We start from the raw sequence: 72,089 nt of genomic DNA, 5'->3' as shown, positions 1-72,089 counted from the left end.
TTTAAGTAACCACTTTAAAGACATGACTGCTGTTTTGGCAAAAGCTAGTAAGCCACACAAAATTAATTTCATGTTTCATTGACATTACTTTCAGGAATTTCATGTTGACATAACCTATGGAGTAAGGGTGAGATACAGCAGACAATATATTTAATGCTGCTACACCAACAAAAAATATTTTAAATCTGAACAGAGACCCAACTTTGTAAAATATTCATGTTCTATGGAAAAAATGAAACTATTTTTTACATCAATTGTCTAAATGCTAATCATTTCTAGTGCAAAAGTTTAAATTGGGAACTCTTTCCATCACTCTCATGTTGAACATAATATATATCTCAATCTACTTCTAAATTTGTCTTCCATATAGGCTTTTACCCAATTGATATATTAGAAATATCAATTAAAGTGATTTAGTGGTATGCTAAGTTAACAAGAAGTCCCAATGAACACATACTTCTAAATATATTCAGTGAAATAGTCGCTTTTCTACAGGAAAAAATGTTTTTGCCTACTCCACAGTGGAGGGGAAGGGAGGCTGCTGACTTTGGCTACTGATGTGTATTTTCCCTAACAGCTGTATGTCCCCATTCTTTACATTAGCATCTGTCACCATGGACACACGATCCAAGTGCTGAGAAGACCATGGCATGACCAAAGTTCTCTTTGGCTCTGAGGCAATAGGCATTGTTTTTATAATGCAGTTTCTGTTTCTACCTCTTGGCTTCCAAAGCTTCTCAAAGTCACATATTAGCAACTGGCAGGAATCAGGCCAACATTACTGCTGTTGTAACCGTTTCTCAGCTAGTTTCCATCATCTAAAGGTATGCATCAGCACATCCGTTAAGAGTTATTTTCATTCTCTTGGCTTGTAATTTGTACCCTTTCAAGTATACCAGAAAGCCAGGAATTCATTTAGTCTGGCAAAATCTGGAGATCACTTAGTGATATAGGAATCTCAGCATTGACTAGGTGGTTGGAGTTCTTTGATTCTATGATTTCCAAATTTCATAGTGAAAACTGATGCTTGAAGTCATGGGAAGATTTTCCTCTTGTAATTTCAACTTGCCATGCATATTCACCAATTGTTGCTGAAATAATGTTGCATAATAAGCCACCCCAAACTCAGTGCCTTTACACAACAGTGATCATTCTTGCTCACATATCTGCTGGTCAGCTAGGGGTTAACTGGTCTAAATTGGTCTCCGTTAGGCACAACTCCAATTTCCAGGTTGGATCTGGGTCTGTTCCATATGTTTATCATCATATGACTGGCAGAGTAGCCAGGATGTGTTAATCTGATGGCAATGGTAGAGACATAAAGATGGACAAGGGGAAACACACAGAACCATATTCAAGGCATTAATGATGATGCCTTTGAGAGGTACAATCACCTCAGCAACAAAGGCCGTGCAACAGCTTTCACTTGAACTTGACCTTTAGCTTGCTCTCATTCCAGAGTCTCGTAGCCCCTGAGGACTTACTGAAGCATCTCAAGACAGAGCTCTAATTCTTGGTTAGTTAATGCAAGGTTACATAGACTGTGGACTTCACTGGTATCTCTCACCTTAAGTTGGCTAATATAGAAAAGAGACTTTGTAGAGATTTGTACATTTCTTGAGGGGAGAAATTGATGCTGTGTTAGTTTGGAAAACTCTGCCAATAAGAAAATTGGCAGCCTCTGCTCCTTTTTTCTTGGAGCCCAGCTGCCACTCAAGCAGTCGGGGTCCCCCACTGCTGGAGGTACCCCAGGGAAAGACAAAGTTTGCAGTGGTGGTCAAAGGGTGGGGATAGTGTTGTAGGATAAAGGAAAGGCTACACAGAGAATAGTATCCAGCCAAGAGCAAGAGCCTGGACTCAGACAATCAGTCCAGTTGATTTGTCTCAGCCAGCTCCCAGCTGCTCCAACTACTCTAGCTGAACTGTCATATACAGTAAGTAGCCTACTTATGAACCTTCGAGTTGTGAACTTTCAAATATGTGAATGTGCATCTGATTCCAGCAAGGAACAAGAACCTGTGCCATCAATGTCAGGCATGAGTAAAATTCCAGCTTGCCCTCCGTCTCCTATTGCTGACGATCCTTCAGCTCTACTGTCTCCCACTTCTTTCCTTCCTTTAGTCAGTAACTTTTTTTGCCTGTTCACTCAATGCCAGGTCCTGCAAGCCAACTGTTGTACTGTACTACTGTACTTTTAAAGGGACTATACTGTGAGATTAAACTTTCTTTATTAAGCATTCTTTATTTTCTGTGTTTGTTTTTAATGTATTATTTGTGTGAAAAGTATTATAAACCTGTTACAGTTCAGTAGAGTATAGCCAATTGTGTTAGTTGGTATGACCTAAGCTAATTTTGTTGGATTTACAACCAGATTAGAATGGAGCTCCCAGAATGGAGCCCATTTATATGTAAGGGACTTACTGTACATGAGTGAAGAGATCACCTTAGGAAGTGGGAGACTGTAGAGCTGAAGGATCGTCAGCAACAGGAGATAGAGGGCAAGCTGCAATTTTACTCATGCCTGACTTTGATGGCACAGGTTCTCGTTCCTTGCTGGAATCAGATGCACATTCAAATCTTTGAAAGTTCACAACTTGAAGGTTCGTAAGGAGGGTACTTACTGTGTATGACAGTAAAAAGATCACCAGCAAATATTGTGTGAAGCAAAGATAAGTCATTCTTGTTGTGCCTAATCTGAATTCCTAATCCACAGAGTTGTGAGAAATGACAAATGTGTTTTTGCTTTAAGCCACTAAATTTTGAGATAGTTTGTTAAAAAGCAAAAGATAATTGAAACAGATCTTCATGAGAATTTATCCAAAAGACTAAATTATTATTTGACCCTTATCACGTCACTCTTTTGGACATTCTTTCTAAGGAACATGGCATTTTTATCACAGAGAATATCAGTGACAGTAAAAAAAAAGACTCAAGTTTCTCGTTATTGGTTGAGTGTGGAGAGGGAAGAGCTAGTACTAAAGTAATTTTGAGTTCTAAAACCTACAGCTAGACTACTTAAAGGAAGAGACTCAATAAATTAATATATTAGTTGGTTTTCTGCCAGAAAATTAAGCCAAGTCAAATGATCAGCACTTACTGGAGGCTCTAGAGTAGAATTCATTTCGTGCTCATTTGAGGTGTTGGTAGAATTAAGTATGCTATGGTGTAGGATTGAGAACCAAATTTTCTTGCTGGCAGTAACTAAGAGCTACTCCCAACTTCTAAAGGAAATTTGAATTCCTTGGTTTCTTGCCCCCATCTTCCAGCAATGGCAGGTCATGTCTCTTTCACACTTCAAATCTCTCCTTCTACTTCTATTTCATTTTCTGAGCCACTTCCTGCCTCCCTCTTCTGCTTTTAGGAGCTCAGATGATTCGATTGGGCCTAACTGGATAATTTAATTTCCATATGTTAAGGTCAACTGATTAGTAACCTTAATTCAGTCTACAAGTTTCGCTTCCCTTTGCTATATAACATAATACAGTTTCTGAGAATGAGGACATAGATGTACTTGGGAGTCCATTATTCCATCTACTATAGCAAAACTTCTGCCTCTGTTAATTGCAAGTATCTCCTTTCACATCACGGTCTATGTAAATAGCACTCTCAGGAATTGCGTAATGTGCAGCCAGCGAAGCCATATGCTTCAGCTCTTAGAAGCATAACAGAGAAGAGGTGAAGAAGATTACATATCCAGGGCTTCATGTCTGTGTCAAGGATGCTCCCAATCTCAAACTGTTAAGTCACTACCTTCCTCTCATTTCAAAGCAGCATGTCTCTTTTTATCTCCCCTCTTTATTAACCCAAGAGGAAGATATTCCCTTAGACATAAACAAAGGAACTTTTTAAAGGAAATATATGTAACAGGAATAAAATTTATTTTTAATTGTAGAAAGAAAAACTGTAGGATAGATCAGCAAGAAAATAACAGGTACTTGCCAATTGTTCAGCTCATTCTCAAGCGTAGCTATTCTTCTCCAGTATCCTGAGCACATTTTAGCTCTGGTCACAAAGTTGTCTCTGGCTGTCCAGCTGAGTCAGCCTTTCTCATGGGTCACCAGCTGTTACCTCGCCCAAGAGACAGCTGCCATCTTGTCCTCTTCCAGTTACGATAACATTACTCACGACTATTCATTACCTCACAAGCTCATTATGAAGCCATGAGTTTGACTTGAGGAAGATTGATATAGTGCAATATCTCTCAACTTTATTTATGTAGTGGAAAATGGTTTTCAAAGATAAATAATGTAAGAAGTCCAATTATTTTAAAAGCACAAATGGCGCTTTCGTGATTGTTAATTCAGATTCCCCTTCGCCTGTCTTTGTAACTTCTGAAACCCCATCAGAGAATCCTAAAGTTTCTTTGAACTCAGTGTTGAAAATATTAATATTTGGACATATTATTGGAATGGGAGACAGAATATATTTCTGTTTTACTTAGGTTGGTGCAAAAGTAATTGTGGTTTCAGACATGAATGTTAAAGCATTATAACTAGGCTCAAAGACATCTTTATTAACCAAAATAGGAACCATTACAATCAACACATTTTTGCCAATGTGAAATAAGTTTGTTTATTCCTGTAGCATAAAGACCTGTGCTTTGGGATTCAATGAACTCTTGGAAAGCATTTTCTGCCTCCTGCTGCTTGTGGAAGCATTTATCCTCCAAAAAGTTTTTGAGATGCTTGAAGAAGTGGTAGAGGGTTGGCAAGAGGTTAGGTGAATACGGTGGATGAGGCAAAACTTCATGACCCAATTCCTTCAACCTTTGAAGCACTGGTTGTGCGATGTGTGGTTGGGTATTATTGTGGAGAAGAATTGGGCTCATTCTGTTGATCAATGCCGGCTGCAGGCTTTGCAATTTTCAGTGCATCTCATCGATTTGCTGAGCATACTTCTCAGATGTAACAGTTTCACTGGGATTCAGAAAGCTGTAGTGGGTCAGACTGGCAGCAGACCACCAAACAGTAACTGTGACCTCTTTTTGGTGCAAGTTTGGCTTTGGAAAGTGCTTTATAGATCTTTCTCAGTCTAACTACTGAGCCGGCCATCACTGGTTGTCATATAAAATCCACTTTTCATTGCATATCCAATCCAGTCGAGAAATGGTTTGTTGTTGCATACAATGAGAGAAGGACACTTCAAAATGGTGATTTTTTTGATCTGCAGTCAGTTCATGAGGAACCCACTTATCAAGCTTTTTCACCTTTCCAATTTGCTTCAAATGCTGAGTGACCACAGAATGGTATACTGATGAGTTCTTCAGCAACTTCTTGTGTAGCTGTAAGAGGATCAACTTCGATAATTGCTCTCAGTTGGTCGTTGTCAACTTCCAATGGCCGGTCTCCAAGCTCCTCATCTTCAAGGCTCTCATCTCCTTTGTAAAACTTCTTAAACCACCACCACACTGTATGTTCATTAGCAGATCCTGGGCCAAATGCGTTCTTGAGTTGTCTCCACTGCTTTATACACATTTTGAACTCAAATAAGAAAACCACTCGAATTTGCTTTTTTTTTTTTTATTTTATTTTTAAACTTTACATAATTGTATTAGTTTTGCCAAATATCAAAATGAATCCGCCACAGGTATACATGTGTTCCCCATCCTGAACCCTCCTCCCTCCTCCCTCCCCATACCATCCCTCTGGGTCGTCCCAGTGCACTAGCCCCAAGCATCCAGTATCGTGCATCGAACCTGGACTGCCATCTCGTTTCATACATGATATTTTACATGTTTCAATGCCATTCTCCCAAATCTTCCCATCTTCTCCCTCTCCCACAGAGTCCATAAGACTGTTCTATACATCAGTGTCTCTTTTGCTGTCTCATACACAGGGTTATTGTTACCATCTTTCTAAATTCCATATATATGCGTTAGTATACTGTATTGGTGTTTTTCCTTCTGGCTTACTTCACTCTGTATAATAGGCTCCAGTTTCATCCACCTCATTAGAATTGATTCAAATGTATTCTTTTTAATGGCTGAGTAATACTCCATTGTGTATATGTACCATAGCTTTCTTATCCATTCATCTGCTGATGGGCATCTAGGTTGCTTCCATGTCCTGGCTATTATAAACAGTGCTGCGATGAACATTGGGGTACACGTGTCTCTTTCCCTTCTGGTTTCCTCAGTGTGTATGCCCAGCAGTGGGATTGCTGGATCATAAGGCAGTTCTATTTCCAGTTTTTTAGGGAATCTCCACACTGTTCTCCATAGTGGCTGTACTAGTTTGCATTCCCACCAACAGTGTAAGAGGGTTCCCTTTTCTCCACACCCTCTCCAGCATTTATTATTTGTAGACTTTTTTTTTTCTAATTTTATTTTATTTTTAAACTTTACATAATTGTATTAGTTTTGCCAAATATCAAAATGAATCCGCCACAGGTATACATGTGTTCCCCATCCTGAACCCTCCTCCCTCCTCCCTCCCCATACCATCCCTCTGGGTCGACTTTTGGATCGCAGCCATTCTGACTGGTGTGAAATGGTACCTCATAGTGGTTTTGATTTGCATTTCTCTGATAATGAGTGATGTTGAGCATCTTTTCATGTGTTTGTTAGCCATCTGTATGTCTTCTTTGGAGAAATGTCTATTTAGTTCTTTGGCCCATTTTTTGATTGGGTCATTTATTTTTCTGGAGTTGAGCTGTAGGAGTTGCTTGTATATTTTTGAGATTAGTTGTTTGTCAGTTGCTTCATTTGCTATTATTTTCTCCCATTCTGAAGGCTGTCTTTTCACCTTGCTAATAGTTTCCTTTGATGTGCAGAAGCTTTTAAGGTTAATTAGGTCCCATTTGTTTATTTTTGCTTTTATTTCCAATATTCTGTTTTGTCTAACATCATTTCCATAGTCTAAAATAAATATAAAACACGCAGGAAGTAATGTCATTAGCAAAAAAATATATAAAGCAGGAAATGCACATTAAAATGCTGTATAACATAACCACATTTATTTGAGAATGGATAAACAGCAAAGTTCAACAATGCAAAAATGGCAATTACTTTTGCACTGACCTAAAGAGCAGCCTTGTAAAGTTGAGTGCTGCTTTCAACTCTTGAGTTTCTCTTCTCATCTAAGTGAGAATATGATCTTTTCCTACCAGTTCATAGGACTCTTACGAGCATCACTCTCATCTCCTGCTGCATTTCTGTTCTCCATTTCTACCTTGATATTCAAATGATGTAGGATTGTTTGCTTTCCAGTTTTTATGACCTTATATCATTGACCGAGTATTCTTTCACATCTGGAATAAGTTGTCCCTTTTTGGTTTCAGTGATATCCCTACTCTTCTGGCATAAACTACAGCTTATTTGTAAAGCATTCTCGCTCTGTCATGAAGAAATTTTTATCTGTGTTCTTTTTAATCTGTGTTCACAGGATATTTTGTATGAAAAACAATTACATCACATCTGATTTTCTACAAATTCAAAGAAGAGTGAAATTGTTATTATTTATATCTGATATTTAATACATTCTCTAGCACAAAAAAGGTTCGCAGTAATCACTTTTTTAAAAAATAAATGAATCAAAAACTAAGTAGGCAGAGTAATTACTATAATTATGCCTGCTATCTCTCTATGAAAACTACATTTTCTTCCCCTGCATACCTTGTCTTCAGCTCCCAGCCTTTCATCACATTAACCTACAATATTACATTCACACCAAAAGTTTCAGTTACCACCTGTGTCTAAACTTGTGTGCATGTATCTTAGAATATCCTGAGTTATTTTCATTAATACTGTCCCCTCCTGCTTATACCCATTCGTTTAAATTAGCACTTCTACATACTTTATACTTCCTAAAGTAAGAGCTGCTAAATCATTTACTAAGGTAACTGCAAAAGTGGAAGATCCATGGAACCCTTCATGAAGACACTGCACTCCATATCTTAGCATGTATGACTTTTTTCATTTACATATAGATAAAAGACATCAGTCCTGGGTGTTCTTTGGAAGGAATGATGCTAAAGCTGAAACACCAGTACTTTGGCCACCTCATGCAAAGAGTTGACTCATTGGAAAAGACTCTGATGCTGGGAGGGATTGGGGGCAAGAGGAGAAGGGGATGACAGAGGATGAGATGGCTGGATGGCATCACCGACTCAATGGACGTGAGTCTGAGTGAACTCTGGGAGTTGCTGATGGACAGGGAGGCCTGGTGTGCTGCAATTCATGGGGTCACAAAGAGTCGGACATGACTGATCGACTGAACTGAACTGACTGAACCAAATTTGTCTGGGATATATCTTCACATATATGAAGTTTAACTTTCTTTTTAATTGGTCTGAGAAAAAGCGTAAGAATTTATAAGAAATAAAAAGTGATATTTAGTTGAAAGCAGTCATTTTGCCAATTGAAACAAAGTTGTTTGTATTGTAGCCTTATCAATTTTTGGTATAAAATTATAAATTGTTTCCTTATTATGCTTTGAACTCCAAGCATTTAGATAGTTGTACTGTACCACAGAATTTTAAAATGATATTCACTGAGAACTGAAAACTCAAATTTTTTCTGGAATGAAAACTCCCCCTTTCCCGTGTAAAAAATAATTTATTAATTTACATATTTTACTCATTCACTTGTACTTTTATCATTAAATATCCATTGAACATTTTCATGAGCTCAAATATGGCTACCACTGGATATACCGTTGCCAGTTAGCAGGTTTCCTGTTATTAGAAAGTTTGTATCCTATCGAGGGAGACAGATGTACACAAAATAAACATAACCAAGGAAGTACGGATGCTAGAACAGAAGGATATTCAACCCAGAGTGGAGAAACAGAAGGGTGGACAATGAAATCAAGATGGATGGTCATGTCAAGAAAAGCTTCACGTGGTAGCTTTAGCTTTAAAGGAAACTCCATACTGTTTTCTTCTGTTTTATTGACTATTCCAAAGCTTTTAACTGTGTGGATCACAACAAACTGTGGAAATTTCCTAAAGAGATGGGAATACCAAACCACCTGACCTGCCTCCTGAGAAATCTGTATGCAGGTCAAGAAGCAACAGTTAGAACCGGACATGAAACAACAGACTGGTTCCAAATTGGGAAAGGAGTATGTCAAGGCTGTATACTGTCACCCTGCTTATTTAACTTATATGCAGAGTACATCATGAGAAATGCTGGGCTGGATGAAGCACAAGCTGAAATCAAGATTGCTAAGAGAAATATCAATAACCTCAGATATGCAGATGACCCCACCCTTATGGCAGAAAGTGAAGAAGAACTAAAGAGCCTCTTGAGGAAAGTGAAAGTGGAGAGTGAAAAAGTTGGCTTAAAGCTCAACATTCAGAAAACTAAGATCATGGCATCCAGTCCTATCACTTCATGGCACATAGAAGGTGAAACAATGGAAACAGTGAGAGACTTTATTTTGGGGAGCTCCAAAATCACTGCAGATGGTGATTCAATTCAGTTCAGTCGCTTAGTCATGTCCCACTCTTTGCGACCCCATGCACTGCAGCACGCCAGGCCTCCCTGTCCATCAGCAACTCCCGGAGTTCACTCAAACTCACGTCCATCGAGTCATTGATGCCATCCAGCCATCTCATCCTCTGTCGTCCCCTTCTCCTCCTGCCCCCAATCCCTCCCAGTATCAGAGTCTTTACCAGTGAGTCAACTCTTCACATGAGGTAGCCAAAGTACTGGAGTTTCAGCTTTAGCAGCATTCCTTCCAAAGAACACCCAGGACTGATCTCCTTTAGAATGGACTGGTTGGATCCCCTTGCAGTCCAATTGCAGCCTTGAAATTAAAAGACGCTTTCTTCTTGGAAGAAAAGTTATGACCAACCTAGATAGCATATTAAAAAGCAGACATTACTTTGCCAACAAAGGTCCATCTAGTCAAGGCTATGGTTTTTCCAGTAGTCATATATGAATGTGAGAGTTGAACTATAAAGAAAGCTAACTGCCGAAGAATTGATGCTTTTGAACTGTGGTGTTGGAGAAGACTTTTGAGAGTACTTTGCACTGCAAGGAGATCCAACTATCCATCCTAAAGGAAATTAGTCCTGAATATTCATTGGAAGGACTGATGTTGAAGCTGAAACTCCAATACTTTGGCCACCTGATAGGAAGAACTGACTCACTTGAAAAGACCCTGATGCTGGGAATGATTGAATGCAGGAGGACAAGGGATGACAGAGGGTGAGGTGGTTGGATGGCATCAGTGACTCAATGGACATGAGTTTGAGTAAGCTCTGGGAGCTGGTGATGGACAGGGAAGCCTGGAGTACTGCAATCCATGGGGTCACAAAGAGTCGGACATGACTGAGCAACTGAACTGAACTGATACTGTTTTCCATAGTGGCTGTACCAATTTACACTCCCACCAACAGTGTAGGAAAGGTCCCTTCACTCCACTTCTTCTCTAACATTTGTTGTTTGTGGCCTTTTTGACAACAGGAGAGGAAAAGGGGTAGGGGCCAGGTATGAGCAAGGGATTGAGAGGTCCAAACTACCATGTAAAAAATAAATAAGCTACAAGGACAGATAGTAGAGCACAGGGAATATGGACATTATTTTATAATAACTTTAAATGGAGTATAATCTATAAAAATTTTGAATCACTATGCTATACACCTAAAACAAACATAATTTTGTAAATCAACTTTATTTCAATGAAAAAAACAGGAAAACTTCACAAATAGGGTGATGTTTGATTAATACCTTGACAATAGGAGTTTTGCTAGGCAGACCAACAAGGATATTCTTAGCAGAGGGATCAAGGTTAAGAAAGGAATGTAAGCTCTCGGCACAAGTGTTAGATGAATAAAGTGTGTCTTTGATGTCCCGTGGTATTCTCTTTCATCAAGAATTCAATGTCCCTCAGCTATGTCTGCTAATTTTAGAGGCATAGGAATGCTAGCTTCATGGTCAAAGTATTGTAAAATGTTTGGATTTTATTAATAAACATACCAAGATTTAACTCTATTGCTACTACTTATAAACATAATTTATTGGACAAATAATGAACTCTCCCAAAGGTTCACCATCTCAGTCTTTTCAGGCAGCTATAACAGAATGCCATTAAGGGAGTAGCCTATAGTAGAAACTTATTTCTCACAGTTCTGGGACCCAGGAAGTCCAAGATAAAAGCAGTGATAGATTTGGTGTCTAGTGAGAACCACTTTCTGGTTTATAGATGGCCATCTTCTAGCTGTGTCCTCATGTGGAAAAAGAGACAAGAGAGTTCTCCAGGTTCTCTGTTACAAAGATATTAATCCTGCTCATTAGAGCTCCCTGGTGGCTCAGACAGTAAAGCATCTGCCTGCAATGCGGGAGACCTGGGTTTGATCCCTGGGTGGGAAAGATCCCCTGGAGAAGGAAATGGCAACCTACTCCAGTACTCTTGCCTGGAAAACCCCATGGACAGAGGAGCCTGGTAGGCTACAGTCCTTGGGGTCGCAAAAAGTCAGTCATGACTGAGTGACTTCACTTCCTTCATGAGAGCTCCACCCTCATAACCTACTTAGTCATTTCCCAAGGGTCTCACCTTCTACTACTGTCGTATTAAAAGTTAGGATTTCAGTTTACATTCATTCTCTTTTATCATTCACAAAAAGAGGGTAATGGTGCTTAGTTCCCTGTATTGCATGAGGACTAAAACAGGTAATACATAGAAAATGTTTGGGACAGTATTTAGCAATGAAATTTACTAAAAAAGAGTGATTAATTTTGTTACTAGTACTGATTGATACCAATGCCAATACTATAACTGTTACTGATACTACAACTACTGAAAATAATAATTGCTATTTTTTTAAACTCTTGCAGAGCAACAACAGTACTAACTTTTTTACATGCATTAGCTAAGTTACTTGTTTTTTCTACTATTACTATTCCTACAACTACTATTTCCATGAAATCATTATAATGTCAAAATGTCCATGTATGTTATTTCTCATCATAAGGCACAAGCTAGGTATGGCATATCAATTTTGGGTATTGGGAACTGTGTTGTTGCTTTTTCTTACTTGTTTGTACATTTACTACTAAATCCAGTAGAGGAGAAAACCACCAAAATAATCTTAACTTTCTTAGGTATAGAATTGTATTTGTTTCCTTCTGTATTGTTTGCTTAGTTACTAAGTTGTGTCTGATTCTTTGTGGCCCCGTGAGCTATAGCCCACCAGGCTCCTCTGTCCATGGAATTTTCCAGGCAAGAATACTGGAGTAGGTTGGCATTTCCTTCTTCAGGGGATCTCCCCCACCCAGGGATCAAACCTGCATCTACCTACATTGGGAGGTTGTCATTCAGTCGCTAAGTCATGTCCGACTCTGTAATCCCATGAACTTCATCCTTGTCCTTCACTATCTCCCAGAGTTTGCTCAAACTCATGTCCACTGAGTTGATGATGCCATCCAACCATCTCATCCTCTGACATCCCCTTCTCTTCCTGCCCTCCATCTTTCCCAGCATCAGTGTCTTTTCCTATGAGTTGGCTCTGTGCATCAGGTGGCCAAATTATTGGAGCTTCAACTTCAGCATCAGTTCTTCCAAAGAATATTCAAGATTGATTTCCTTTAGAATTGAATGAATTGATCTCCTTGCTGTACAAGGGACTCTTAAGAGTCTTCTCCAGCACCCCAATTTGAAAGTATCACTTCTTCAGCACTCAGCTTTCTTTATGGTCCAACTCTCACATCCATACTTGACTACCAGAAAAACCATAGCTTTGACCATCAGGACCTTTGTCAGCAAAGCGATGTCTGTTTTTTAACACACTGTCCAGGTTTGTCATAGCTTTTTCTTAGGGATGCTATAACAAGTTACAACAAACTTAGTGACAAATCAATGAGAATTTATTATCTGACATTTTTGGATGTTGGAAGTTCAAAACAAGTTTCCTAGGCTAGAATCAAATTGTCAGCAGGGTGATTTCTTCTGGAGGTTCCAGGGCAGAACCCCTTCCTCATCACTTTCGCCTTCCAGAGGTTGCTAGCATTCCTTGGCTTGTGGCTGCATCTCTCCACTCTCTGCTTCCAACATCCCACTCCCTTCTCCACTCTTTACCTTTAACTATTCCAGATGTCTCTTAGAAGCACATTTGTGTTTCCACTGGAACCACACAGATGCTACAGGATAATCTCCCCTTTTAAGACTTTTTAAAGTTACATTCGCAAAGTCCATTTTATCATATAAAGTAACATATTTGGAGGCTCTGAGGGTTAGGACATGAACATATTTGGGAGTCCATTATTCTATCTGCCACAAAGATTGGCAGAAATGAAGTTAATTTATTCAGGTAATAAGAACATCAGAAGAAAACTGATTTTTCTTAGAAAATATCTACATAATGTAGAATATTGTCTAACCCATAAACACTGAATGCTTCTGTTTCTTGTATTTCATTTGGTTAGAGCAGAAGCCTATGGGGGATTTTCTATGAAGGGGATTATAAGAATTTGGGGACCTCATCTTGATTGGCCATTAGCCTTGTGGCTATTGCACCTTCATCTGGTCAATATTTTTCACCTATTCATATCACAGAGGCTGTTCTAGTTCTGTTCTGTATGCGGAGAGTATAGCTGATCAGGATCATGAAAAATGGGGTGCAGGGATCAGCAAACTATAGTACCTGATCAAATCTGGTCCTTCACTTCTTTTTGTAAATTTTATGAACACAGCTATGTTCACCTGTTTCTACATTATCTATGGCTCTCTTGTACAGCAATGGCCAAATTTGGTAGTTCCATCACATAGTCTATGACTTGCAAACCTGAAATATTTATGAACTTGCTGTTTACAGAAAAAATTTACTAACCCTTGGGTTAAAGAATGGACATTGGAATTAAAAAAACTCTGTCACAGTCCAGCTGTTTGATGTTGGGCATGCTCTTAACAGTGGACATTTGTATAGGGTTGGCCAATAAGTTCATTTGGATTTTTCCATAAGTTGTAGTGGAAAAATCTGAAGGAAATTTTTGGCCACACCAATATTTCTCTTAGCTTCCCAGGTGGTTCGGAGGTAAAGAATCCACCTGCAATGCAGAGACACAGGTTCAATCCCTAAGTTGGGAAGATTCCCTGGAGGAGGAAATGGCAACCCACTCCAGTACTCTTGCCTGGAGAATCCTATGGACAGAGTCTGATGGGTTACAGTCCAGGGGATCACAAAGTGTTGGACACAAGTGAGCAATTGAGCACACAATATTTATTTGTGTTCCTAGAATCCTCTTGCCCTCATTGTTATTTTGATAAACTTCCCTCAGATTTTCTTCAGGGACTCTCCTTTTTCATTTTCATTCTTTAATAGAACTTGCCCTACCTTTAATTTCAAGGGTGAGCATGAAAACCAGGCTTAAACCAGAAAGATCATTTGGGAATTAGTTCAGGGAGGAACACATAATCTGACACAACCAATATTGGCCACTGGAAAGAGCATACTATTAAAGCAAGAAAAGATCCAGAGCTGTTGGTTATCACCTTGCTTCCACGCGGGAGCTGAGAATGAGATCAACAATAGGAAAAAGAAGGAATAAGAAACAGAAAAATCTGATGTCTGATGATATTACTTGTGACCTAGAATGAAGCCAGCCTGGCCCATGGAGTTTTCAGTTATATAGGTCAAGACATTCTGTTTCTGCTTAAGTCAGTTTGGTTTGGTCATCCATCACTTGCAGCAAATAGATTCGTAACTGATAAAATAACTACCTTTGCTGAGCCTATTTCCTTATCTTTAAAAATTAGAGTAAAAGTATCTATCTCAATATTTTTGAGAGAACTGATTGAGATCATGTACATGGCAGATGGGAAAAACCTAGTCAGCGGTTATTACCATTTTCATCATCTTCATCATCACTGACATTGAAGATAAACCTAAAATTGCTTCATCTCAGTATTAATAACTTCTAGAAAATGTAACCCGTCTGAACTTTGCTCTTAATATGGAATATTTAAAACCTTCATACCTTAGGTTCTTTATTTATAGAACAGACAAGCAGTTATTGATCTTTCAGTGTTTTGAGAATCAAATATCTTGGACACAATCATTGTTAACGTCACAAAGTGTCATATTAATCTTTGTGATAAATCTTTGTAATAATATTTTCAATGAATGTGTGAATAAACTGATTAGACCAAATTTGACCCAACTGGATTAGAGCAAATTTACAGACATGTATGGCTTCCCTTGTGGCTCAGTTGGTAAAGAAACTGCCTGCAATACAGGAGACCTGGGTTCGATTCCTGGGTTGGGAAGATCCCCTGGAGATGGAAATGGCAACCCACTCCACTATTCTTGCCTGGGAAATCCCATGGATAGACGAGACTGTTGGGCTACAGTCCATGGGGTCGATAGAGTCAGACACAACTTAGTGACTAAACCACCACCATAGGTATGTGTAAATGCCTTCAAGTTAACTTTACTCAGTTGTCATTGAGAGGCTGCCTGAACCCACATCCAAATCCCAGGTATCTTAGTAAAAAAGGCTTGTACTTTGGACCTGAAATTAACAAAACCCTTGTGCCACCAAGTTTTACACACTGGGTTCCCCTGAGGCCGGATACTGTCTCACCCTGTGAGAGTCAAGGAAATACATAGACAACACTATTTGTCCAAACAAACAGTCATTTAGAGCCAGAAGGGCTGGGTTACAGACCATCTTCTGCCACATCGTCCCTGTGTGATAGGGGGAAGCTTCCTTGATTTCTCTGGGCTTCAGTTCCCTCAAGTATACAGTGGGGATGATAACTACTTTGTCTACTTCATGAGATTCTGATGAGAAGCAAAGTGAAAGTGAAGTCGCTCAGCTGTGTCTGACTCTTTGTGACCCCATGGACTGTGGCCTACCAGGCTCTTTCGTCCATGGGATTCTCCAGGCCAGAATACTGCAGTGAGTTGCCATTTCCTTCTCCAGGGGATCTTCCCAACCCAGGGATCGAACCTGGGTCTCCCACTTTGTAGGCAGACACTTTTACCGTCTGAGCCACCAGGGAAGTCTGAGAAGCAAGGGTAAGAATAAATAAAATTTTAGGAAAAAGTGAAACACAACATTGTTCTATTAGTTATTATTAGGCTTCCCTGATGGCTCAGTGGTCAAGAATACACCTGCAATGCAGGAGACTTACAGGAGAGCCGGGTAATTGTTGTTTCACTGTTTGAGTCAGCAACTGAATGTGTCTATAGTTTGTCAAGTTTAAAAATAGATGTTAGTCTTCTCCTTAACACTGAGTTCAGGAAAATTTAGGTTTGGCAATGGGCATCATGTGTGTTTATCCCCTTTTCTAGTTTACAGGCCTTCTTAAGATTGTTTAGAAAACCTTAGGCAGAGAATAGTCTTACACAACAGCATTTGATGAGTTGGAGTAAATGAATTAGAAACATATGGATCAAATTTCCCTGAAAACACATCAGGATTGAAAAATTAATGGAAAAATATTTAATTTTATGTAAATATGTAAAAGATGGCTTGGGAAACTTGACCAACCCAAAACCCAACTGCGTTTTTGCACCATTAATTGACAGGGTTGTGGGCTTCCTCTCCATTGACTTTTTGTATTATTAACCAATATTTCTCTTTCCAGTGCAGAAATTTACAACTGTAACATTTCTTTCTCCAAGTTTCTTAGAATCTTCCTCCAAGATTCTGAAAAGTGTATATATGAGAAATCTAACACGCTCATCATGAATATTTGGTTTTGAAAAAATATACAGCATGTGACTATCTTACAATAAAAATTAACATGGACTTTCCTGGTGGCTCTGATGGTAAAGATCTGCCTGCAATGCAAGAGACCTAGATATTCAGTCCCTGGGTCAGGAAGACTCCCTGGAGAAGGGAATGGCTACCCACTCCAGTATTCTTGCCTGGAGAATTCCATGGACAGAGGAGCCTGGAGGGCTACAGTCCATGGGGTCGCAAAGAGTCAGACATGACTGAATGACTAACAAAAATTAACACAATCCAGTGAACAGAATACACAGCGTACAGCAATTGGTACAGAGTTATTCTGTAACTAATAACTGTAGTTTTGGGTATCCACAAAATGATGGAAAATAGTTACAGTGTTTAGTTCATTTAAGTCTCTCTGTGATAGCTTCAGTAGTTGACTATTTAGTTGAAAATGCTAGAAGTAGATCAATTCAGTATTCCAGGGCCAGTCTCTCCCAAATTTAACCTAAGAATCAAACCTCTTTAAGCTACCATAGATTGCCCTTCCATTACACGACAATTAGGGATTTCCCCAATAAGTATGGTGAACACAACCAACTAATTAAGAGGGTGGGAAAGATGCCCTTTTCATTATAGGGGACTGGAAGGCAAAAGTAGGAAGTCAAGAAATACCTGGAGTAACAGGCAAATTTGGCCTTGGAGTACAAAATGAAGCAGGGCAAAGGCTAATAGAGTTCCACCAAGAGAATGCACTGGTCATAGCAAACACCCTCTTCCAACAACACAAGCGAAGACTCTACACATGGACGTAATCAGATGGTCGACACTGAAATCAGATTGATTATATTCTTTGCAGCCAAAGGTGGACAAGCTCTATAGAGTCAGCAAAAAAAAAAAAGACTGGGAGCTGACTGTGGCTCAGATCATGAACTTCTTATTGCCAAATTCAGTCTGAAATGGAATAAACTGGAGAAAACCACTAGACCATTCAGGTATGACCTAAATCAAATCCCTTATGACTATACAGTGGAAGTGAGAAATAGATTTAAGGGATTAGATCAGAGAGACAGAGCGCCCAATGAACTATGGATGGAGGTTCGTGACATTGTACAGGAGACAGGGATCAAGACCATCTCTAAGAAAAAGAAATGCAAAAAAGCAAAATGGCTATCTGAGGAGGCCTTACAAATAGCTGTGAAAGAAAGGAAGTGAAAAGCAAAAGAGAAAAGGAAAGATATACCCATTTGAATGCAGAGTTCCAAAGAATATCAAGGAGAGATAAGAAAGCCTTCCTCAGTGATCAATGTAAAGAAATAGAGGAAAACAAGAGAATGGGAAAAACTAGAGATCTCTTCAAGAAAATTAGAGATACCAAGGGAACATTTCGTGCAAAGATGGGCTCAATAAAGGGCAGAAAGTATAGGGACCTAACAGAAGCAGAAGATATTAAGAAGAGGTGGTAAGAATACACAGAACTGTACAAAAAAGATCTTCATGACCCAGATAATCACGATGGTGTGATCACTCACCTAGAATCAGACATTCTGGAATGTGAAGTCAAGTGGGCCTTAGGAAGCATCATTGTGAACAAAGCTAGTGGAGGTGATGGAATTCCAGTTGAGCTATTTCAAAGCCTGGAAGATGACGCTGTGAAAGTGCTGCACTCAATATGCCAGCAAATCTGGAAAACTCAGCAGTGGCCACAAGACTAGAAAAGGTCAGTTTTCATTCCAATCCCAAAGAAAGGCAATGCCAAAGAATGCTCAAACTACTGCACAATTGCACTCATCTCACACGCTAGTAAAGTAATGCTCAAAATTCTCCAAGCCAGGCTTCAGCAATACATGAACCATGAACTTCCAGATGTTCAAGCTGGTTTTAGAAAAGGCAGAGGAACCAGAGATCAAATGGCCAACATCTGCTGGATCATCGAAAAAGCAAGAGAGTTCCAGAAAAACATCTATTTCTGCTTTACTGACTATGCCAAAGCTTTTGACTGTGCCAAAGCCTTTGACTGTGCCAAAGCCTTTTCCACAATAAACTGTGAAAAATTCTGAAAGAGATGGGAAAGCAGACCACCTGACCTGCCTCTTGAGAAACTTGTATGCAGGTCAGGAAGCAACAGTTAGAACTGGACATAGAACAACAGACTGGTTCCAAATAGGAAAAGGAGTATGTCAAGGCTGCATATTGTCATCCTGCTTATTTAACGTATATGCAGAGTACATCATGAGAAATGCTGGACTGGATGAAGTACAAGCTGGAATCAAGATTGCTGATAGAAATATCAATAACCTCAGATATGCAGATGACACCACCCTTATGGCAGAAAGTGAAGAGGAACTAAAAAGCCTCTTAATGAAAGTGAAAGAGGAGAATGAAAAAGTTGGCCTAAAGCTCAACATCCAGAAAACTAAGATCACGGGATTCGGTCCCATCACTTCATGACAAATAGATGGGGAAACAGTGGAAACAGTGGCTGACTTTATTTTGGGGGGGCTCCAAAATCACTGCAGATGGTGATTGCAGCCATGAAATTAAAAGACACTTACTCCTTGGAAAGAAAGTTATGACCAACCTAGACAGCATATTCAAAAGCAGAGACATTACTTTGTCAACAAAGTTCCATCTAGTCAAGTCTATGGTTTTCCCAGTGATCATGTATGGATGTGAGAGTTGAACTATAAAGAAAGCTGAGCGCCAAAGAATTGATGCTTTTGAACTGTGGTGCTGGAGAAGACTCTTGAGAGTCCCTTGGACTGCAGGGAGATCCAAACAGTCCATCCTAAAGGGGATCAGTCTTGGGTGCTCATTGGAAGGACTGATGTTGAAGCTGAAACTCCAATACTTTGGCCACCTGATGCGAAGAGTTGACTCATTGGAAAAGACCCTGATGCTGGGAAAGATTGAAGGCAGGAGGAGAAGGGGACGACAGAGGATGAGATGGTTGGATGGCATCACTGACTCAATGGACACTGGTTTGGGTGGACTCTGGGAGTTGGTGATGGACAAGGAGGCCTGGCATGCTGTGGCTCATGGTGTCACAAAGAATCGAACACTACTGAGCGACTGAACTGAACTGAACTGAACTGATACTAATGGGTGTGTGTTAGAAGGTAGGTGACATTAACCTATTTTCAGTTCCTTTTTCCTATTTTCCTCATTAAAATCCACAATTTCTTCCTTTCACCTGGATTCTTCTTGCTCCTGGCATTGAGTCAATGGGCATTTTAAAAAGCTATTCCTTTCAGTAACTTCAACAAGTTTCCCACTTGCACAAAGAATCACTTCATGATACTGGGAAGATGAAGCTGGGATGAGGTCATAAGGAGAGTCACTGTTGGATATGGGTCTGAAAAACCATCAGTGAAACTACAAGAGAATTTTGTCTTTCTGGCATCATCTTCACTAATATGAACTTGAGATTTCTGCTTTTTTTAAAAATATATATAACAGGATGGGGGTAAGAGTTCTTCAGCTCCTCTTCTACCTGTCAAAGATTTTCTACACCCTCCACATCCCCAGGGCTTCACTTAAACTGCAGTAGTCCTTGTCAGAGCTCAGTATTATCTCAATCTGTAGGGTGCTTTTCACTAATGTTCCAAGTACATGTGTCTGCCTGATCTGCTCATCCAAGTTTATATTCCAAAGGTAGGAATTGTGTACGTATCACAAAATCCACAAACAATACCTGTGGTGTACATTTAAGATACAGCTTTATTATTATTCCTTTGGTTTTTGTCTTGTTAATAAGAGCCAGTTTGTTTGATATATTTTCATAAAAAAACTCAAATACTTCAGAGAGGGAAAAAAGTTAATTTGAATACACATTACCATATTCTACTACTTTTAACAACATAATATATAAGCTAATTCTAGAATACACAAACTTGGAGGTATGCTCACAATCAGAATTTCCTTCAACTTGGAACCCATACTAGCTTTCTTCCTCCTTATATTGTATTAATGTGGTGTATCCCATAGCAGCGTGACTCTCTTTTCAGAAAATGACCAATTTTACTTCATTTTTTTCTCAAAGTAGAGTTTATTATTTTGGGTCAACTTGATAAATCATCAGATTCAGTATTAGACAGTTTGATAATGTATGTTTTATTTTGTTTTAATGTGCTGCATTTATTATACCCCTCTATCCTGAACCAACTGGTCTTTTTATTATTAAAAACCTTATGAAAACAAAGTTCACAAAGAACCATTGTTAAAGAATACACTTATCATTTCTTTTTTTTCCTTACTAGGTGAACTTACAAGAGCCTGTTTTTATAGGTCTGAGCATGAATGACAAGCTGTTTGCTTTAGATTTATGTAGAATTTATAATAAAAATGAATCTAATTTATTTTAAAACAAAATCTAAATTAGGTGGATTCATAAAGCCATTGCAATAAAAAGTTGATTGAAATCTGAACCTTGACAATTTCTCTGTATGGAATGTTTGACATCTTTTAGTAGATTTGTTTTACTGAAGCAAAGTTTTAAATTAAAATCAGACAGATGGAAAATAGCAGGAGTGTTTTTAAAAAATTCTTTTTAGAAAATGTTTTATACCTACATCATATTTTTTTCAATTTATTTTTTAGTATATTTTTGGCTGCTCTGGGTCTTCATTGTTGCAAGAAGTCTTTCTCTAGTTGCAGTGAGTGGGGTCTTCTTTATTGTGGTGTGTGGGCTTCTCATTGTGATGCCTTCTCTTATTGCAGAGCATGGGCTTCAGTAGTTGAGGTATGAGGGTTCAGTAGCTACAGTTCCCAGGCTTCAGAGCACAGGCTCAATAGTTGTGGAGCACGGGCTTAGCTGCTTTGCTCTGCATATAGGATCTTCCTAGATCAGGGATCAAACCTGCATCTCCAGCTTTGGCAGGCAGACTCTTTACCACTGAGTCACCAGGAAAACCCTTGTTCCAATTCTTTTCAAAGCACTTTTTTTTCCCTTGAACCAGTCAACAGTCACGGCTGTTATAGAAGCCCCTTCTTTTGGTTGGCAAATTTGAAGATGTTTACAAGGTCCCACTCTTTAAGTCAGATACAGTAAACCCCCTACATACGAACGAGTTCCATTCCAAAAGTGTGTTCTTAAGTCCAATTTGTTAAGTGTGACAGCGTTAGCCTAGGTACCCAATTAACACAATCAACTACATACTGCTGCTGCTGCTGCTAAGTCGCTTCAGTCGTGTCTGACTCTGTGTGACCCCAGAGATGGCAGCCCACCAGGCTTCCCCGTCCCTGGGATTCTCCAGGTAAGAACACTGGAGTGGGTTGCTATTTCCTTCTCCAATGCATGAAAGTAAAAAGTGAAAGTGAAGTCGCTCAATCGTGTCCGACTCTTAGCGACCCCATGGACTGCAGCCCACCAGGCTCCTCCATCCATGGGATTTGCCAAGCAAGAGTACTGAAGTGGGTTGCCATTACCTTCTCCCGACTATATACTACTGTACTGTAACAGGTTTATAATACTTTTCACCCAAATAATACATGAAAAGCAAACATAAAAAGTAAGAAAACATTTTCGTCTTACAGTAGGGTACCTTGAAAAGTACAGTGGTACCAGCTGCATCACTCCTGCTTTTACCCTTGCTTCCCAACTTCCTGGGCTTGAAATAAACAGACTGTACTGCTGTGCTCTCTGCAGTACTGTACAGCAAAGCACACAAAAGCACAACCTCTTGTAGAGGATGCCTGCATGTAACAATGTCTCCCAGACACATGAACTAACTTACGTGACTGGACATGTGAACGCACATTCACATCTTTTAAAGTTCGCAACTTGCAAGTTCATATATAGGGGACTTACTGTATCAATTACAAATAAACTTAACCTTTTACTTCACTTCCAGGGAGAATTCCTGCATCTTCTTTCTCTGATCTTTGCCTCAATATAACGGCCCATCACTTAGCCATCTTCCCCTTCCTTCCCTCTCTGATTCTTCTAAAGTTGGTTTCTCCACAGCTTGATATTATTTCCATTCATACTTGTCTTTCTATCCTTTTTCTTTATCAGTGATTCCCTCTATAATTTATAACATCTTAAATTCTCTCTTCCTGTGGAAAGTTTCTCTTCTAAGATTTGCTCAGGTCACTTCTGAGTAAAAACAAATAGCCTTTCTAAAATCTGATACCTCCTGAAAATACACACCCATCTGTTTCCTCCTAATTATCATGTTTCTAAAAGAATTCTCAGCCTTGTTGCTGCACTCATGAGTTAATCCACCTTTGCTGGTTTTCTTTCTCCCACTTTCCTAAAGCTGTTTACTCTAAGGAACCAGTGGACCCTTAGGGTTCTTCTCCATCCACAATCAGTTTTACCCCTTTATGGTATGTAAAACTGTGAGCTCTCTCCCTGCCTAAAATTAGCTCCTCCTTTGACTTCTGTGAAATGACACTATTCTGGTCCCTCTTCTCTATTCAGCCTTTTCACTCTCTTGCTTTACTAGCTGTAGATCCTCTTCCAGTTACTAAATGAGAGTCTTTCCCTAGGTTTTCTCCTTTTGTGCTTTATATCTATTGTTAATTTACTTACTGCTATGGCTTTAAATGGTTTTAGGTCCATTGCACAAATGGTTCCTAGCTTTGTTCATAACCTGAAAGACTTCTTGGCATCAGTTTCAAATCTCCATTGCCTCCAGAATATTACAGCTTTCAAGTCGTGTCCAGCTCTTTGTGACCCTATGGACTATAGCCATCCAGGCTCCTCTGTCCATGGGATTCTCCAGGCAAGAGTACTAGAGTAATTTGCCATGGCCTTCTCGAGGGGATCTTCCCTACCCAGGGATCGAACCCGCATCTCCTTTGTCTCTTGCATTGCAGGCAGATTCTTCACCCACTGTGCCACCTGGGAAGCCCACAGATAGGTACACGAGAGATGAACAGGAAATGATGAGGCTGATGTCAGAGGAAAACCCCTCAGTAGATCTCAATGCTTCCAGGAGGCCCTATGAGCCTAGGGAAAACCTGTAAAACCAGGCGGTGGGGGCCACTCAGAGATTAATGTAGATGTAACCAAGTTGGTAAACCTGGCTGGTAGTCACACAAATAGAAATCCAGACAAGTTATAAACTGGGAAATAAAGGGTGAGGAGAAGCTGGAGATCCAGGATATCAAACTCAAAATGTCTGATCAGAAAGGAAACAGAGCAACTGGGATAAGACCGGGGCAGAGAGAGCTTCCCTCTGGGAAAGACTATTGGAAACATCTTTTGACAAACACCAGGGTCCCTATTTTGTCTCTTTTATTGGGACTTTGACAAACATTGTTTATTGTAGATAAAATGCATTCTTAAATCACAAAAACACCTCCAGCAATACTTTAATTTTGCTTGTTAATCATTTTCCCTCTTTCATCTTTGTTATATCTCTATGTATCTTTGTATTTTTCACACCTCTCTTAAACTGACACCATCACTTTCGTTATTAATTACAACTTCTCAAAAACCTTTCTTAGTATTTGACCTTCTTACTACTTTTTCCTTCCCTGTAGTCCTATTTTTGGACAAGCTTCTATGTCCAGCCTTTTAATCCATTCACTTAATTCACATTCTTAAAAGCAAAATATAATTCAGCACAAGTATCGTTTAAGTCAGAATCCTTGACCTCGCACTTGGTCACTGACATCTGCAAAGAAGTGAAGATATATTCTGATGCTTTCACAATTACTAGGATTCAACCTTTGTTCCCCATCAGAGCTGACATAAATACCCATCCCCCAGAATTCTACCAGTTTTTGTTTTCCCTTTTATTCACAGCAAAAAAAAAAAAAGTCTGGCTGCCAATAGATGTTGTGACCCACAAAGTATTTGCACATCATAATTGATTTTTTCTAAACAAGAGGTGTGGTTGGGATGATTCAAAGAATCCATTACCCTGTCCCCTCAGATGTCCCCACCAAGATCTTAATAGATTCAACTCTACCCTTGAAGCCTAGTTCACTGGAGGAGACAGGTCAATTCAGTGCATGAAGCATATTTCCCCCCTTTTATTTCACAAAAGGGTTCAGCTCCCCCTTGATGCATAGTTTTAAAAAAATCACCAGGCTCTTGAACTTCTACCCCTGGGAGCAGCTAAGAGCAAAGCCTAAACTATGTCCTTTGGCAGGGAGTCACTCTTATTCCCATGGAAAAAAATAAAATAAGAAATCTGTATTATTGCTCATCTGAGGGCCACGTGGGTCTCCAAGGAGACTTGTAGCAAATATGTGCTTCCTGTGATCCAGGGATAACCACTATTCAACTGGCCAAGTTAGACAAGAGGGGAAAGTGAAATTCACGTGGGAGTCTTGGCCCCAAAACAAACTGGTTCTCGACCCCTTGTGTGTGTGGCTCTACTGTGGCCTTTATGGACAAGCTGGGGCACACCTCACCTCCATGGTGCCAGCCACTCCCTCTAGGCCAAGGGCCAGGGGTTAATAAATTTCCAGCTGCAGAGCCAGGGGTGGAGGGGTGGGCAGGATGGGTCTGGAAGGAGCTGCTTTAGTGAATGAAGTGAGAAGATTGGCCAAAGTGGGGGAAAAGCAGCAAGCCAAGGCTTGGTTGGGGTCAATTCATGTGGGTCTGTAAATCTCCTTCCTGGATCATTAGTGCTGACAGGAGTCTCTGGAGGTCATTCAGTACATCCTTCTGCTTCCCCTGGGTCACTTCAACTCATGGTTTCCTTCCAGGTCTGATAGATTTTTTTTTCAAGAAAGAACATGCCTTTCACCTTCTTTAAGAAAAAAAAAAATCTCCTACATTCTCCATTTACTTCTTATCAGCCAGTCAGGTCAATTAAGTATACCTTATGCTTTTTTAAGGTATAAAATCATGTTTTGGTGACTGTATGGTCCCCATACTATGTTAAATACCCATCCAGCTGTCTTATGAATGTTCAGAAGAACCAGCATATATAAAGCTGTGCAGTCTGCCACCACTCCTGGGAAAGAAACCTGTGTTCATGTATTTATTCAACAAATATTGACTGAGGTCTTGTTATATACCAGACACTGCCTAGGCACTGTCTCTAACAGCTGGAAATGAGAAAAAGATAAAAATCCTCACTTCATGGAATTTGTGTATCCTGGGGATGGAATGAAAATATCATCTCTAAAAGTAAGGGCAATCTCCCCACTCACCATCTCAGCTGTCACATCTCTCAGTTGTGTCCGACTCTTTGCAACCCCATAGACTGTAGCCTGCCAGGCGCCTCTGTCCATGGCCTTCTCCAGCCAAGAATACTGGAGTGAATATCCATTCCCTTCTCTAGGAGATCTTCCTAACCCAGGTATCGGACCCAGGTCTCCAGAATTGCAGGCAGATTCTTTACCATCTGAGCTACCAGGAAGCTCAGTACTTTCTATGAATTATTCATTTCATCCTCATAACAATCTATTTGGTAGGTAACATCATTATTTCTACTTTATAAATGAGAAAACTGAGGTTTTGAGAGGTTATGGCTGTACAAAGATGAAAAGAGGTCTGTCTGACTCACCACTAGACTGAATTTTGACCTAGAGAAAAAAACCATTGACCTAGAGAGTTCCCTGGTTTTGACCCTGAGTCTCTTGAAAGTGTTCCCAGAGAAATCCTTCTTAAATATAATAGCTTATTCAGTTCAGTATTTACTGAACCTTCCTATGTGTTAAGAGCTACACTAGGAGTTGATAACACGCTAACATATGGTTCCAGGCGTCACAAAACTTTTGAGACAGGGCAGAGAGAGATGTAGGCAATATGATGGGGTAAATGCACAAGAGACTTGTAAACAGAAGGTTAAAGAAGCACAAAATAGGAGCAGAAATGGCAACTCACTCCAGTACTCTTGCCTGGAAAATCCCATGGGCGGAGGAGCCTGGTAGGCTGCAGTCCATGGGGTCGCTAAGAGTCGGACAGGACTGAGTGACTTCACTTTCACTTTTCACTTTCACGCATTGGAGAAGGAAATGGCAACCCACTCCAGTGTTCTTGCCTGGAGAATCCCAGGGACGAGGGAGCCTGGTGGGCTGCTGTCTATGGGATCTCACAGAGTCGGACACGACTGAAGCAACTTAGCAGTAGCAGTAGCAAGCCCATGCTGTGGTATCAGAGAGAGTTCCTCAAAAATGATAGCATCGGGGAAAACATAATGTGTGTCGGGGGTGGGGAGTGGAGGAGAAACAGCAAGACAACAAAGTGGGGGGAATGGGAACATGTCAGGAAGAGCATACAGTCCGGGAATTATGTGGTATATTTGGGGAACTTTATTCTTGGTCTTACTCTTCTCATTGTTTTTATTCAAACCTCTCACTGTGTAGGTAGCTTTGCTTTCATCTGTAAAATAATACGGTGGGAGGAAGAATGGTAACATGATATCAAGCCTTAGAAACACCTTTACCTCCATTCCAACCAGAGAAGAATTAGATTTTCTTTGGGGGAAAAAAAAAAAATTAGGTTGGTCATTACGTTACCAAGCGATGACTCCCAAGACTAGAGTTAGGATGAGGTTCCACTGCATTTCAAAACCAAATCGTTTTCTACAGTGGAATTTTTACATGTGAGCTGACCATCCTTCAGACTAATTTATATGGATAGAAACAGCTTCTGCATGCTGCCAGAGAGTAATTAAAAGAGGTGTCTATTTTTTCAGTGACTGTTTTTGTAGCACCAGATGCTGGTGTTTCTGCTCAAATCTATGAAGCCATGGGCTGAGATCCACATGCACGCCCTGCCACATGGTATATGTTTTCAATCAGTGCTACAAGGTTGTTATTTTTTTCAGTGTCAAAACTTAACCCACACACGGTCTCATGAGGCACAGAGATGCCGAAGCCACAATGCTGGGCTGTAGGACCTAATATTCACGTAATGATGGGATTGGCTACAGGGCACATTTGGAAATAATCTTCAGCCTTTGGGATTGAGACTGAGGGCAGGAAATAATAAAACTGTGTGAAGCTACATTGCCTCCTCCTTCTATTCCCAACATTCTGTACTTTGGGTAGAGGATATCAACATTCCACTGGACTCAAGAAAATGTTGATAATGACAAAAGATAAAGTGTAGAGGTAAATAGAGCAAGCAAGCACCTGGGAGAATGAAGGAAAGTCAAGCGAAGTGCATTTGGCAACAGAGCACCCAGGGAAGACAGGCTGAAACTGAAATGTAGATGTTGGAGGTCTCCAAACATCCTATCAAACAGACAAAGGGAAATTCTTTTCTAGGTAGCATGCACTTCACCCAGGGAACTCGATGACACATGATTTTTATTGCACCAAGGAACTCTGTAACTTTTGTCAGAGGGCTGGACACTGGGATGAATATGAATAACATCTGTAGCTCAGCTAAGGCAGGTGAAAGCCATGAGCTTGACCCATCTTCTGGCCCTGGCTACAGAAATGGACTCCTGGTTGGGCTTCTCCAAGAGGATGAGGAGCTCAGTAGGTCAGTGGCCATTTTATGAAATATTTGTTCATCTTGTTCTGAAATATCACAACAAACTATAGGTAGGAAAGAAAGTGATCAGCAGCCTTGTGTAGCCTCTACTGCGTCCACCTTAGACCCTCAAGATCTCCCTACTATATCGGTTAATGGAGCCAAGGATACAAATACTGAAGTATATTGGTTTTCAGCATTAACCAAATACCTCTGGTCATACTTTCAGAAAGAATATATTAGATACTTATTAGCTTAGAAAACACAAATATAATAGACATACACACCTTCTCTCAGGACTTTACATACGCAGATCTCCAGCTGTTAAAAGAGCCTATCAGCTGCTAATTGTTGGGATGAGAGGTCCATTGTGATCCAGTAGCACAAGTGATATAGAAGAAAGGGAAGGGAATCATAAGAGAGAGCAAAAGAGTCATTGAGGATACATAAAAAGAAATCCTTCTATGTAGAGTGTCACTAAGTCATTCTGCTGAGGATCAATGTAATAACCAGTTTAGTGTTACAATAGCAAAGGTCAATGTCATAAATTTACTGGTTTATGTCTGATAATAATCAATTGCTTCACAGAGAATGTCCATCTTGCTTTCTTTATCCCCAGCCCATTCATTCCATGGGTGGTTAGTGGTCTTGTAAAGAAATAAAAGCCCATCAAAAAGTTGTTGCTAACTCTGATAAATCAGCAAATCATGCTTTTATTTTCTCTTTTATTCCTAAAGTCATTCTGAGACTTTTGAAACAAAACAGAAAATGGTTTTGATGTACTAAGAACCCTTATTAAAAGCAGAGACCATCATAATAATTAAGCAGTTAATTAGAGAATTAAATCTTAGATGCATTATTTATGAATCTTTTGTTGGCAATGAGATACTTTCTGGTAATTGGGGTTAGGTCATAATATCTATAATGAATCAATCTGTCATATAGATGGTAAAAAAATCACTTCCAAATTCCACATGGGTGAAGCTTTGTAGCAGATTTCAGGAATTTGTAACTTCTAATTCTATTTGGATAAAACACTTTAGATTTTGATAAATTATCATTCTAACATTGAAAATTTGAATATAATATTTCATTTTAAGAGCTATTTCTGCTTCATTTTATAGAGGAAGCATGACTGAGGAAAGATCTTCAAGTCCATAGACAACTGGATGTGAATCTCTATCATTCCTAGCTGATTTAAATTAATTCCCCTTCTTAATGTCTCTGAGCCCTAGTCTCTTCACCTTCAAGTTAAGCATTACAATATCCAATGGTTGTTTTGAATAAATAAGATGAAATATGAAAAACATTTCAAACATAGTGGGTGCTCAGTAAATTTTACTACTTAGAAACATTTTAACAGGTGTTTGATTCTCCCCAGCCCAATCCCTGCTGAGCAGTAACACTAGAGACAAGGTTTCCTAACTGGACCAACATGTTCATTGCCATCACCACTAGCCCAGATTAGTCTCTATTGATCCTCCGTCTGACTTGCCACTCCCTTGATGGTTTTCCTTATCCTACTTTTTCCACCATATAATGCATCTGTCTTTCTCAATATTGATCATTCTCAAATACAATGCTTTTAATGCTCCTGTTTTTCTCAAAACATTCAACTATTCTTCATTTCACATAATGTCAAAACTAAGTGTTAACTTCTGATCTCAACCATGGTAGGGTAATTGGCACCAATTAGCCTGCCTGCCCTAAGCAACTAGAAAACTTGACCAAATATATGAAACAATAGTTTTAATACATTGAAAAGCTGTCAACACAAGCATATATTGTCTAAGAGAAGTGAAACAAAGGCTATGAGTCTTTCTATTACTCCAGACTTTTGCCTGGAGGCATTTACTAGATCACTGTGGTCTCCCTGAGGGGCAGAGACAGAAACTAAATTCAGAGAAGCTGAAGCCACTGGAACTTACGGCGCAGTGTACCAATCAGTACAATGATGTCCTTGCTCTGCATATTAACTTAAATGTATATGGCATAAAGAATTAAAGAGTCTCTGATGAAGGTGAAAGAGGAGAGTGAAAAAGCGGACTTAAAACTCAACATTCAAAAAACAAAGCTCATGGCATCCAGTCCCATCACTTCATGACAAATAGATGGGGAAACAATGGAAACAGTGACAGGCTTTATTTTCTTGGGCTCCAAAATCACTGTGGACAGTGACTGCAGCCATGAAATTAAAAGAGCTTGCTCCTCAGAAGAAAAGCAATGAAAAACCTAGGCAGTATATTAAAAGGCAGAGACATTACTTTGTCTACAAAGGTCTGTATACTCAAGCTATGGTTTTTACAATAGTCATGTATGGATGTGATGTGAGAGTTGAACAATAAAAAAGGTTGAGCTCTGAAGAATTGATGCCTTCAAACTGTGGTTCTTGAGAAGACTCTTGAGAGTCCCAAACCAGTCAATCCTAAAGGAAATCAGTCCTGAATATTCTTTGGAAGGACTGATGCTGAAGCTGAAACTCCAATACTTTGGCCACCTGATGTGAAGAGCTGACTCATTGGAAAAGACCCTGATGCTGGGAAAGATTGAAGGCAGTAGGGGGACGACAGAGGATGAGATGGTTGGATGGCATCACCAATTCAATGGAGATGAGTTTGAGCAAACTCTGGGAGATGGTGAAGGACAGGGAAGACTGATGTGCTGCAATCCATGGGGTCACAAAGAGTTGGGAAAGACTGAATGATTGAACAATAAAATCAATCAGGAAATAGCAACTCAGCTAGAACCCCAGAAATCTGCATAGGGTTCCTTAAGTGTTTGTTTGACTACCAACTTTGAATGTCATGCACAAGGTGGGAATTCATAAATCCTGGAAAAGAACAACTGCTAAAGAAAGGTAAACTGTTGGAAAGTCAAGAAAGCTCTAAAAGTGACACAATGTTGGGAAACATTTGTATTCTAACTGAAGTAGAGATACTTTGCTGAACACTGAAGGCACTTGGTAGGAACCTCAGAAAGATATTGTCTCATAGTGAGCTACAATAGCTCCAGAGTAAGTGCTATACTGGACAAACCCAAACCAATCTTAAAAATAAACATCCAAAAGATAAACTGGCTTCTCCCATGTGACTTAATTGCCTGCCAAAATAAAACTCAGCATTTTTTAAAGGAAGAAAGCAAATTCCAGACTCTCAACAACACAAAACCTACTTTATCTAGCATCTAATTGAATATTACCAGACATATGAATGTGGAGAAGGCAATGGCACCCCACTCCAGTACTCTTGCCTGGAAAATCCCATGGATGGAGGAGCCTTGTAGGCTGCAGTCCATGGGGTCGCTAAGAGTCGGACATGACTGAATGACTTCACTTTCACTTTTCACTTTCATGCATTGGAGAAGGAAATGGCAACCCACTCCAGTGTTCTTGCCTGGAGAATCCCAGGGACAGGGGAGCCTGGTGGGCTGCCATCTATGGGGTTGCACAGAGTCGGACACGACTGAAGTGACTTAGCAGACATATGAATAAACAGGAAAATATGGCCCATAAACAGAAGAAACATCACCCAAGAGAAGTAGACCAAGATATGACAGAGAAAATTATTATATTAGCACATAAAAATGTTAAAAAATAGTATTATAAATTTGTTAAGGGTTGAAAGGAAAACACGAATATAATAAAGAGAAAAATGCAAGTAAAAATTGTTTCTTGAGTCAAAATAGACTTCACTTGAAATAAAAATGTTCACATTATGGACATAACAGAAAATTAGTCATTGAAGAAGAAAAAACCAGTGAATTTGTAGATAGAGCAGTAGAAACAGCCCAAAACTAAAGTACAGACCAAAAAACAGATTGGAAAGAAATTAATAGAGCCACATAAGGCCAATGAACTATGCACCTGAGCCACAGATATAGGCACTAGATATCACAACCTACAACAACCACTAAACACAAACAATACAATATAAAAAATATACAAACAAAACAATAAAATCCAATACAAAAACAAAATAACACAAAGATCTATTAGTAAGCTAATAAAGGGCATAAAAGGGGATACCAAAAATAATCAAGTAGTCCCAAAGAAGAAGAAAAAATAATAAAATGGGAACAAACAGATGGAATAAGTAGAAAACAAATCAACAAATCATGCTGACAATTATTTAAATGTAAATGGATTAAACACTCCATTAAAAGGCAGAGATTATCGGACTGTTAAAAAAAATCAGGACCCTACTGAACTGCCTGCATTATTTTACAAAAAGTAGGCATCAGAGCAAGTAGTACTAGAGACATAGAAGGACATTAAATAATAATAAAAGGGTCAATCAAGAAGATGTATAGAACACTACACACAAAACTGGAGAATGTAACTTCTTCCAGAACACATGGAACATTCACCAAGATAGACCATATGGTGGGCCATAAAATATGTCTCAATAAATTTAAAAGGATTGAAACCAGAGAACGCTTTTTGACCACAATGGCATTAAATTAGAAATTAAAAACAGAAAGATTTTTGGAAAACTCCTAGAAATTTGGAAGTTAAACTGCATACTTCTAAATAAGCGTAAGACAAAGAAGAAATCAGAACAACAATTAGAAAATATGTTGAACTTAATATAAATGAAAATTCAAATATATCAAAATTTATGGAAAGATGCTAGTTTTTAGAGCAATGATTCTCAAACTTTTTCATCTCAAAACCCTTTATACTCTTAAAAACTATTGACAACTGTAGAGGTTTTGTTTATGCACGTATCTATCAATGATTACTTTCTAAGAAATTAAAGCTGAAGATTTAAAAAATATTTAGTGACAATAAAATAGAATAATAAATCCATTGCTTATTAACATAACTAAACTGTTTTTATCAAGATAACTATCTCTTCCAAAAAATAAGTAAAAATGACATGTTTCAGTTTTCACAAATCTCTTTAATGTCTTGCTCATGAGAACGCAGCACAATTCTTAAATTTGCTTCCGCAGTTAAGCTTTTACCACAGATTGTTTAACTGAACTATATAAGAAAGTCCAGCCTCACAAAGACTTGTAGTTAGAAAATGAGGGAGTATTTTAATGAACTTTACAGTTAATTGTGGATATTTTTATTTGACAGTATGCCAGAATTTGATAAGAAGTGGTTTTTTAAAAAGATGAGTTGCAATACAAAATCTGAAGCCATATCAATGATTTTTTTTTCTTACACTCATTACATTAAACTCCATTAACCTGTTTTGCACGTTGAATGAATCTTTTATCCATATACAATTTTGTTCAGTTATGCATTGGTTACTTGGAAAATATTGGTTCATTGAATTTAGTCCTTCAGAATATTGATTCCTTATATGCTATCAAAACTTTCATTTGTTAATATAACTACCAATGTCATCATAAGAAAGAAATTTTTAAGCCCACTTGGTAGAGTTTTCCAAAATTCTAATTTTCACTTGAAAGTTCAAATAGTATCATTAACAACAAAAATATAAGTTGATTTTTTTATCACTAGCAACAAAAATATCAGTTGATTTCTTGAAGTTATATGTCTTCTTCATTAATATTTGAGACAATGACTTCCAATCATGCAAATTTTTATTAGTCATTTTTCCCAAGCAAAACTGATGTTCTCAACATCAGTTGAGAAACAAACATATAAACCCAAAACCAGCTTGTTCAGCTTGCAACTGAAATAATCACACAAGTGCTTAGCCCTGAGACAATCACTATATTTTAATACACAGCAAGTGTTTTATACATTTTCCATTTCCCCACAAAGAGTGTTAGAAAGACAAAAACTCAACAATAAGAAAACAAGAAACCCAATTTTAAAAAGGACAAAAGAATTGACATCTCACTAAAGAAGATATACAAATGGCAAATAAGTATATTAAAATATTCACTATCTATGATGTCATTATAGAAATGCAAATTAAAATATTATAAGATACAACTACCCACTATTAAAAAGGCTTATTGCCAATTGTTGACAAAGATATGGAATAACAGATATACAAATGGCAAATAAATATATTAAAATATTCACTATCTATGATGTCATTATAGAAATGCAAATTAAAATATTATAAGATACAACTACCCACTATTAAAAAGGCTTATTGCCAATTGTTGACAAAGATATGGAATAACAGAAACCACATGTATAATTCATTACTGATGGGACTGAAAAATGTTATAGCCACTTTGGAAAACAGTTTGATGTTTTCTTACAAAACTGAACATAGTTTTACCATACAATCCAGCAATCACACTTCTAGTTACTACCCCAACTGACTTGAAAACTTATGTCTACATGAAAACCTGCATGCAAATGTTTAGAACAACTTTATTTATAATCACCAAAAACTGGAAGCAATCAAGATGTCCTTTAATAAGTGAATAAATAAACGAACTGGTACATCCATACAATGGAATACTATTCATTGCTAAAAGAAATGTGCTCTTAGGCCGAGGAAAGATGTGGATAAGCCTTAAATGCGTGTGCCAAGTGTGGTAGGTCATTGTGCAAAGGCTACAGACTGCACATTCCTCTTTGTTTGGAATTCTGGTAAGAGAGACTATAGACATAGTGAGCAGATCAGCAGTTACCAGGGGTCTGGAGAGAAGGGTTAAACATGCAAAGCAGGGGCATTTCTATGAGGGTGGAACTATTCTGGACCACATTATAATGGTGGATACATGACACTATGCTTTTGTCAAAATTCATGGAAATTTATAGCACCAGGAGTAGACTTCAATGTATGAAAATTAAAAAAAAATCATTTAGGAGATTGGGGAACCCCAGGATGAAATGCAGAATATGACAATATTATTTAACTGTATCATGAATACATGAAACAGCCTCACTGAAGAGGGTAGAGGGCAAAGGTTGTGATGAGTCAGAAGAAACTATATGCAAGCACTGTGCATAGTTTCCCATGGGAATACAGGTTACTGTTTCTGAAACGACTATACACATATACTCTTTGGGGAAACAATAATAATTATTAGTGTGTTACATATAATATATGATATATAAGCTATTATACATACAGTTTATATATTATGTATAATAATATTGAATATATATGTGATATTTAATATATATAACTATAATTACCATGTCATAAGATAATAATAGTAATAGCAGAGTATAATGCACCTGAGAACTCCCTGTCCTATTTTTGTCATTTTTTCCAGTAAACCTATAAGTATTCAAAAATAAAATTTTACGTAAAAAAGACAAGCACTCGAAGATTGACATTTAATAAAGTTAATAATTGTTACCACTTCATCAACGGCATCTTTAAGTAAAACTGGCATATTTTTACTGCGAATCAGATCAGATCAGATCAGTCGCTCAGTCGTGTCCGACTTTTTGCGATCCCATGAATCGCAGCACGCCAGGCCTCCCTGTCCATCACCAACTCCCGGAGTTCACTCAGACTCACATCCAGCGAGTCAGTGATGCCATCCAGCCATCTCATCCTCTGTCGTCCCCTTCTCCTCCCGCCCCCAATCCCTCCCAGCATCAGAGTCTTTTCCAATGAGTCAACGCTTCGCATGAGGTGGCCAAAGTACTGGAGTTTCAGCTTTAGCATCATTCCTTCCAAAGAAATCCCAGGGCTGATCTCCTTCAGAATGGACTGGTGACTGTGAATACATAGCTGTAAAGACTATAACATCAACTCTTATAGTTATACTCTAAATCACACTAAGGTGCCCAGACTTTTATATACCATTGCTTTCATATCATCAGGGTAAATGTCAATATAGTAAGAGTCAGTTTTTCAATATGGTCATGAAAATTGTTTAAGTCTTTTTCAGATCCCCAAAAGGGATATAGTTATTCCAGGAGTCTGTGAATCACATTTGAGAATTATTAATTAGAGGGAAATGTATAGCCTTAAGTAATTATGTTTAAAAATAAAAAGGTCAAATTAATTATTCAAGTCTCCACCTTCAGAAACTAGGAAAATACTAACATATCTAAAATAAGCAAAAGTAACTATAAAAGAGATCAGTGAACTAGAACAAAATAGTAGAAAAAGTCAGTTAAGCAATTAAAATCAATAAAATTGGTTAACTTTTGGCTAGACCAATTAAAAAAAAACAGATAAAAACAACTTACCGATATTATTGACGAAAGACAGAATAAAACTACAGAAATTATAAGCATTTAAAGCTTGAAAAGAGGAACATAATGAAAAATTTTAATGTCAAGAGATTAAGCAGTTGAGATGGAATGAACACATTCCTTACCAAAGTGACCCAAGGAGGGATAGAAAATTTTAAAAACCCTTTACCTAATAAAAATTAATCCTTATTGATAATATTTCCACAAAGAAAGCTTCAGGCCTGGTGTTTACTGGCAGGTCTATCAGAAATTTAAGAAATAAATAATGCCAATCCTATATAAATTTTTTCGAATGAAGGTGGCATAACCAGACACAACGAAAGAGTGGAAAATGACATCACAGGAAAGCTAGAGATCAGTAGGGCTCATGAATCAGATTCATTCAAAACTCCTTGCTGCAGCTGAAGATATCATACGTCGCAATGAAGATCGAAGACCCTGTCTGTGGCAACTAAGACCTGGTGCAGCCAAGGACATTAAAAAAGCAAAAAGCAAAAAACTAAGCAGGTGAAGAGTGAGAGAAGTGACACCATTTCTTTTTTTAAAAAATCCATAGGATTATGAATATTAACAAGCAGGATCCAACAACATATAAAAATTATAATGCATCATGACCAATCAGGTTCAAAATTACATGACCCCAAAATTCAAAGTAGGTTTAACATTTGAAAATTAATCCATACAATTCACCTTATAAACGTAATCAAGAAAACCCATAGGATCATCTCAGAAGATCCAGGGGGAAAAAAAGCATGAGACAAAATACAAATTCCTGTTAAAAACCTTTCAGCAAATTAGAAATAGAATTTTTTTTAATTTTATTTAATTTTTAAACTTTACATAATTGTATTAGTTTTGCCAAATATCAAAATGAATCCATTTAAAAAATAACTATAGCTAACCTCATATTTAAAATTGAAAAACTGAATGTTTCTACCTGAGATGAAGAGCAAGTCATAGATATCTGCTCTTAACCACCTTCTGCTCAGCATTGTAAGTCCTAGACAATGTACTAGTGCAAGAAAAAGAAGTAAAAATCATCCATATTGGAAAAGAATAATTGAAACTGTATTTCTCTGCAAGAGGCATGCATATGCACATACAAAATCCCAAGCACTCCCCCCAAAAGCTAATATAACTAATGAGTGAATTTACCCAGATCACAGATGGGAGATGAATATACAAAAATCCATGGTGATTACATAAAACAGCAGCAACTAATTAGGAAAAAACTGCTGAGTGAAAAAATCCAGACACAATAGATTATATACTGTATATACTGTATACTTTCATTCACAAGAAGTTACAGTCCTGGCAAAGTTAATCTATAGGGACCAGAAATAAGGTTCATGGTCAAAGTGCATGAGATTGAAAGAAAGTCTATATATCTTGAATGATGACTGCATGGCTCCATATATTTGTCAAACTCACTGAACCATACAGTCAAAATGGGAACATCTGATTGTATGTGGAATGTATTTTAATGCAGTTGTAAAAAGAATAATAGATAATAACTGTATCTTGGCCAAGATTCTCATCTTGCCTTCTACCCCATCTCACCTAGATGATCTTATTTCTGCTAAATACATCCTTCTCTTGGGCCATTTTATTAAATGCTACTAACAAGCCAAGCTTATCACCACCTTTGTCCGTTCATTCATGTTGCTCACCCAAAGTTTTAATATTTCCCTAAATTCTCCCTTCCTGTTCTTAACTCCCAAATTCCCCATTTTCCAAATTAGCCGTGAAGCACTTCCTGGTGTGTGCAGTGTCTTCTGAGATTTCCTGTCCTCAAGTTTCGAACTCCTACAATATGTAGAGTTTACACGAGCCATACAAAAAACACTCATTGTGTTGTCATGGGTGCTACCGTTCTCTGCAGGGGATTGTAGGGGGGTACCATCCACGTCCCTCCTCTGGTACTGAAGCCCTCGCTCCCCTAGCTCTGCTGGCCGACGGCTCTCAGCTGAGTGCCTCTCTGGACTTCCTTTGATGAAGAAGCTTAACTTCGCCCAAGGTCAAGCCTCCCTGTAGCTTGCCTCTGCTGCTGCTGCTGCTGCTAGGTCGCTTCAGTCGTGTCTGACTCTATGTGACCCCACGGATGGCAGCCCACCAGGCTCCCCCGTCCCTGGGATTCTCCAGGCAAGAACACTGGAGTGGGTTGCCATTTCCTTCTCCAATGCATGAAAGTAAAGAGTGAAAGTGAAGTCGCTCAGTCGTGTCCGACTCTTAGCGACCCCATGGACTGCAGCCTACCAGGCTCCTCCGTCCATGGGATTTTCCAGGCAAGAGCTTGCCTCTAGGTACTGGTTATATTACAGGTAGTAAGTCTTGTCACTCTCCCCTCTAGTATGGGGAAACCTTGTTGTCTATCCCAGCTCTGGACTTCCCTAGTAATTAATGGGCTGAGATCTGTGCTGCCTCTGCCCTATCCTCATCCAGCTTTCCTCTCTCCTTTGCAGACTGCTGTTCTCCAGGGCTCTCCCTAATAAACTTTCTGCCTGCATCTCAGATTCTGCATCCCAGGGAGTCCAAATACAGATTGTAAACCAGGTGAGGGCTGAGAATCATAATTACGTCCCTCCCAAACCCCTTAAAATTTATGTTAAGCTCCCAACGAAAGCTTACTATTATCACTGAAAGTGTTGAGCAGAGAGTGTGTGGGCTGGGTGTCCCCTGGGTCAGGAGTTTTGTCAAGAGCAATGCTTAAGGAGATGCTCCAGGACTCTGCACCCACTCTGGTCTAGGACCCAGCCACAAACCTGCTGCCCTGAACAAATTCATATACTACACCTCTGACTGAGCTGTCCCTCAACTGAGTTTATTTTTATGAGCTGTTGTTGGCAATGGCACCCCACTCCAGTACTCTTGCCTGGAAAATCCCATGGACTGAGGAGCCTGGTGGGCTACGGTCCACGGGCTCGCTAGGAGTTGGAGACGACTGAGGGACTTCACTTTCACTTTTCACTTTCATGCATTGGAGAAGGAAATGGCAACCCACTTCAGTGTTATTGCCTGGAGAATCCCAGGGATGGCGAAGCCTGGTGGGCTGCTGTCTATGGGGTCGCACAGAGTCAGACACGACTGAAGTGACTTAATAGTAGTTGATATTGTTTAGTTGTTAAGTCATGTCTGACACTTTGCGACCGCAAGGACTAAAGCCCATCAGGCTCCTCTGTCCATGGGATTTCCCAGGCAAGAAAACCGGAGTGGGTTGCCATTTCCTACTCCAGGTGATCTTTCTAACTCAGGGATCAACCCTGCGTCTCCTACATTGAAAAGTGGGTTCTTTACCATTGAGCCACCAGAAAAGCCCTTTTATGAGTTACACCATCTCTTTGTGTAGTTGCTAAGTCACGTCCGACTCTTTGCAACCCCATCAGTAACCTGCCAGGCTCCCCAGTCCATGGGCTTCTCCAGGCAAGAATACTGGAGTGGGTTGGCATTTCTTCCTCCAAGAATACCATCCCCTTAGAACCACTAAAAGGAAAGGGTGGGTGAGGATGATCAAAAGTTGTTAGCAGCAACTATACAGTGTTTTACTTCATTCTCCCTAGCTCAATTTTTTCTCTCCCACTACAGTATTAAGTCAGCTTGTTTTACTCATATTTTTATCACAGTTACATGTCTTTCACTTTACGAGGACTCTGTGACATTAAATAGATTATAATTTTTTCGCATTCTTTTATACATAATGCATACAGTGTAGGTTTCCAACACAGAGGGCACTTCCTAGATGCCACATTTCAATCTGTATTTATTTCCCAAGGTGGCAGCTGAAGCATGAATGCCATGGGGGTGTGGAGATGCTTCAGGGCCTTTTAGGAAGGAACCTCACTCAACATAACCAGAGAGATGAGTTTGTTTCCTCTCTGGGAGCAGCGTCTTATTTCCCTTCCCTTGTGCATATGCTGAAAATTGGGACTGTGGATTCCCAAAACAAATATTAATCATCTGCTTATTTTCCCAAAGAAAAGCCTATTCCTACAAACAAGGAGGAATTGTCCTGGAACTGGTGAGATCAGAGAGTACAATTTTTATCCATGTATTTGACTAATTATGGTAGTTTTAATTTTTTAAAAGGCCATCTACCAATTCCACTTGTGTATATGGCCAGGCAGGAAATCAAATAATCTATCAAATGAAGGTGAAATGCATCACAATAAATCTTTACTGCGAAGCAGCAACTATCACAGAGCATATTTCATTTGCTTAAGAGAAGAGAACATGATCATTAGTAACCAGATTCCCCATGTTCTGTGGAGAGATAGAGCTGGTCATCTGGTCATCCCACTGCAGGCTCTGGTTGACAAGAAGAGATCGCTTATGGGCACAGCAGCAGGGTTCCACAGCCGTGCCAGGAGGGACCAGGCCAGGCTCTCGCATAGTCACAAAATGAGGATTTGACTGATAAAAGCAATTCCTCTGTGGCACAAAATTAAGGTAAGAAACAAAAGCCAAACCTCAGACAGCATTATAAATTTCATGTAAGTCAGCAAATGAGGGATTTTCCAGTTGGAGAAATCTTACATCATACTTAAGAAGGCAAAAAAGCAAAACAAATTCCTGGCAATTAAACTCACTTTTAATATAATAAAGAGATGTGCTGAGCTACCATTACATTTCTGGCTAATTACAAATCATGCTGTGGGTGTCACAAGACCATTGTAAAGCTTTGCGCTTACCTCAGCAGCGGAACAAATACCTCCATACCTCCGAGCATCTCCGTGGTCTTAAACTCTTAAAGGATAGACAAAGCGAACTGTGTTTTCTTACATCAGGGATTTATCCCCTTTTTATTCCCAGCGTTACATCAGCCTCATTATTTGGGGGCTTGAGTTCTTTAGAGCCTAAAACAACCCCACTTTGGAGATCAGACAGGAAGTTTTTTGGTGAACAATGGAGGGAACAGAAGCAGATACTGCAAAATTCACCCAGTACAGTCCTTCACAAAGCCTTCCTTTCTTCTTAAAACTAACAGCCCTCACCTCATTTTATACTTGAAGGTCATTTGCTGAAACATGGGACGTGGGTTTAATGATCCAGTTTCTTAAAATAAACATGGAGCACATAACAAATAACATCCATGTACTTATTCAGAGGGGGGAAAAAAATCTATAAACAGACACACACAAGTAATGAAAATGTCACTGAAGGGATATAAACTGATTGTAAAGAAAAAATGCAAGTCCGAAATTTTCTATTACCTGACACACCTGGAATCAAAACCATCATTTCTGTGGCATGGTGGTCAAAGGCGGCTTTATTTCAAACTGTACACATAACACATAAAAAGGGCTGGTTATGAAAAGGCCACAAGACTGAAACTAGGCATGACATCTAGTTATACAAAGTGCAAGTGTGTGGGTATCTACTCAGAGCAGCTGCATCAAAATTGCCTCCCTCTGAGACTCAGCCATCTCTGTTTGCCCGAGGTCTTAACACGCTCTTCCCAGGTGGCGCTAGTGGTAAAGAATCTGCCCTCCAGTACAGGAGCCACAGGACCTGCGAGTTTGATCCCTGGGTCATGCAGATCCTCTGGAGAAGAAAATGGCAACCCACTCCAGTATTCTTGCATGGAAAATTACATGGACAGAGGAGCCTGGCAGGCTACAGTCCATGGGGTCACAGAGAGTCAGTCTCAAATAGAACTTTCATGGCATCTCCCCAAAATTTAAATCCATAAATTTGGAAAACTCAGTCAGGATTGTCACCTGTCTCTCCACATGTGAGAAACTCCCCCCAAAGCATTGCTGATGATAGAATGGAGCCAGCAAGAGCTAGCATAGTGCCAGGCAAACTGCAGCCCATACCAAGTTCAAGTTTAGAATCGTAAAAGCTTATCTTAAGCTTTTTCAAAGTGAGGGAGCTCTTAGAATGGAGCTGGAAAACCTGCACCATAAGATTTTCTTGGTGGTAAATTTTAGTTATGCTTGCTTCTTCTTAGTGCAGAATTGATTGATGGGACCATCTCTTCTTAGAGTTTGCTATTTTCCTCTTCAAATTCATAGCACCTGAAAACTTGCTTTCAAAATATTTATGGCAGTTTCTACTCACAAACACCAATGTAGTCATTTGACAAACATCTGCCCCTGTATGAAAACGTAAGTTCCATGAGTGACAAAATCATAATCAAAACCCAGCAAAGTCCAAGGTGAAGAGTAAAGTCACAAGTATATTTACATAACTCAATGAAAATAGAAAATAAAGGATTAAGGTAGGCATGTTCATTCTTGCGTACATCCATATACACACCATGTGTTTCCCTTGTAAAGGGAAATATAAGAGGACATTTTCTGCATGTATTCATACCACTTTAAATGAAACCAGACCCGTGTATACCTTATCTTCACATAGAGGAAACATATCTTTGCATAAAAAGCCTGTTTTTAAGTGCATGCTCCATGATGGCCAGAGAAGAGGGCTCTTGCGGAGAGAAAAAGTAAAGCACCATTATCAGGTCTGGGCAGGCTTCTCTACTGGGGAATGAACTTTCTCTTCCCTTTTTTTTTTTTTTTTTTCAGGCACACAGAAAAGATGCAAAAGATGATTAGAATACAAAATGAGAATTTATGATAAAAGAGAAGACAATGTTCTAATAAGGCTCAAAAATTTAAAAATCACATTTTTCCCCCCTTTTTCACAGGGAACAAAACACAAAAAAGGGGGCGGGTGGGTAGGTTTCTCTCATAACAGCTTGACCTGGACTATGTGCAGAATGTGTGTGTATGCAAGCACATAAATTACGAGTCCTAATTCTCCGACACAGATGAAAACTAGCAAAGGGTCCATTTGGTACAGGTTTACAGCTATCAGCCCTCTGATCTCTCAATTAAAAAACAGGTTCATTGTTTTCCACAAGGACTGCCTCCTGCTTTCAGACTTCTTCCGGGTCACTTGCAGTTTGATTTATCTGTTAGATGTTTCCCCTTTCGCCGTGAGAGTCTATCTGGGGAGAAATTTTAAAGCTGACCTTTCTTTCAAACCACCTATTAGAGTAGCTTTATTTGTTAGGGAGAGTGTGCATCTTCACATTTCCAGTTTGTTCCACATCTGAAGCTATTTCTCGGTGTTGAGAGCTTGGAGAATGCAGGAATGTGCTTTACCATGCACTTTTGCCTCAGCTTCTAAATCCAGGCTTTGGGGTCCTTCACACTCAATTTAGAAACATGCTTGTAAAATATATGCTCAGCAAAGCTGGGTTTGATGTCCAAGAAGTCCAAAGTCTTTGGAAAGCCTTACTTCTTAGAAATTGGAAAAGTTGCTTTTCCGATAGCAGCATGCAATAGCTCCAGAGAAAGGTGTTATTAAGGGAAGATCAGTATTCACATTATTTACAACAGCAAGGGGGAAAGGGAACTTGAATCTTAGTGGGATTGAGTTTGGCGAGCATCTTTGATTTTAAAACCGTTCTATTTTGGCAAAAGCAGTCTTTCAGTTTCAATTTTTCTGTTTCTCAGAAGTAAATCATACCTTCCTAAAACAGTTAATCTCTCCTTCGTTTAGAGAGATAAGCATGCATCCTTTGTCCCTCTATTTTGGCCAGCAAACCAGTAACATACTGAGGAATACCAAAATGAAATGTTAATCCACTTGAAACTTCTCTTCTCTGTTTTGAAAGATTAGTAGAAACTTCAAAATCCTCCTTCTGACACCCAGAGACGTAAAGCAACTTGTCCCGGGTCACACAGCAGGAAAATAGCATGTGAGTGTGAAAGTGTCAGTCAGTCATGCCCAACTCTTTGTGACCTCATGGACTGTAGCCCACCAGGCTGCTCTATCCATGGAATTCTCCAGACAAGAATACTGGAGTGGGTTGCCATTCCCTTCTCCAGGGGATCTTCCCAACCCAAACCCAGGTCCCCTGCATTGCAGATGGATTTCTTACCTTCTGAGACACCAGAGAAGCCCAAGCATAGTTATAATCCTAGTTCCTTGCATAAGTCACCACATGCACACACACACTTTCAATGCAACTAACTTAATAGCCAATTGCTACGGAACATATTAAACTAGACATATAGACAGCCAAAACAAAGCTTTTAAAGGATTGGGTGTGCAAAGGGAAAACTTTCAGTAACTTAGAAGATTAACTTACATGAATAATTGATTTCCCAATAGCACTGGATAAATCTTATTGTAAGTCTTTGTTGTGCATATTTCACATGTGAATTAGATATGTGTGTTACTCTATGTAGCCTTTAACTTTTCTAAAAATGTGTTTTGCTGAATTATAGCTGATTGGCAATGTTGTGTTAATTTCTTCCATACACCAAAGTGAATCAGTTACATGTATATATATTTTCTCTTTTCAAGATTATTTTCCAATATGGTTTACACAGGATATTGAGTATCGTTTTCTATAGGACCTTGTTGTTTATCCGTTCTGTATATAATCGTTTGTATCTGCTAGCCCCAAACTCCCAATCCATCCCTCCTCCACCCCCCTGGCCCTTGGGAACCACAAGTCTGTTTTCTGTGTCTGTGAGACTGTCTCTGTTTTGTAGATATGTTCATTTGTGCCATATTTTAGAGTCCACATGTAAGCGATGTCATACTGTGTTTGTCTTTCTCTTCCTGACTTACCTCACCTAGTATGATCATCTCTAGGTCCATCTTCGTGCTGCAAGTGACATTATTTAATTTTTTATGGCTGAGTAGTATTCCATATATATATATGTCTGTGTGTGTATGTGTGTATATATATATATGCTGTTGCTAAGTCGCTTCAGTCGTGTCCGACTCTGTGCGACCCCATAGACCGCAGCCCACCAGGCTTCCCCGTCCCTGGGATCCTCCAGACAAAAACACTGGAGTGGGTTGCCATTCCCTTCTCCAATGTGTGAAAGTGAAAAGTGAAAGTGAAGTCGCTCAGTCGTGTCCGACTCTTAGCAACCCCATGGACTATAGCCTACCAGGCTCCTCCATCCATGGGGTTTTCTAGGCAAGAGTACTGGAGTGGGATGCCATTGCCTTCTCTGATATATATATAAATGTAATATATATAATTGGAGAAGGAAATGGCAACCCACTCCAGTGTTCTTGCCTGGAGAATCCCAGAGACAGGGGAGCCTGGTGGGCTGCCATCTATGGGGTTGCACAGAGTCGGACACGACTGAAGTGACTTAGCAGCAGTATTCCATTATATGTATGTACCACATCTATTTTTAAATAAATGAAAAACTTGGAGTTATGTAGACAGAATTGGAGTCTTACAAAGTTTGCACAAAGGAATAAAAAAACAATGTAGTAATAAAATGTTTCTGTGTGAAATTGTTTGCACTCAACTCTCTATCCCATTCCTTTACTGTTGCATGCCTGGACAATCACAATAGCATTTTGATTAGTTCTCCTAGCCTAATATTTCCTTTCTTTAATCTCTGTGAAGAAGGCTGAGCGCCGAAGAATTGATGCTTTTGAACTGTGTTGGAGAAGACTCTTGAGAGTCCCTTGGACTGCAAGGAGATCCAACCAGTCCATTCTGAAGGAGATCAGCCTTCGGTGTTCTTTGGAAGGAATGATGCTAAAGCTGAAACTCCAGTACTTTGGCCACCTCATGCGAAGAGTTGACTCATTGGAAAAGACTCTGATGCTGGGAGGGATTGGGGGCAAGAGGAGAAGGGGATGACAGAGGATGAGATGGCTGGATGGCATCACCGACTTGATGGACGTGAGTCTGAGTGAACTCCGGGAGTTGGTGATGGACAGGGAGGCCTGGCGTGCTGCGATTCATGGGGTCGCAAAGAGTTGGACACGACTGAGCGACTGAACTGAACTGAAGCAGAACTGAAAAATACCACACTGATGACACTCCTCTGATTAAAACAGAACAAAACTTCTTATGGTTTGTCTAATAAGATTGAACTTTATGATTCCACATATTCTATGCTGTATCCCTTTTCACCCGTATCTTTCACTGCTCCTTTTAGTCAGTGTTCATTTGGGTCAAACTTAACCACTTGCCAGTTTTTACATGTGCTTTGAGATTTACTGCCTCCAAGCCTTTTTCTGTCATCCTTCCTGTATTGAATCTACTCATCCTTCAAGTCTCCGCTTAAAAGTGACTTTCCTTACTACCTGCAGAAAAACTCTCTGTCTTCTCTGAGGTCTTATAGGAATTCACTTGTACCACGTCTATATGTTTTAAAGAACTGAATCTGTTCCAAGAACTTTGATAAGTGTTTCCTTGAATTGCTTCATCCCATTCTCTCATCTGCAGGAGAGGAGTATGATATCATCCCTATGTGACAAAGGAACTTTCAGAAGATATTTTTTCTAAATTCCACAGCTAGTAAAGGGTAGAAATCATAGCAAACACAACTGACTTTGTATCCCCAAGATATGCATATATATCCCAAAGTCACTAACTTCATGTTCACTGATGCCACCATAGTCCAAGACATCACCATCTCCTCCTAGGACTAGTGTCAGAATAACCCATCTCTGCTTCCTCTCCTGTCTCTCCATAATTCATTGTCTTTACTTGTTCTGTCCAATATAATAATCACTGTTGACATGCAACTATTGAGCATAGGAATTGTGTCTTCCCTGGTGGCTCAGCGATAAAGAATCTACCTGCAACTCAGGAGACCTGGGTTTGATCCCTGGGTTGGGAAGATCCCCTGGAAAAGGAAATGACAAATCCACTCCAGTATTCCTGCCTGGGAAATCCCATGGACAGGGGAGATTGGTGGGCTACAGTACATGGGGTTGCAAAAGAGTCGGACACAATTTTGTGAGTAGACAACAACAAAAGTGTAGCTTTTGAAGCTACAATACACTACACAAAATACACTAGATTTTGAAGACTTAATATCAAACAAGAGAAAAGGTGTGCAAAATATTTAATTGATTTTTTTCTGAATAGTTTTTTTTCTGCTTTATTGAGGTATAATTGACAAGTAAAATTGTAAGATATTTAAAGCGTACGTCATGGTGGTTTGATCTGTGTACACATTACAAAAGGATTCCCACCATCTAATTAATACATCCACCATCTCACAGATTCATTATTATTGTTGCTATCAATCATTTGAGTGATAACACTTAAGTTTTACTTGAGCAAATTTCATAACACAGCAGCTACTGTCATTACACTTTTTTTAAATTAAATGTTATTGGAGTATAGTTGCTTTACAATGTTTTGCCAGTTTCTACTGTGCAGCAAAGTGAATCAGCTATACATATACACATGTGTGTGTGCCAAGTCCCTTCAGTCGTGTCCAACTCTGCGATTCTATGGACTGTAGCCTGCCAGGCTCCTCTGTTCATGCGATTCTCCAGGCAAGAATACTGGAGTGTGTGGCCATGTTCTCCTCAGGTGATCTTCCTGACCCAGGGATCAAACCCATGTCTTTGATGTCTTCTGCACTGGCAGGTGGGTTCTTTACCACTAGCGCCACCTGGAAAGCCATATGTATGCACATATCCCCTCCTTTTGGGATTTCTTTCCCATTTAGGTCACCACAGAGCATCTTAATGGGAACTCTACTTAAGAGTTCCCTGTCCTATATAATAGATTCTCCTTAGTTATCTGCTTTATACATAGTATCAATACTAGTCACTATGTTTTACATTAAATCCTCAGCTCTTTTTCATCTTAGAGCTGAAAGTTTGTGTCCTTTACTAACCTGTCCTAATTTCCCCCACGCCCAAGGATCTGGCAATCACCTTTCTACTGTGTTTCTAACAGTTTGACCTATTTTTTTATATTCCGTATATAAGTGATACCATGCCTTATTTGTCTATCTCTGTCTAGCTTAATTCACTTAGCATAATGCCCTCAAATTCTATCCATGTTGTCAAACATGGTAAGATTTCCAATTGGTAATTTTTTATATTGATTACATGTTGACTTCATAATATATGGAAGATAGAGGTTAAATAAAACATATTATTTTTGCCCTTTTCTTCACCTTTGTTAAACCAATTACCCATATAATTTAACTCTATCTTTTGAAGTTTGATAATAAATGTGCGTGCATGCTCAGTTTTGTCTGACTCATTGCAAACCTATGGACTGTAGCATGCCAGGCTCCTCTGTCCATGGGATTCTCCAGGCAAGAATACCAGTGTGGGTTGCCATTTCTTCCTCCAGGAGATCTTCTCAAACTAACGGATCAAACCCACATCTCCTGTATCTCCTGCTTTGAAAGGTGGATTCTTTACCACTGTCCCACCTGGGGAGCCCAATTAAAAATAAAGACGTAATGTTTAAATCTGTTTGAAGTGAGTATCATTACTCACAGCTAAAAACATCTAACCTCCTAAAATCCGCATGTTTTCCATTTCCCAGCACAGTTTTCCACGTTTTGATCTTTGCACTCTAGCCTCTGATCTAGTCATGCCATAGCTAGCTCCTACAATCATCCCAGGACCAACTGAAGTGATTTCGTCAGGCTATCCCTTCTTCATCAACCTCTAGAGTAGCCAGAATTTGCCAGTCATTCTTCATCTCATCCTGCTGTTTGTATTGTCTTCAGAGACCTTATCACCATCTGATTTTGATTTTGTGATTGTGTCTTAGTTTGCTTTCCCTTAATAAAATGTAAACCCCATACTATGCCAGACACAGAAGAGAGATTCAATAACTATTTGCTGAGCAAACAAAAGTATAGACACTTAGATAAGAGAAAGCAAACATTACTTTAACAGAAGAATCAGTCCTTTTTCATGGACAGATACAGTCTCTATTTGGATTTATTCATATATGAATTTATATCGAGTCACATAAAGTACATAAAGTACATTGAATCTTTCAGTATAGCCTTCTGAGCTAATCAGGGTATCATTTTTATGAATTTTATCAAGATTCAACTTGCTTATTTCAGTTGCTGCATTCATGCTAAGTCACTTCAGTTGTGTCTGACTCTTTGTGATTCTATGGTATGTAGCCGAGCAAGCTCCTCTGTCCATGGGATTCTCCAGGCAAGAACACTGGAGTGTGTTGCCGTGATCCTCCAGGGGATCTTCCTGACCCAGAGACGGAACCCACGTCTCATATCTCCTGCATAGGTAAGCGGATTCTTTACCCCTAGTGCCACCTGGGAAGCCCTCCTCCTACTACAACCAACTGACAGGTAAGAAGGTGAAAATTGAGTTAAACTTAAACTGTGTGCTTCTGTATTCAAAAATTGTTTAAACAATCTATTTGGAGCCTTTCCATGTTGATGAAAAATTTGATAGTTGCATCAGATATTTGATTTATTTTTATTTTGGCTCAGTATTGATGCAGCCCATGTTTGAAAACAAGGCGTCACAGCACAACAGTGCTAAAAGTATGATGAAGGTAGGTACAAGGTCAAAGATAGTCTGAAGCAAGGACATGTTAACTGATGAAGAGCATCAGAGGAGTCACAGAAAGGAGATTCTGGAATCTTTTCTTAAAGGACCTGTTAGTGACCATCAGTTGAACTAGGTGGAAGGAAGTTAATTGGCTTTCTGTTTGAGTGGTTTTCAGCCAAGTCTTAATGATCAGCACACATTCATGCATGAAATTAACTTGTAATTTTCAGATCTCAATGGTTCATCATCCTCCATGCTAACTTACTATTTGAGCTGGTTCACAAAGTTGAGCATACACTTTCTGCTTTTCTGGGAGAAATATTAATAAAGAGCAAAATGACACAAGGAAAGGCGTCATGCAAGAGGAGGAGGAGAACCTGAGTTCCTGAGGCTTGAATAAACAGCCTTGGATCACCAGGAGTTGACCTGTGCTATTTGACTGTCAATGTCAATTAATAACAGCTCTTCCCTAGATACCTCCACAAAGTTTAGACCTGGGAATGTTGCCAGAACAGACCCCCTCTTCTCTTTTCTTGACAGTATTCCACAAAACCAAAATTCCTTTCACGTTTAGTCATAAAAGGACTATCAAACAAGTCAGAAGCACAGATGTGACCGTAATAAATGTGAGTCAGGGCCAGCACCTCCCAGGACAGTGGTGAAATTTTGACTTAAAAATTTCTCCCTGTTTTTAGAAAATTGTTATCGTTGTCTTGATGGCTTCCCTGGGAGCCTCAGCTCTAATGTACTGGAGCTATAAACTTTTATCATTATGGCTAAGACTCTCCATGATGATAACTTTAAAATTCAGTGCCTTGAAGTTGGGTGTGTTGACAGTAAAAAATATCAAGATGATTGACTACATTTTCAATTGTATTCCAGATTTTTGATTTTGTGCTTATAAACTTATATCAGTTCAGGTTAGCTAATGCTCCAACGAAAAAGACCTCATCTAGACATCTTGGCTACAGGCTTAGTCTACAAAATGTTGCTATAGTGGCAGTGATCTATCTCACCATATAACCAATTTCTCACTACCGTACATCTTGTCTAATAATAGCTGCAAAACGCAGCTTCCAGGGAGAAGAAAGAAAAGCTTACAAAAGTATTGCAAATGATAATAAATGCTTAAATGTCTACTAGGTGCTACTGCTTGAGAAACAATAAATCTGATTTGAAAAATTTAGAAGTATGGAAAATGTTGCAGGGTAACAGAAACAGAAGGATCCCTGAGGAGAAATCAGAAAGATTCTCCATAAATACCAACCTTCCTTGGTTACGTTTCACTAAGTTATGCATGGAAATAAACAACCCCAAAATGTAAGTGACTTAAAAACTACAAAGATGTATTTCTTTGTCACACATTCTGTCACCTGTAGACCAGGTTCTGTCTCATGTATCTCCACTGCTCTGGGATCCAGGCTAAAGGAGTGACTCCTCTCTGGTACAACACATTGTCATGACAAAGAGAAAAAAGAATAACGGTGGAATCACAATACCTGCTGTGAAGCCTCAGCTGGGAAGTGGTACGTGTCATTTCTGCTCATAGTCCATTGGCCAAATCAGGTCATGCAGCTAAGCTTGACATCATTGGGGCAGCAAGTATAATCTTACCACTGAAACATACCAGAGAAGGAACCTGTTAGGAGGGGCCCCATGAACGGCTGAGGAGAGATAGCATACACTTGGGACCCTAATACACTATTCCACAGCTTCTTCAGCGAAACTGGAGGATGGTACTCTTTTGTTGTGAGTGTTTTTACTTTCTCAAGATTGAAAAAGAATATAATCAGTTTCTAATCACTTGGTGGTGACTTTGGTAGCATGTATATAGGATAACAACTTTATTCAATGAGGTTTATTTTTGAAGTTAAATTTATAATAATATTTGAAAAAGATTATTTGACTGACTTTTTGCCTTTTTAGACCTTTAACAAGTTGACACTGGGTTTGAGTATGTAAGTCATGATCATTCTGAGAGCTTAATTTCATGAAAAAAAAAATTCTGTGTCATATTTAAGTATGCATCCTTGATGAAAGTGAAAGAGGAGAGTGAAAAAGTTGGCTTAAAGCTCAACATTCAGAAAACTAAGATCATGGCATCCGTCCCATCACATCATGGCAAATAGATGGGGAAATAGTGGCTGACTTTATTTTTCTGGGCTCCAAAATCACTGCAGCCATGAAATTAAAAGACACTTACTCCTTGGAAGGAAAGTTATGACCAACCTAGACAGCATATTCAAAAGCAGAGACATTACTTTGCCAACAAAGGTCCATCTAGTCAAGGCTATGGTTTTTTCAGTGGTCATGTATGGATATGAGAGTTGGACTATAAAGAAAGCTGAGTGCCAAAGAATTGATGCTTGTGAACTGTGGTGTTGGAGAAGACTCTTGAGACTCCCGTGGACTGCAAGGAGATCCAACCAGTCCATCCTAAAAGAGATCAGTCTTCAGTGTTCATTGGAAGGAATGATGCGAAGCTGAAACTCCAATACTTTGGCCACCTGATGCGAAGAGCTGACTCATTGGAAAAGACCCTGATGCTAGGAAAGATTGAAGGCAGGAGGAGAAGGGGATGACAGAGGATGAAATGGTTGGATGGCATCACTGACTCAATGGACATGAGTTTGGGTGGACTCCGGGAGTTGGTGATGGACAGGAAGGCCTGGTGTGCTGCAGTTCATGGGGTCACAAAGAGTCGGACACGACTGAGCAACCGAACTGAACTGAACTGAGAGATCTTAACCTGGGGAACTTTTACAATATATTTCTTTTTTTTTTTTTATGAACCTATGTATTTTACTTTATTCACTTAGAAGTATTTTTCTGACAAGGAAACCATAGGTTTCATGAGACTGACAAAATGAAAGTGTTCAGATGGGCAAAACCTGTTAATATTCTCTACTTGATGTATGGTTTTATTAATAAAAAGATTGCACCGTTATTCTTTTTTTTTCTCCAGTCATTTCCTATGTGGATTTATTCTTTCTGACTAAATTATACGCTGAGATAATAACTGTATCTTTCTACTTCTATATTCTTCTTTTAATAGGTCAGTATCTTTGGCAGCAAATAATAAAAAATAAAAGTTTATCTCACTTGTTTTACACAATGAAGTATATTTTTCATCTTACCTAGCCTTAAATGCTGAGGTAGAGTTACCCTACTACTACTACTAAGTCACTTCAGTCATGTTCGACTTTGTGCAACCCCATAGACAGAAGCCCACCAGGCTCCCCTGTCCCTGGGATTCTCCAGGCAAGAACACCAGAGTGGGTTGCCATTTCCTTCTCCAATGCATGAAAGTGAAAAGTGAAAATGAAGTCGGTCAGTCATGTCCAACTCTTAGCGACCCCATGGACTGCAGCTTACCAGGCTCCTCCATCCATGGGATTCTCCAGGCAAGAGTACTGGAGTGGGTTGCCATTTCCTTCTCCAATGCATGAAAGTGAAAAGTGAAAATGAAGTCGGTCAGTCGTGTCCAACTCTTTGCGACCCCATGAATTGCAGCACGCCAGGCCTTCCTGTCCATCACCAACTCCCAGAGTTCACTCAGACTCACGTCCATCGAGTCAGTAATACCATCCAGCCATCTCATCCTCTGTCATCCCCTTCTCCTCCTGCCCACAATCCCTCCCAGCATCAGAGTCTTTTCCAATGAGTCAACTCTTCGAATGAGGTGGCCAAAGTTCTGGAGTTTCAGCTTTAGCATTATTCCTTCCAAAGAAATCTCAGGGCTGATCTCCTTCAGAATGGACTGGTTGGATCTGCTTGCAGTCCAAGGGACTCTCAAGAGTCTTCTCCAACACCACAGTTCAAAAGCATCAATTCTTCAGTGCTACTGCATAATTTGGAGCTCAAATATCAAGGATGTAATTTCTTTCCACCTTTTTGTTGTGTCATCCTCAGCATGTCAACTTTATTCTTTGGCTGTTCCGAACTTTAAAACTAGCCATCACCATGTGTACAGATATTTTCTCCCTATGATCATTTTTATTTTAACTTAAGAGTGGAGGGACTCTTACATAAGTACCCTCCAGAAGACTATTCCCCGTCTCCTTTTCTAGAATTCCATCTCAGACCCACGCTGAAGCCAATTACTATTGGCATATTCAATTGAGACATCCTCCTGGGCCTTGCGATAGTCTTTCTGAGTCACATGGGAGCGGTGGATTCCCAAGTGAAAACAGAGGGCTGGAGGGCTTTGTCAGCAAGGAAAAAATGGGATTAAAGTAGTTGGCTAGGCCACCAACGGTGTTTGTTGTGATTCCAGAGAAGAGGTTTTCAATCATCCAAAATGAAGAGTAGAATTGAAGCAATCATGTGTGTAATGCAAACTGCAACAATCTTGAATTATCTACAACATTTAAGCAAAAGCAGAGTTTGTATAGCAAAAACTATAATAACATGGTGAATCACTTTATTTTACTATCACAAACCTGGCACTACACAAATATCTTTTTCAATAAGAACATAGAGAGTATATTTCTTCTTTATTTATATTCCACTTAAACCCCACAAGGATTTGAGCAGGCTCATTTAACTTTGAACAAGGGTGGGCATACAAATCTCTTTAATAATGAAACCAAATAAAACGGGACAATATTTTAAAATGTTCTTTTTGTTTCTTTTATATGACCTTCCCAAATAACAAACTCAGACATGTATGAAATGGAGACAATAAAAAAAGATGACTTCAGACTTATAAATTGTCACATCAGCATTCTGTCCTCTGTATAAAAGAGAAACAATAGAGTAGAATTCTATTAACACTCTATATTCTAGTTGAAAAAATAGTTTAATCCTTATGTGTGAGTGCTGGTGTGTATCAAGACCAGTGTACAGCACAAATTTGAATGCTTGTATTGGTTGGGACCAGGCCAAATCTTGATTGATTCAATTCAGTACAACATGTCCTGGTCGTATGCAACATGCAAGGCACATGCAAGAATGCTAAAGATGCAAACTTGATCAAACCAAGGGGTATTAAGAAGACAAGTGCATCCTCATATACAATACACCAAACTGTAATAAGTATTGTAACTGAAATAATTTAAAAAGTGCTTCTGAAGTACTTATGGAGAACTGGTTCCTTGGATCAAGGTGGAGATTCCAATGAGAACTGCTTCAAGCAAACTATTGCCTGGTAGGTAAAAAAGAAGAAGAGGAAGGGTATTTTATGCAAAGAGAAAGCAGAGCAATGATAAGTGTGGCTCCATTGCAGTGATGACTCAGAGGGTCAGTTCTGGGGAGAGTCACATTCCAAGGAGCATGCTAGGAACAGTTTTTGTCCTGACTTGCAGGAGAAAGCACTGGTGACCCACTCCAGTACTCTTGCCTGGAAAATCCCATGGGCAGAGGAGCCTGGTAGGCTGCAGTCCATGGGGTCATGAAGAGTTGGACACGACTGAGCGACTTCACTTTCACTTTTCACTTTCATGCGCTGGAGAAGGAAATGCAACCCACTCCAGTGTTCTTGCCTGGAGAATCCCAGGGACGGGAGCCTGGTGGGCTGCCATCCATGGGGTCGAACAGAGTCGGACACGACTGACGTGACTTAGCAGCAGCAGCAGCTCTTAGAGAACATTTAAGAAAATCTAAGTACATTGCCCACAGCAACCCTTATTAAAATCCCCTGAGCTTTGCATTTCTCCACATCCCCACAACTTGCACAAGTTCCAGTTCTCTTACATAAGAAGAATTTTCTCACCCCATCCATCTCACCCTGTTCTCACTTCCATTTTCTCTGTTCCATCTCACTCCAGCCCTATGGATGTCAACCCACTTTAACCCTGATTTCCAAAACCTGACTTGGGAATCTTTCTTTCCATCTCCCTTTCTTCCAGTCATCCTGAGGCACTTGCCTTTTGCCCTATAACTCAGGTCTATATTCTCAAAATCCAGAAGCAGGAAGACCTTCAAAAATTGGGGAAATAAAGTGATATGAGGTCTCCTCTCTTCAGAAAGTTCATTGACTCCCACAGATGAAAACTTTTTGTCCTATCACCCAAGAAAGCACTGAATACCAACTTCGCCAGGCACCACCAAGCAGCATAGGGAGAGAAAATGCTGGAGATGAGATTTGGTCATTGGTTTGGGGCCAGATGGTAAAGAGTCTTGAGTCTAAAGCTGGCACCACACTTCTAAGAAAGTGAACAGCCTCTCAGATCTGTGTTTTAGAGTAGGAATGCCACGGCTATATGGAGTTCAAGGAAGCAATCGGTTCTAACACCCATCTTTCTGGGCTTCTCCAAACGTAACTACCTCACCAGATGGGCTTCTGCAATGATTCAGGGAAACTGTGCTAACCTTTCCAAATAAACATTTAAAACATAATAATAAAGGCCAATAATGTGGTGGCACTGAATCAATGGTCCACTCTAACTTCCAGGCCTCTTTGTCAGGTTTCTGGCAATGAGAAAAAGTATCCATTGTAATTCCTCCCCATACAACCTTCACTTTCATATACATAAGTAGATCAATTCTTAGTTCTATTAATTTCTACCTGCATCAGCCTAGGTGTGCTACTTAATTTCTCTAGACAGCAAATACTGCAAAACACCTAAAACAATTCCGCAGAGAAAGACATGTCTGCATGCTCAGTCACTCAGTCACATCCAATTCTTTACAACCCCATGGACTGTAGCCCACCAGGCTCCACTGTCCATGGGATTTTCTAGGCAAGGATACTGGAATGGGTTGCCATCACCTCCTCCAAGACATTGACCAACAAATACATGTTCTCTTCCCTCAAGGGCTTCAAAAAAAAAGATGATTCATAGACACTAACTCGTTGTTTCCCCACCAGGTTTTTATTTCCAGCAACCACTTGTCTTTGGCTTAGGAAAGAGCAGGTTTCTTCAGAAAGTACGGAAACAATCACACTGAAGGAAGCACTGCCCTTGTGGAGGCATTAGGGATGTAAAACTGTGCTGCTTTTCCTGATAACTAAACATGGTCACTGACTAGTGAACAACAGCATTCTATCAGTGGTTTTTGGTTTCTTTAGATGGTACTATTAAGTTCACAAAGCACATCTCGGCAACAATAATAATAACTTTTTAAAAACATACTCCCATTTCCCCAGTCTCCTCCCATTATGTCTGTGTCTGTGTGTATACTCAGTCCTGCCCAACTCTTTGGGACCCATGGACAGTGCCCACCAACCTCCTCTATCCATGGGATTTTCCAGGTAAGAACACTGGAGTAGGTTGCCATTGCTTCTTCTGGGGTATCTTCCCACCCCAGGGATTGAACAGGTCTCTCCTGCTTTGGCCAGTAGGTTCTTTATCACTGAACCACAAGGGAGGCTCCCTCCATTCCACTGTCTAAAGCCAGCTCTTTGACCTTCTCATCCAACATTTCCCTGTTCTTTGAACACCTCTATGCCTGGTTTTTCATTTTCAGCCTTTGGGAAATGAGTTCCACGTTAATACATCAGTAGGAGAAAATGACATAGTGCAACCTGACCCAGATAACACAATTATATTTGCAATCAAACCTTCTGAAGATGTTAAAATTTGTCTTATTTCAAAGACCAACTCTACTGGCCAAAATTCAAGCAACCAAGCAGGTGAGGTAAGAAAAGCTTAAAGATTCTGTGATAGGAAACCTTTGCCATTGTATTTACAGAACACAATGTTCATCGCAGCACTGTTTATAATAGCCAGGACATGGAAGCAACCTAGATGTCCATCAGCAGATGAATGGATAAGAAAGCTGTGGTACATATACACAATGGAATATTACTCAGCCATTAAAAAGAATACATTTGAATCAGTTCTAATGAGGTGGACGAAACTGGAGCCTATTATACAGAGTGAAGTAAGCCAGAAGGAAAAACATAAATACAGTATACTAACGCATATATATGGAATTTAGAAAGATGGTAACGATAACCCTGTATACGAGACAGCAAAAGAGACACTGATGTATAGAACAGTCTTATGGACTCTGTGGGAGAGGGTGGGAAGATTTGGGAGAATGGCATTGAAACATGTGAAATGTCATGTATGAAACGAGATGCCAGTCCAGGTTCAGTGCACGATGCTGGATGCTTGGGGCTGGTGCGCTGGGAGGGCCCAGGGGGATGGTATGGGGAGGTTGGGAGGGAGGAGGGTTCAGGATGGGGAGCTTGTGTATATCTGAAATTAAAAATTATAAAAAAAAAAAAAAAAAAAAGAAAGAACAAAAACACTTCTCTTCCTCTGCAGAGGGTATGTCCTAATTTGAGGATTTTAGAAATGTTAAGGCGCTTCCCTGAATGCTCAGTTGGTAAAGAATCCATGTGCAATGGAGGAGACCCCGGTTTGATTTCTGGGTCAGGAAGATCAGCTGGAGAGGGAATAGGCTACCCACTCCAGTATTCTCGGGCTTCCCTGGTGGCTAAGCTGGTAAAGAATCTGCCTGTAATGTGGGAGACCTGGGTCTGATCCCTGGGTTGGGAAGATCCCCTGGAGAAGGGAAAGGCTACCCACTACAGTATTCTGGCCTGGATAATTCCATGAACTGTGTAGTCCGTGAGGTTGCAAAGAGTCGGACATGACTGAGAGACTTTCACTTTCAGAAACATTAAATATTAGAAGCACAAGAGAACTTAGAAATCTTGTCCAGCTTGTTTATATTCCAAATAAAGAAACTGGGCTTCCCAGGTGGCTCAGTGGAAAAGAATCCACCTACCAATACAGGAAACACAGAAAACATGGGTTTGATCCTTGGGTTAGGAAGTTCCCCTAGAGAAGGAAATGGCAACTCACTCCAGTATTCTTGCCCAGAAAGTCCTGTGAGAGAGGAGCCTGGTGGGCTGCAGTCCATGGGGTCACAAAGAGTCAGTCATAACTGAGCATGCACCCACAACAAGATCCCCAAGTGACACCACTGGAATCTCAGCAGACCCTTCTCAATTCAGAAGGCCACTTTTTTTTAATCTATAGTGTGAGTCTTCATCTTTGCTTTCCAGTATGAACATTTGCTTCTGAGATATCCAAAACCATTTTATACAGTGGAGGTGTGTAATTAGTGCCCTTTAATGATGCTTGGAAGTATAAAGTGATAAAAATTATTCCTACCCACTTTTTTTCATAGGAAAGCAATTAACTCTACCATTCCTAGACTGACCACTAAGAATTTGCAAACAGTGTCCCGAACATTGTGCTAAAGGCAAAAATAATTGAGCAGATGGTGCCATGTAAACATTTACATTGGCTGTCCCATGGATTAGCTGTGATTTAACCATCAGGCATGCTGAAACAGTGAGTCACTTACTTTGACATGACAGTTGGGTGTTAGTGTATATTGGTGTGTATGTCGAGATTTTGCTGAACATAGATGGGAAACCAGGAGACGTGCCAGAATATCAGCAATAAATTAAATGATATGACACAGGACTCTGAGGGCTCATCTGTCCAACAGGTACAACACATAAGAAACAATAGGGAACCTCTCTCTCTTGTCACTCCGTTGGGAAAAAAAGATAAGTCACAGTAGCTGACAGAGTATAGAGTTGTGGAGGCTCAGTTTCACCTCATAATGGGAATTCCCTTTGAATTACATGAGAGAAGAAATTGGGTTCCTGCTTGTTGAGTTATTACCGCAGTCTCAAAAGGAGTCTCCCGGTCTCTTTTGCTGTTAATTATGTATACTCTTCAGCAGCTTAATGTAATTAGGATTCTCTCTAGTGATTGCATGATAAGATATTTCCAGCATTTTTTTTTTCAGTTCCTTGTTCCCCAGGCTCCTCTGCCTCAACTCTCCTTCCGAAGCTACACTCAAAAAGCTTAGTAACAATTGGAATCTAACTACATTTTAACATAACACTTACATTCATGCTTCTGTTCACACTGTAAAAGGTAATCTTTGAATGGTTTAAGCATCTGGATTCTATTACAGCAAAGTGTAGCACTTAACATGGAAGAGACTTTTTACATTTGCGTGGAATTCAGGCAGCTGCCCGAGCCACCCTTGGGTCTAGTTGTTTCAAAGAGATTTGCAACAGGCTTAAGTCAGAAATGATAAAATTGTCAAAAAAAAAAAAAAATAGCTTTGGAATTCCTTTTGGAAGACAGCTAAAAAAATAAAATCAAACAAAATCTCCAAAAGGAAAAAGGAAGAGATTTCTGCCTGCAAATTTTTAATAATACAGTGTATTGGGTCAAATACTGAAACTCCAAATAGTGCCTGCTGTGCATATCCAAGAAATGTTTCCACTTTTTCACTCTCAGCTATAACATTGGTTTTACAATCCTGCAGATGACCAATCACATGGGTCGGGTCCCCTGCCCCTAGGAATACTAGATTTTTCTTCCATTTGTCCTAGTTTATTCAAATCGTCCAAACCTCTGTGGTTTGGTCATTAAAATCCAGTTGGCAGAGAGAGGTTGACTCTTTATGTTTTCCAGCTGAAGTTCTGCCAGTTACACACAAGGATTGTTAGCTATAAGACTGTGTTTACATCAGCCATGAGTGGGAGTTTCTTGAGACCCCTTGGGCACCACAGAGATGATGGGTTACTGAGACCTATCATCTCTGTAGAGAAAAAAGACAGACTCCAAAGAGTGATAGCACCCCAAATGAGAAGTACCTGCCCAAGGAAAGTGATGCCAATCTTATCTCTGGTGTCCACAGCTCTAATTTAGACAGAGCAAGACACATGAAATATACCACAGGCAAATAAAAATGTCTTTTCTCTGGTTGGGCAAGAAAGGAATAGAACAAAAGAAAATGTTCAAGTCGTACATGTAGGAAAGAGAGGGAAGTGGAGGAAATTTTGGTTAATACAGTGGAGGTTGTCTCAGAAAAGTACATTTGACCTAGTGACATCTCAGAAAAATCCATCTTAAAGTTCTTATGAAATTTCAAGGGACTCTGAATAGCCAAAACAATCCTGAAGAGAAGAACCAAATTGGAGGTCTCATACTTCCTGATTCCAAAACTCATTATAAGATACAGTAAGAAAAATCGTGTGGTACTGGCATAAAGGCGGGAATATGGACCAATGGAATTGGACAGAGCCCGGAAATAAGCCCTTACATGTATGGTCAAATGATTTTGACAAGGGTTCCAAGACCATTCAATGAGGGAAGGGCAGCTGTTTTGCTTTGTTTTTTTTTTAATTGTGCAGGGAAAACTGGATATACACGTGTAAAAGAAGGAAACTGGACTCTTTCTTTATACTATATACAAAAGCAGTTAGCTCGCACTGGATCAAAGACCTAAATGTGAGAGCTAAAACTATAATAATCTTAGAAGAAAACAGAGGAAATGCCTCAAGACATTGGATTTGGCAGTGATTTCTTGGATAAGACCAAAAGCACAGACCACAAAAGAAAAATATAAATAAATTAGATTACATCAAAATTAAAAGCTTCTGTGCATCAAAGGAGACTATCAGTAGAGTAAAAAGGCAACCTGAAGAATAGAAGTAAATATTTACAAATCATATCTCTAATAAAGGGCTATTATCCAGAATATATAAAAAGACTCCTACATTTCAAAAAAACAGCAAAAACAAACAAATTGATTAAAGAAAGGACATTCAAAATAAACATTTCTCCAAAGAAGATATACAAATGAAACCAATAAACACATGAAAAGATGCTCAGCATTACTAATTGTTAGGGGAAAACAAATCAAAACTGCAATGAACCACCACTTCACAACCACTAGGAAGGCTATTAGCAAAGAAACAGAAAGTAAGTGTTGGCAAGGATATGGAAAACTTGACATCCTTGTGCACTGCTGGTGGAAAAGCAAAATGGTGCAACCACTATGGAAAACAATACATGTGATTCTCAAAAAAAAAAAAAAATTAGAATTACCATATGATCCAGCAATTCTATATATGGATATATATTCAAAAGAATTGAAAGAACAGGCTCAAATAAACATTTGTACTCATGTACTTAGCAGCATTATTCACAATAGCCAAAAGTGGAAGTAAGCCAAATATTCATCAACGGACAAATGAACTTTTTAAATGTGGTATATACATCTGATGGAATATTAGCCCTCAAAGGAAGGCCATTCCAACATGCTATAGTATGGATGAAACTTGAAAACATTTTGCTAAGTGAAATCAGTTGTAAAAGGACAAATACTAAATGATTCTCTGCACATGAAATACGTACAGTAGTCAAATTCATAGACACAGAAAGTAAACTGGTGGTTGCCAGGGGCTGGGAAAGAGGACAATTAGGATTGTCCTAATTGGATACAGGGTTTTGGTTTTGAAAGATGCAGAAGGTTCTGAAGATGGGTGATGTTGAAGGCTGCCCCCAAATTTGAAAGTACTTAATGTCCATGATACACATTTTAAAATGATAAAAATAGTAACTTTTATATCACATTTTCTATATTTTACCACAATAAAAATGTATATTCAGGGACTTCCCTGGTGGTCCAATGGTCCAATGAGCTTCCACTGCAGAGGGCACAGGGTCAGTCTCTGGTTGGGGAAAATAGAGCCTGCATGCCGAGCAGTGTGGCCAAAAAATAATGAAAAACTATTTTTATAAAATGTACATTCAAACAACTTTTTAAAATGTCCCCAGATATTCCCAAATTAAGAGAAAAGATAGACTTATCTGTAGAATAAAAGCTAGCAACTGCCTCTTTAATTAGTATGTAGCTGGTTCTCTATAACAGATACTTCCCTAAAATATTAATTGTCAATTTCTTATGCATCCGTATTTTAAAGTAGTAATAACCCTTTTTATTTAAAGAAGCAACAAAGTAAAAATATTAATAATACAAATCTTTATATTTGGGTCTCCAATATAAATTTGTAATTTTTCATATAAGACATGGACTTTGCAGATGGCTCAGTGGTAAAATATCTGCCTGCCAATGCAGGAGACCTGGGTTCGATCCCTGGGTTGGGAAGATCCCCTGGAGAAGGAAACGGCGGCCCACTCCAGTATTCCTACATGGGCAATTCCATAAATAGAGGAGCCTGACGCTACAGTCCATGTGGTCACAAAACAGTCAGACGTGACTTAGTGACTAAACAATAACAACAAATATAAGACAACCAACTTCTGAAAGATATGGGCCACACCCAGGTGGGTAAACATTATAGGCCAAGGGCTGAAGAGTAAATTTCCAGTTTTACTAACCATGTGATCTCTGCCTTGACTCCTCAACTCTGCCATTATCCCCAGAAAGCAAAAACAAACAATACACAAACTAACAGTGATAGCTGTGTTCCAATAAAACTTTCTTTACAAAAGCAGGCGTTGAGCAGGCCTTGGCTATAATTTACTGACCACATGAGGTCTTCTTGCTAGAAGAGTCTGATGAAATTGCTCCAGGGAAGTGATATCTGAATGGAGTCAGGACAAGGAAATAAGATGTTATACCTCCTGGCCAATGTGGTGGAGGCGAGAGAGGTGGTGATCCAGGAGAGGAACCCTGACATGTGGGGACCCAGAGGCTCAACGGCGCTGCATGTGTCCAGAACACTGGTGCTTCTGGAGCTCACTGAGGGCATTGGGGGGAAGATGAGGGGGAATGGAGGGGAAGTGATGGAGTGCATATGTGCTCATACTATTGACTATGGTCATGTCCGACTCGCTCAGGCGTGTCTGATTCTTTGCGAACCCATGCACTGCAGCCCACCAGGCTTCTTTCTCTGTCCCTGGGATTCTCCAGGCAAGAATACTGGCATAAGTTGCCATTTTCTTCTCCAGGGGATCTCCCAACCCAGGGATTGAACCCACGTCTCCTGCATCTCCTGCATTGGTAGGCATATTTTTTACCAGTTTGCCACTCAGGAAGCCCAGTCGATGGTGTATGTGAAGGCTTTTCAACTGAGACCTAGAGGCTTATGAAGGCTGAGGGGAGGCAGAGAGAAATGAAGCTGGAGATGAATTCTGTTTTGAATTAAAACTTAAAAGGACTTCTGAATTCTAAACAAACTGCTCTAAGCAGTTTTGACAGACCAATGCCCAATGAATCACCCTACCAAGGAGGAAAGCTTGTCCACCATTAAATATTGATCCACTGAAGGGAGACACAAATTCTTAACTCAAACCATTTCCATTTTTGTTTGGAGGCCAACTAGGAACATAGTATACATTTCATTTTAATATCGCAGTGTATGTGTATATAGCATGTATGTCTGCTCTATTTAAGCCTGGCTGTAACATTTGCCAGTGAGTGACATAGTCAGTCTGTAAAAAACGTCACGAGGGATGTTTTGGTGACTTGATTTAACCTCTAATTTACTCTTCTTCAAACTCTCGATCAACTCTCAGCAATGCCATTGCCTCACATTGACTGTGGACTCCCCGTAGGCAAAGACTAGGACGGCAAAGCACAACCCAAGAGTTAGCCTTCAGTCCGGGCCTGACAGAGGGGAGGTGGGGCCAAGCGGATCTCTGGGCAGGGCTGCTTCTTCCACCTCAGAGCAGACCAGCACTGTCCCGTGTGGTAGTGGAGAGGTCCTGGCCCTCCACTGGCCTGGGGTAGTCAACCCTCTTTTGGTAAGGTGTCATGCAGTGTCTGCTCTGGGTAACTGTAAAGGGGCCTGGGTTTCACAGCTTTGAAGCTCCAAACTCGAGGACATTCATGGTGCGCTCAGGAAGATCTCTGTTACATGTCAAGGAGTGTGTCAGCTAAGTTACGACCAGGAGTTCCAGGACAGGATGGCATTTTTGTTCCTACAATGCTTCACCCACCTTGCTGTTCCTTCTATTACTTAAAAAATATTGAAAAAACAAGCACTGTATGTATTTTTATGTAAACTATATTGCGATATGTAATATCTAATTATCTCGGCTGAAGTTCCAATACTTTGGCCACCTGATGCAAAGAGCTGACTTATTAGAAAAGACCCTGATGCTGGGAAGGATTGAAGGCAGGAGGAGAAGGGAACAACAGAAAACGAGATGGTTGGATGGCATCACCAACTCAATGGGCATGAGTTTGAGTAAACTCCGGGAGATGGGGAAGGACAGGGAAGCCTGGTGTGCTGCAGTCCATGGGGTCACAAAGAATGACTCAACACAACAAATTATCTCATTATATTTATTAATGTGTAATATACTAATATAATATAGATTAATATCAATGTAATTGTTATAGAATTGATATTATATATATTCAGTTCAGTTCAATCACTCAGTCGTGTCTGACTCTTTGCAACCCCATGAATCGCAACATGCCAGGCCTCCCTGTCCATCACCAGCTCCCAGAGTTCACTCAGACTCATGTCCATTGAGTCAATGATGCCATCCAGCCATCTCATCCTCTGTCGTCCCCTTCTCCTCCTGCCCCCAATCCCTCCCAGCATCAGAGTCTTTTCCAATGAGTCAACTCTTCGCATGATGTGGCCAAAGTACTGGAGTTTCAGCTTTAGCATCATTCCTTCCAAAGAAATCCTAGGGATGATCTCCTTCAGAATGTACTGGTTGGATCTCCTTGCAGTCCAAGGGAGTCTCAAGAGTCTTCTCCAACACCACAGTTCAAAGGCATCAATTCTTCGGAGCTCAGCTTTCTTCACAGTCCAACTCTCACATCCATACATGACCACAGGAAAAACCATAGCCTTGACTAGATGGGACCTTTGTTGGCAAAATAATGTCTCTGCTTTTGAATATGCTGTCTAGGTTAGTCATAACTTTCCTTCCAAGGAGTAAGCGTCTTTTAATTTCATGGCTGCAGTCACCATCTGCAGTGATTTTGGAGCCCCCCAAAATATATTACATTTACATATATTTTTATATATATATATATTTTCCAGGAGCAGCTGTGCTCTTCATCCAACACATCAGGTACCATTTGTATATTACTGTGTATTCTATATAATATATATGGGGGCTTCCTAAAGCTGAAACTCCAGTACTTTGGCCACCTCATGCGAAGAGTTGACTCATTGGAAAAGATTCTGATGCTGGGAGGGATTGGGGGCAGGAGGAGAAGGGGACGACAGAGGATGAGATGGCTGGATGGCATTACTGACTTGATGGACGTCAGTCTGCGTGAACTCCGGGAGTTGGTGATGGACAGGGAAGCCTGGCGTGCTGTGATTCATGGGGTCGCAAAGAGTCAGACACGACTGAGAGACTGAGCTAATCTGATCTGATCTGGTGGCTCAGATGGTAAAGAATCTGCCTGCCATGCTGGAGACCTGGGTTTGATCCCTAAGTCAGGAAGATCCCCTGGAGAAGGAAATGGCTACCACTCCAGTATTCTTGCCTGGAGAATTCCCATGAACAGAGGAGCCTGGCGGGATACAGTGAGTTAGACATGACTGGTGAGTAACACACACACACACATAATATATACAATATACAATAATATACTATACTGTTTTGTACTATGCTTGTACTATTATACTATATTATATACTTTATACTTTATTAAAATTATACCTTATAGTTATACTGTACATAGTACATATAATGTATACTATACTACTATATATTATATATGCTATATAATATACTATATATATATATATTCCAGGAGCAGCACAGCTCTTCTTCAAACACACCTGATACCATTTAGCTTCTGGGTCTCCATGTGTGAAGGTTCCTCTGATGAAGAACCCGAGTGTACATTAGTGATGAGTGGGGTGGGAAGTCCTTCATTATTTAGACATATGATGATTTGAGACTGGGTTAATGAAAGTGCCTGCCATATAAGTTAGAAATTATTTCATACATGTCAGTTCTGTCAGGGTGCTTCACATCCAGAGTGGACATGAGAACCTTCAGACCATGATGCAGTTTGGATGCTGTAAAAGAAGAGGAAAGGAAGGATTATCATCAACCCTGACATGTACAGTTTCTGACTGGGAGCAGCCTGAGGGAAGCATCCCTCAGCACCAGCAGGTGCTGGATCCAGAGGCACCTGGAGGTTGTCAGCCAACTACTCTGCTCCCTGTAGCAGGTTTTCCTGGAGGAGATCTCAGCAGACAGCCCCGTGATATCTGTATGAGGTCATGCAGATTACAAGAAGGAGATTTGATCGTGGGTTTCCTGTGTCTTTACTCAGTGCACATTATACTTTGGAATACTACTCAAGCCATAAAAAGGGTAAAAGTTTGCCACTTGTAGGGACATAGATGGACATGGAGGACATTACGCTAAGGGAAATAAGACAGAAAAAGGTAAATATTGTATGATGTGACCTATACATGGAACCTAAAAAATACAACAAAATAATGAATATAACATAAAACAAACAGACTCACAGACTTAGAGAACAAACTAGTGATGACCAGTGGGGGATGGCAGAGGCAATATAGGAATTGGGGAGTAGGAGACACAAATTATTGGGTGTAAGATAGAATCGAGGATGTGTTGCACAAGGAGAATATAGCCAATGTCTTGTAATAACTGTAAATAGAAATTAGCCTTTAAAAATTCTATACCTGATGTACAAAAAATGTCATCAGGTCACACAGGACTTCTCTGGTCCATCAGTTAAGACTCTTCACTTTCAAGGCAAAGAGCATGAATTCAATCCGTGGTCAGAGGACTAAGACAGCACATGCCATGCGGTCTGCAAAAATTTTTTTAAAAAGATCAGCACTACACTCTGGTACGAAGCCTTCCTTGAAAAGGTCCAAAAGTAAAAAAATATATATATATATATAAATATTTTAACACTGTAGTTGCCACATACCAGAGATTAGTGCACCTTTTCTCTAAAGGGCAAGATAATAAATATTTTACCTTGGCAGTTTTAAGCACAGTTTGACCATTAAGCAATTCAGGTTTGAATTGTGTGGATCCACTTATAAGAGTCTTTTCAGGAGTAGTTATTATAGTACCATGTGATCCTTGATGGTTGGATACAGAGCTGTGGAACTGTGGATACAAAAAGAATCATGTACCCCTACTTTGTTCAAGGGTCAACTATATATGTTTTCTTATTTTAACATGAGGCATCACAGGCTGCAATCTGAAATGAGGAAGGGCTTTCCTTTGCCATGGTCTTGAGCCCCACTGTCCTTAGGAGCAGCCTTCTACCCTCAGGGGTTCTCCCCTAGGTTGTGGCTCCCCAACTCTTCCTATAGAAATTTGCCTTCCTTTTGAAGGGAATACATTTCATGTAGAGTCAGATTCTCCACCCACCTAGGGCAATCTTCTGCAAAACTCTGAAGCAGGTTACAAGTTTCAAACTGCTCATCTTCCCTGTGCCTCTTCTGGGCATCAGCTCCCAGGAGGCAGTAGCTCCGCATGTGCTACTACAGTCTTCTCGTCAGAAAGGAAAGGCGATGTAAATTCCATTCCTAGCTAAGCTGGTGGAGGTGAGATCTATTTACACTGTCTCCCAAGAGAAGCAGGGCCACTCAGGAGAGCACCTTCTCCAGCACTGGTCCATGGAGACCACGTGCTTTCCTATATTGCAACCCTACTGCACTGCACCCAAGTGGGCTGGGACCTCGTCATATGTTGAGTCCTTGATGTAGCTTTTATTGCATCTCTGGCATCAGCACAGGGTCAAGATGAAAGGGGCTTCATTATTATCGAGTAAATGAATGAATGATCTCTAATGTTAATTTCACAAAGGAATCTTAGTCTCCTTCAGATCCCTTCATAAAGGTTCTCTCTTATTTCATCTCCAGCATCTTCCCCTTACTGTCACTCCAGCATGAGTACCCAGCAGCGTCCATATTATTAACTCAGTCATGGCCCACTTTGGTTGTTTTCCTGGCCCAGGGAAATTATGCATCAGGGGTAGAAGAATTTGTTTCCTATGTTGTCCTCCTCAGGAATGTGTATCTGAGTTTCCTCTTGGATAGGCAATAGAGACTGCACATGAGTCTCCATGACAGCCAAAAAATCATTGTGAAGGAAAGAAGATGATATATTGGATTGTGGATCCTCATGTCTTAATCTTCTGCAGATACTACCATTTTGTTTTCTCTTTAATTTGACTTCAGTTTCTTGCCATATAGAGCTAGGTTTGGCAAAATATGGCTTTCGGGTTAAGTCTGACATAGTGTCTGCTTTGTCAGTAAAGTTGTATTTCCACAGTAGAAAACATGAGTAGCTGTGACAGTGATCCTGTATACCTACACAATCCCCGGTATTCTTGCCTGCAGAATCCCATGGACAGAGGAACCTGATGGGCTATGGCCCATGGGGTCACAAAGAGTTGGACACGACAGAAGCAACTTAGTCCACAGCACACACTGGTAAATATATTTTCTCTACAATTTTCTTCATTATTTTCTAGCTTGCTTTGTTGTAAGAATACAATCTGTAATACACATAACATACAAAATATGTGGTAATGAACTGTTTATGTTATCAATAAGGCTTCCAGTCAGTTCTGCCTACTATTATTAGTGGTAATAGTAGTAATTTCGGGGGAGTCCAAAGTTATACTCAGATTTTCAACTACATGGGGCATCAGCACCCTTTACCCCTGCATTACAAGGGTCAGCTGTACTTCCTTACTATATACATACCCAGAGCTTGAGTCAACTCCTTGAGTTCCGAGACATGAAAAGAATCAAATTCACAGATAGTTTCAGTTGAGATTGCAAAGTTCTGAAAGTGAAATGTAAAAAGTTGTATCAAAATTGTTCTAAGTGGGAAACGCAGCCATTTATTTAAAACACCTCAATTGCTTGGGCTGGTCATTGTGTCCCTCCGTTCAAATGCATTACTATACTACGGTAGGTCAGTACACTTCAGGTGGTGTTCTCAACTCAGAAAAATGCACGCAACATCTCGGATGGAATTCTTGGCCAATCACTTGATTATATTTCCTGATATGCAACAGATGCCTGTAACCACATGGCAAACAGATCTCCTCCCTAACAGTCCACCATAACACTAAATTGGAACTAACATGGAGACCCATGCTTAATATTTAATAGAAACAGAAAATTATAAACAGCACAACTCCAGAGTTTATTACTGCCCAATCTGTCTCAATTTTTGTGGTAGCATATCTTCAACTGACTGAATCAATGTGTATTTATTGTCAGATTCTTTTTGGCATAGCAAGCCAGTGGAATATTCCAGGTGAGCTTGATTTAGAAAGGATATAGCAGCAGACTAACCCTGTGGCTTTGGCACTTCGTATGAAGAGAAATGATTTATGATGTCATTCCTGTTTACATATGGTTCATTTTCTGTTAAGACTACAGCATTTTCTCCAAATAGAAAGAGTTCTTTGGATGGTATCTCACCACCCCTTTCTTTACTCTGCCAACTTTCCACTCTTCTTCCCTACCGTTTCCCTCCCCTTCACAGCCCACACATCTTACATGAACAAGTTTCACTTGAAAACTAACCAAAGCTCCATACAGAAGTGAGACCAGAGTAATAAATAAAAACACCCATCTTCATCATTACCAATACCTCCCAACTCCTTTGAGATTAATTTATGGGAAAGGTGGAAGAAAGGAAAACAGAAAGGGAGGTGCAGAGAAATCTTGCTGCTGCTGCTGCTGCTGCTGCTAAGTTGCTTCAGTTGTGTCCGACTCTGTGCGACCCCCAGAGACGGCAGCCCATGAGGCTCCCCCATCCCTGGGATTCTCCAGGCGAGAACACTGGAGTGGGTTGCCATTTCAAGTCCCATTATTCCAATGGCAAAGTTTTAAATGGATAAAGGAAGCTATTGTGAGATGATACTCTTGCCAAGTTTAAAAATTTTGTATTATGATTAGGAATATCCACCTGTTGTTTCAATCACACAAAAATGTTCTTTGATGCCTCTCCAACAGTGTTTGGATGATGCTTCTGTTAGTAATCAGGAAGCATTTGGGAGGCATCTCAGCAGCAGCTTCTAGCAGAAGATGTTTGATTCCTCTTTATATATTCTGCTGCTGCTAAGTCACTTCAGTTGAGTCCGACTCTGTGTGACCTCATAGATGGCAGCCCACCAGGCTCCCGTCCCTGGGATTCTCCAGGCAAGAACACTGGAGTGGGCTGCCATTTCCTTCTCCAATGCATGAAAAGTGAAAGTGAAGTCACTCCGTCGTGTCCAACTCTTCGTGACCCCATGGACTGCAGCCTCCCAGGCTCCTCCATCCGTGGGATTTTCCAGGCAAGAGTAGTTTATTTCAAATTTTTTCAGATCAGAGGTGAAGTCAGTGGATTAAAGCAAAATGCACAGAGTAAAATCCACAATCAGGTGAACTGTCTGATTATGATTTTCAGTTTAAAAAGTATTTGGAACACATTGTGTCAAATATTTCAATGGCACCAATTATAGTGTAATAACACATTTGGTAAGTTTAATAAATATGAATCCATTTAATAACTACAACCTATTTATATTTTATGATTTATTTTGGTACCATAGAATATGTACAGAAAAGACATACATAGCATTCCTAAATGACAAAATCAGGAGAAATCCATCAGACAGAAATATATATAGCTCATCCAGAGACTAGATAGCATTCTGAGGCATTTAATATGATTCTGTTCCACCATTAAGAAATGAGGAAAGAGGCTGTATAGTAACTGTTTATGACCAGACACTACTGGATATACAACAGATTCAAATGAGATTCTACTTATCTTGGATTGTCTAGGTCATAATATTTGGCTGTCAACTTGAATGGTGGGCTTGTTCTGCTCCATAACTCCTTGCAAAAGCAGGGGTCAGGTGGAGTGCAGTTAGTGAAACTGTGAGCTGGTAGTAAATACCCAGAAATCTGCTGGGGATTTTAAACTCTCATGATCCAAGTAGAAACAATTCATTTTGAAAAGAAAGCAAAAAAAAAGTTCTTATCTCACTCTATGCTTAGAGAACCCACTTTTTTTTTTTTTTTTTGGAGAAGGAAGACTATCAAAACAAGTACTTACACCTAGAAATTTACACCCAGGAATCCCATGATGAAAATCTAGCAGATATAGCCCCGAGATGGAATGAAAAGATTAAACTTATGGGCCGCTTCTTACAGTTCCTCTTGTCCCCCACCTGAGTTTGTATCCCAAGGTCACCCAAATATTACATAAAAGACTAAATAGATATGCTCTAAATCTGGTCCATCCTACAATGGTTGGCCTACCCTTGAGGAATTTGGGGGCAATATATGGCATCACCAACTCGATGGACATGAGTTTGAGAGAACTCCGGGAGTTGGTGATAGACAGGGAGGCCTGGTGTGCTGCAATTCATGGGGTCGCAGAAAGCTGGACATGACTGAGCAACTGAACTGAACTGAACTGATATGGTGACAGGATAACTTACTTTAAAAAGTAGTGTTTCATTGTCAGAGCATGAGTTCTGATTTGGGCTTGTGAAAATAACTTTACATTATGTTTGTATATGTTAAGAAGCATTAGCAAACTATAGTAGATGAATAGGACAAAGGTGGGAAAGAGCAGAGCTTCCCAAATACTGCTTTTGTTTAATTTTTTTTCTCTTTGCAAGCTTCATGAAGAAGCAAAGAAGAATGAAATTGTTCACAGGGACAAGAGGGTAAAGAAACGAAGACAAACAGAGTTAAGAAGTAATTGTACACTATAATTTGCTAACAAAGAATTTTGTAGGTTGCCAACCTGTGTAAATTATATGCAGTTGGGAAAAGACCTCCAAGCAGAGGGAAACATAATCACTTCATCTATTTTTTTCTCAGTCAGTGTTTCTAACACTAACTCTATTGTATGACTGAAATATACAAAAATACATTAGTTTCACAGATAGCCTTTGAAATACACTGTTGTAGACCCTGCATACTTTACAACAATCACCTGTGTGGTTGGAGCCCTCTA

Source organism: Bos grunniens, chromosome 16 (genome assembly GCF_055505025.1).
Source record: "Bos grunniens cultivar Pamir isolate PY7600 chromosome 16, Bosgru_T2T1.0, whole genome shotgun sequence".
Classification (NCBI taxonomy): domain Eukaryota; kingdom Metazoa; phylum Chordata; class Mammalia; order Artiodactyla; family Bovidae; genus Bos; species Bos grunniens.
The sequence above is the reverse complement of the archived record's forward strand: the minus strand, read 5'-3'. Positions refer to the sequence as shown.